The sequence below is a fragment of the Lepus europaeus genome, chromosome 21, assembly GCF_033115175.1.
Source record: "Lepus europaeus isolate LE1 chromosome 21, mLepTim1.pri, whole genome shotgun sequence".
In the NCBI taxonomy this organism is placed as follows: domain Eukaryota; kingdom Metazoa; phylum Chordata; class Mammalia; order Lagomorpha; family Leporidae; genus Lepus; species Lepus europaeus.
This window is the reverse complement of record NC_084847.1, coordinates 37,107,814-37,179,902: the sequence shown is the minus strand read 5'-3', so window position 1 is coordinate 37,179,902 and position 72,089 is coordinate 37,107,814.

Below are 72,089 nucleotides of genomic sequence, written 5' to 3'. Positions count from 1 at the left end.
GAGTTTCCCAGTACAAAATTAAATGTTCCCTAATAAAAAAAAATTCAAAACAATAATGACCATTGATAATATCCAGAAAACACAAACACAGAGGCTGTGGCAATCTGGGATTGAGTTAGCCAAAACAAAACCGGATATTTCCGGTTTCATGCAGTCATGTCCGGACAAAGTGGTGGGGAATTTGTATGCAATAGACCAAGCAAATCATAGTAAAATTGGTTTTGGAGAAAAGCAAAGTCTTTTCGTTGGACAAGTGCATAAAATGCCATCTATACAAACAGAAATATCATGTTTTTTTGCAGCAGTTCCTCTAGTTTCTCGCTTAGAAAATACGAATGTGTAGAGCTGGTGTCTCCATGTGGAACCAATTAGAGATTCCCAGTACAAAATTAAATGTTTCCTGATAAAAAAAATTCAAAACAATAAAGTCCTTTGATAATATCCAGAAAACACAAACACAGAGGCTGTCGCAATATCTGTGATTGAGTTAGTCAAAACAAAAGCGGATATTTCCCCTTTCATCCAGTCATATCCGGACAAAGTGGTGTGGAATTTGTATGCAATAGACCAAGCAAATCATAGTAAAATGGTTTTGGAGAAAAGCAAAGTCATTTCATTAGGCAGGTGCATAAAATCTCATGTATACAAACAGAATTATCATGTTTGTTTGCTGCAGTTCCTCTAGCATTCTCCGTATAAATTACAAATGTTTAGAGCTGGTTTCTGCATGTGGAACCAGTGATTGTTTCCCTGTTCAAAATTAAATGTTCCCTGATAAAAAAAAATGTTTCAAAACAATAAAGTCCTTTGATAATATCCAGAAAACACAAACACAGGGGCTGTGGCAGTATCTGGGATTGAGTTCGCCAAAACAAAACCGGATATTTCCGGTTTCATCCAGTCATATCCGGAAAAAGTGGTGTGAAATTCCTATGCAATGAACGGAGAAAATCACAGTAAAAATGGTTTTGGAGAAAAGCAAAGTCCTTTCTTTAGGCAAGTGCATAAAATGTCATGTATACAAACAGAAATATCATGTTTGTTTGCCGCAGTTCCTCTGGTTTTCTCCATAGAATACCCGAATAGGAAGAACTGGTTTCTGCATTTGGAACCAGTGATTGTTTCCCAGTAGAAAATTAAATGCTCCCTGATTTAAAAAAAAACGTTCCAAACAATAATGACCATTGATAATATCCAGAAAACACAAACACAGGGGCTGTGGCAATATCTGGGATTGAGTTAGCCAAAACAAAACCGGATATTTCCAGTTTCATGCAGTCATATCCGCACAAAGTGGTGTGGAATTTGTATGCAATAGACCAAGCAAATCATAGTAAAAATGGTTTTGGAGAAAAGCAAAGTCTTTTGGTTGGACAAGTGCATAAAATGTCATGTATACAAACAGAAATATCATGTTTGTTTGCCGCAGTTCTTCTAGCATTCTCCTAGAAAATACGAATGTGTAGAGCTGGTGTCTCCATGTGGAACCAATTAGAGTTTCCCAGTACAAAATTAAATTTTCCCTGATAAAGAACATTCAAAACAATAAAGTCGTTTGATAATATCCAGAAAACACAAACACAGGGGCTGTGGCAATATCTGTGATTGAGTTAGCCAAAACAAAAGCGGATATTTCCCCTTTCATCCAGTCATATCCGGACAAAGTGGTGTGGAATTTGTATGCAATAGACCAAGCAAATCATAGTAAAAATGGTTTTGGAGAAAAGCAAAGTCATTTCATTAGGCAGGTGCATAAAATGTCATGTATACAAACAGAATTATGATGTTTGTTTGCTACAGTTCCTCTAGCATTCTCCGTATAATTTACAAATGTTTTTAGCTGGTTTCTCCATGTGGAACCACTGAGGGTTTCCCAGTACAAAATTAAATGTTCCCTGATAAAAAAAATGTTTCAAAACAATAAAGTCCTTTGATAATATCCAGAAAACACAAACACAGGGGCTGTGGCAATATCTGGGATTGAGTTAGCCAAAACAAAACCGGATATTTCCGGTTTCATGCAGTCATATCCGGCCAAAGTGGTGTGGAATTTGTATGCAATAGATATCATGTTGGTTTGCGCAGTTCCTCTAGTTTTCTCCCTAGAATACACGAATAGGAAGAACTGGTTTCTGCATGTGGAACCAGTGATTGTTTCCCTGTACAAAATTAAATGCTCCCTGATTAAAAAAAATTCAAAACAATAATTACCATTGATAATATCCAGAAAACACAAACACAGAGGCTGTGGCAATCTGGGATTGAGTTAGCTAAAACAAAACCGGATATTTCCGGTTTCATGCAGTCATATCCGGACAAAGTGGTGTGGAATTTGTATGCAATAGACCAAGCAAATCATAGTAAAAATGGTTTTGGAGAAAAGCAAACTCCTTTCTTTAGGCAAGTGCATAAAATGTCATGTATACAAACAGAAATATCATGTTTGTTTGCCACAGTTCCTCTAGTTTCTCACTTAGAAAATACGAATGTGTAGAGCTGGTGTCTCCATGTGGAACCACTGAGTGTTTCCCAGTACAAAATTAAATGTTCCCTGATGAAAAAAAAACTTTCAAAACAATCATGACCATTGGTAATATCCAGAAAACACAAACACAGGGGCTGTGGCAATATCTGGGATTGAGTTAGCCAAAACAAAACCGGATATTTCCGGTTTCATGCAGTCATATCCGGACAAAGTGGTGTGGAATTTGTATGCAATAGGCCAAGCAAATCATAGTAAAAATGGTTTTGGAGAAAAGCAAAGTCTTTTCGTTGAACAAATGCATAAAATGTCATGTATACAAACAGAATTATCATGTTTGTTTGCTGCAGTTCCTCTAGTATTCTCCGTATAATTTACAAAAGTTTAGAGCTGGTTTCTCCATGTGGAACCACTGAGGGTTTCCCAGTACAAAATTAAATGTTCCCTGATTAAAAAAATGTTTGAAAACAATAAAGACCTTTGATAATATCCAGAAAACACAAACACAGGGGCTGTGGCAATATCTGGGATTGAGTTAGCCAAAACAAACCGGACATTTCCGGTTTCATGCAGTCATATCCGGGCAAAGTGGTGTGGAATTTGTATGCAATAGACCAAGCAAATCATAGTAAAAATGGTTTTGGAGAAAAGCAAACTCCTTTCTTTAGGCAAGTGCATAAAATGTCATGTATACAAACAGAAATATCATGTTTGTTTGCCGCAGTTCTTCTAGCTTTCTCCTAGAAAATACGAATGTGTAGAGCTGGTGTCTCCATGTGGAACCAATTAGAGTTTCCCAGTACAAAATTAAATGTTCCCTGATAAAAAACATTCAAAACAATAAAGTCCTTTGATAATATCCAGAAAACACAAACACAGAGGCTGTGGCAATATCTGTGATTGAGTTAGCCAAAACAAAAGCGGATATTTCCCCTTTCATCCAGTCATATCCGGACAAAGTGGTGTGGAATTTGTATGCAATAGACCAAGCAAATCATAGTAAAATGGTTTTGGAGAAAAGCAAAGTCCTTTCTTTAGGCAAGTGCATAAAATGTCATGTATACAAACAGAGATATCATGTTGGTTTGCCGCAGTTCCTCTAGTTTTCTCCCTAGAATACACGAATAGGAAGAACTGGTTTCTGCATGTGGAACCAGTGATTGTTTCCCTGTACAAAATTAAATGCTCCCTGATTAAAAAAAATTCAAAACAATAATGACCATTGATAATATCCAGAAAACACAAACACAGAGGCTGTGGCAATCTGGGATTGAGTTAGCCAAAACAAAACCGGATATTTCCGGTTTCATGCAGTCATATCCGGACAAAGTGGTGTGGAATTTGTATGCAATAGACCAAGCAAATCATAGTAAAAATGGTTTTGGAGAAAAGCAAACTCCTTTCTTTAGGCAAGTGCATAAAATGTCATGTATACAAACAGAAATATCATGTTTGTTTGCCACAGTTCCTCTAGTTTCTCACTTAGAAAATACGAATGTGTAGAGCTGGTGTCTCCATGTGGAACCACTGAGTGTTTCCCAGTACAAAATTAAATGTTCCCTGATGAAAAAAAAAATTTAAAACAATCATTACCATTGGTAATATCCAGAAAACACAAACACAGGGGCTGTGGCAATATCTGGGATTGAGTTAGCCAAAACAAAACCGGATATTTCCGGTTTCATGCAGTCATATCTGGACAAAGTGGTGTGGAATTTGTATGCAATAGGCCAAGCAAATCATAGTAAAAATGGTTTTGGAGAAAAGCAAAGTCCTTTCTTTAGGCAAGTGCATAAAATGTCATGTATACAAACAGAGATATCATGTTGGTTTGCCGCAGTTCCTCTAGTTTTCTCCCTAGAATACACGAATAGGAAGAACTGGTTTCTGCATGTGGAACCAGTGATTGTTTCCCTGTACAAAATTAAATGCTCCCTGATTAAAAAAAATTCAAAACAATAATGACCATTGATAATATCCAGAAAACACAAACACAGAGGCTGTGGCAATCTGGGATTGAGTTAGCCAAAACAAAACCGGATATTTCCGGTTTCATGCAGTCATATCCGGACAAAGTGGTGTGGAATTTGTATGCAATAGACCAAGCAAATCATAGTAAAAATGGTTTTGGAGAAAAGCAAACTCCTTTCTTTAGGCAAGTGCATAAAATGTCATGTATACAAACAGAAATATCATGTTTGTTTGCCACAGTTCCTCTAGTTTCTCACTTAGAAAATACGAATGTGTAGAGCTGGTGTCTCCATGTGGAACCAATTAGAGTTTCCCAGTACAAAATTAAATGTTCCCTGATAAAAAACATTCAAAACAATAAAGTCCTTTGATAATATCCAGAAAACACAAACACAGAGGCTGTCGCAATATCTGTGATTGAGTTAGCCAAAACAAAAGCGGATATTTCCCCTTTCATCCAGTCATATCCGGACAAAGTGGTGTGGAATTTGTATGCAATAGACCAAGCAAATCATAGTAAAATGGTTTTGGAGAAAAGCAAAGTCCTTTCTTTAGGCAAGTGCATAAAATGTCATGTATACAAACAGAAATATCATGTTGGTTTGCCGCAGTTCCTCTAGTTTTCTCCCTAGAATACACGAATAGGAAGAACTGGTTTCTGCATGTGGAACCAGTGATTGTTTCCCTGTACAAAATTAAATGCTCCCTGATTAAAAAAAATTCAAAACAATAATGACCATTGATAATATCCAGAAAACACAAACACAGAGGCTGTGGCAATCTGGGATTGAGTTAGCCAAAACAATACCGGATATTTCCGGTTTCATGCAGTCATATCCGGACAAAGTGGTGTGGAATTTGTATGCAATAGACCAAGCAAATCATAGTAAAAATGGTTTTGGAGACAAGCAAACTCCTTTCTTTAGGCAAGTGCATAAAATGTCATGTATACAAACAGAAATATCATGTTTGTTTGCCGCAGTTCCTCTAGTTTCTTGCTTAGAAAATACGAATGTGTAGAGCTGGTGTCTCCATGTGGAACCAATTAGAGTTTCCCAGTACAAAATTAAATGTTCCCTGATAAAAAACATTCAAAACAATAAAGTCCTTTGATAATATCCAGAAAACACAAACACAGAGGCTGTCGCAATATCTGTGATTGAGTTAGCCAAAACAAAAGCGGATATTTCCCCTTTCATCCAGTCATATCCGGACAAAGTGGTGTGGAATTTGTATGCAATAGACCAAGCAAATCATAGTAAAATGGTTTTGGAGAAAAGCAAAGTCCTTTCTTTAGGCAAGTGCATAAAATGTCATGTATACAAACAGAATTATCATGTTGGTTTGCCGCAGTTCCTCTAGTTTTCTCCCTAGAATACACGAATAGGAAGAACTGGTTTCTGCATGTGGAACCAGTGATTGTTTCCCTGTACAAAATTAAATGCTCCCTGATTAAAAAAAATTCAAAACAATAATGACCATTGATAATATCCAGAAAACACAAACACAGAGGCTGTGGCAATCTGGGATTGAGTTAGCCAAAACAAAACCGGATATTTCCGGTTTCATGCAGTCATATCCGGACAAAGTGGTGTGGAATTTGTATGCAATAGACCAAGCAAATCATAGTAAAAATGGTTTTGGAGAAAAGCAAACTCCTTTCTTTAGGCAAGTGCATAAAATGTCATGTATACAAACAGAAATATCATGTTTGTTTGCCACAGTTCCTCTAGTTTCTCACTTAGAAAATACGAATGTGTAGAGCTGGTGTCTCCATGTGGAACCACTGAGTGTTTCCCAGTACAAAATTAAATGTTCCCTGATGAAAAAAAAAATTTAAAACAATCATTACCATTGGTAATATCCAGAAAACACAAACACAGGGGCTGTGGCAATATCTGGGATTGAGTTAGCCAAAACAAAACCGGATATTTCCGGTTTCATGCAGTCATATCTGGACAAAGTGGTGTGGAATTTGTATGCAATAGGCCAAGCAAATCATAGTAAAAATGGTTTTGGAGAAAAGCAAAGTCTTTTCGTTGAACAAGTGCATAAAATGTCATGTATACAAACAGAATTATCATGTTTGTTTGCTGCAGTTCCTCTAGTATTCTCCGTATAATTTACAAAAGTTTAGAGCTGGTTTCTCCATGTGGAACCACTGAGGGTTTCCCAGTACAAAATTAAATGTTCCCTGATTAAAAAAATGTTTGAAAACAATAAAGACCTTTGATAATATCCAGAAAACACAAACACAGGGGCTGTGGCAATATCTGGGATTGAGTTAGCCAAAACAAAACCGGACATTTCCGGTTTCATGCAGTCATATCCGGGCAAAGTGGTGTGGAATTTGTATGCAATAGACCAAGCAAATCATAGTAAAAATGGTTTTGGAGAAAAGCAAACTCCTTTCTTTAGGCAAGTGCATAAAATGTCATGTATACAAACAGAAATATCATGTTTGTTTGCCGCAGTTCTTCTAGCTTTCTCCTAGAAAATACGAATGTGTAGAGCTGGTGTCTCCATGTGGAACCAATTAGAGTTTCCCAGTACAAAATTAAATGTTCCCTGATAAAAAACATTCAAAACAATAAAGTCCTTTGATAATATCCAGAAAACACAAACACAGAGGCTGTGGCAATATCTGTGATTGAGTTAGCCAAAACAAAAGCGGATATTTCCCCTTTCATCCAGTCATATCCGGACAAAGTGGTGTGGAATTTGTATGCAATAGACCAAGCAAATCATAGTAAAATGGTTTTGGAGAAAAGCAAAGTCCTTTCTTTAGGCAAGTGCATAAAATGTCATGTATACAAACAGAATTATCATGTTGGTTTGCCGCAGTTCCTCTAGTTTTCTCCCTAGAATACACGAATAGGAAGAACTGGTTTCTGCATGTGGAACCAGTGATTGTTTCTCTGTACAAAATTAAATGCTCCCTGATTAAAAAAAATTCAAAACAATAATGACCATTGATAATATCCAGAAAACACAAACACAGAGGCTGTGGCAATCTGGGATTGAGTTAGCCAAAACAAAACCGGATATTTCCGGTTTCATGCAGTCATATCCGGACAAAGTGGTGTGGAATTTGTATGCAATAGACCAAGCAAATCATAGTAAAAATGGTTTTGGAGAAAAGCAAACTCCTTTCTTTAGGCAAGTGCATAAAATGTCATGTATACAAACAGAAATATCATGTTTCTTTGCCACAGTTCCTCTAGTTTCTCACTTAGAAAATACGAATGTGTAGAGCTGGTGTCTCCACGTGGAACCACTGAGTGTTTCCCAGTACAAAATTAAATGTTCCCTGATGAAAAAAAAAATTTAAAACAATCATTACCATTGGTAATATCCAGAAAACACAAACACAGGGGCTGTGGCAATATCTGGGATTGAGTTAGCCAAAACAAAACCGGATATTTCCGGTTTCATGCAGTCATATCTGGACAAAGTGGTGTGGAATTTGTATGCAATAGGCCAAGCAAATCATAGTAAAAATGGTTTTGGAGAAAAGCAAAGTCTTTTCGTTGAACAAGTGCATAAAATGTCATGTATACAAACAGAATTATCATGTTTGTTTGCTGCAATTCCTCTAGTATTCTCCGTATAATTTACAAAAGTTTAGAGCTGGTTTCTCCATGTGGAACCACTGAGGGTTTCCCAGTACAAAATTAAATGTTCCCTGATTAAAAAAATGTTTGAAAACAATAAAGACCTTTGATAATATCCAGAAAACACAAACACAGGGGCTGTGGCAATATCTGGGATTGAGTTAGCCAAAACAAACCGGACATTTCCGGTTTCATGCAGTCATATCCGGGCAAAGTGGTGTGGAATTTGTATGCAATAGACCAAGCAAATCATAGTAAAAATGGTTTTGGAGAAAAGCAAACTCCTTTCTTTAGGCAAGTGCATAAAATGTCATGTATACAAACAGAAATATCATGTTTGTTTGCCGCAGTTCTTCTAGCTTTCTCCTAGAAAATACGAATGTGTAGAGCTGGTGTCTCCATGTGGAACCAATTAGAGTTTCCCAGTACAAAATTAAATGTTCCCTGATAAAAAACATTCAAAACAATAAAGTCCTTTGATAATATCCAGAAAACACAAACACAGAGGCTGTCGCAATATCTGTGATTGAGTTAGCCAAAACAAAAGCGGATATTTCCCCTTTCATCCAGTCATATCCGGACAAAGTGGTGTGGAATTTGTATGCAATAGACCAAGCAAATCATAGTAAAATGGTTTTGGAGAAAAGCAAAGTCCTTTCTTTAGGCAAGTGCATAAAATGTCATGTATACAAACAGAAATATCATGTTGGTTTGCCGCAGTTCCTCTAGTTTTCTCCCTAGAATACACGAATAGGAAGAACTGGTTTCTGCATGTGGAACCAGTGATTGTTTCCCTGTACAAAATTAAATGCTCCCTGATTAAAAAAAATTCAAAACAATAATGACCATTGATAATATCCAGAAAACACAAACACAGAGGCTGTGGCAATCTGGGATTGAGTTAGCCAAAACAATACCGGATATTTCCGGTTTCATGCAGTCATATCCGGACAAAGTGGTGTGGAATTTGTATGCAATAGACCAAGCAAATCATAGTAAAAATGGTTTTGGAGACAAGCAAACTCCTTTCTTTAGGCAAGTGCATAAAATGTCATGTATACAAACAGAAATATCATGTTTGTTTGCCGCAGTTCCTCTAGTTTCTTGCTTAGAAAATACAAATGTGTAGAGCTGGTGTCTCCATGTGGAACCAATTAGAGTTTCCCAGTACAAAATTAAATGTTCCCTGATAAAAAACATTCAAAACAATAAAGTCCTTTGATAATATCCAGAAAACACAAACACAGAGGCTGTCGCAATATCTGTGATTGAGTTAGCCAAAACAAAAGCGGATATTTCCCCTTTCATCCAGTCATATCCGGACAAAGTGGTGTGGAATTTGTATGCAATAGACCAAGCAAATCATAGTAAAATGGTTTTGGAGAAAAGCAAAGTCCTTTCTTTAGGCAAGTGCATAAAATGTCATGTATACAAACAGAATTATCATGTTGGTTTGCCGCAGTTCCTCTAGTTTTCTCCCTAGAATACACGAATAGGAAGAACTGGTTTCTGCATGTGGAACCAGTGATTGTTTCCCTGTACAAAATTAAATGCTCCCTGATTAAAAAAAATTCAAAACAATAATGACCATTGATAATATCCAGAAAACACAAACACAGAGGCTGTGGCAATCTGGGATTGAGTTAGCCAAAACAAAACCGGATATTTCTGGTTTCATGCAGTCATATCCGGACAAAGTGGTGTGGAATTTGTATGCAATAGACCAAGCAAATCATAGTAAAAATGGTTTTGGAGAAAAGCAAACTCCTTTCTTTAGGCAAGTGCATAAAATGTCATGTATACAAACAGAAATATCATGTTTGTTTGTCGCAGTTCCTCTAGTTTCTCGCTTAGAAAATACGAATGTGTAGAGCTGGTGTCTCCATGTGGAACCACTGAGTGTTTCCCAGTACAAAATTTAATGTTCCCTGATGAAAAAAAAAATTTTAAAACAATCATTACCATTGGTAATATCCAGAAAACACAAACACAGGGGCTGTGGCAATATCTGGGATTGAGTTAGCCAAAACAAAACCGGATATTTCCGGTTTCATGCAGTCATATCTGGACAAAGTGGTGTGGAATTTGTATGCAATAGGCCAAGCAAATCATAGTAAAAATGGTTTTGGAGAAAAGCAAAGTCTTTTCGTTGAACAAGTGCATAAAATGTCATGTATACAAACAGAATTATCATGTTTGTTTGCTGCAGTTCCTCTAGTATTCTCCGTATAATTTACAAAAGTTTAGAGCTGGTTTCTCCATGTGGAACCACTGAGGGTTTCCCAGTACAAAATTAAATGTTCCCTGATTAAAAAAATGTTTGAAAACAATAAAGACCTTTGATAATATCCAGAAAACACAAACACAGGGGCTGTGGCAATATCTGGGATTGAGTTAGCCAAAACAAAACCGGACATTTCCGGTTTCATGCAGTCATATCCGGGCAAAGTGGTGTGGAATTTGTATGCAATAGACCAAGCAAATCATAGTAAAAATGGTTTTGGAGAAAAGCAAACTCCTTTCTTTAGGCAAGTGCATAAAATGTCATGTATACAAACAGAAATATCATGTTTGTTTGCCGCAGTTCTTCTAGCTTTCTCCTAGAAAATACGAATGTGTAGAGCTGGTGTCTCCATGTGGAACCAATTAGAGTTTCCCAGTACAAAATTAAATGTTCCCTGATAAAAAACATTCAAAACAATAAAGTCCTTTGATAATATCCAGAAAACACAAACACAGAGGCTGTCGCAATATCTGTGATTGAGTTAGCCAAAACAAAAGCGGATATTTCCCCTTTCATCCAGTCATATCCGGACAAAGTGGTGTGGAATTTGTATGCAATAGACCAAGCAAATCATAGTAAAATGGTTTTGGAGAAAAGCAAACTCCTTTCTTTAGGCAAGTGCATAAAATGTCATGTATACAAACAGAGATATCATGTTTGTTTGCCACAGTTCCTCTAGTTTCTCACTTAGAAAATACGAATGTGTAGAGCTGGTGTCTCCATGTGGAACCACTGAGTGTTTCCCAGTACAAAATTAAATGTTCCCTGATGAAAAAAAAAACTTTCAAAACAATCATGACCATTGGTAATATCCAGAAAACACAAACACAGGGGCTGTGGCAATATCTGGGATTGAGTTAGCCAAAACAAAACCGGATATTTCCGGTTTCATGCAGTCATATCCGGACAAAGTGGTGTGGAATTTGTATGCAATAGACCAAGCAAATCATAGTAAAAATGGTTTTGGAGAAAAGCAAACTCCTTTCTTTAGGCAAGTGCATAAAATGTCATGTATACAAAGAGAAATATCATGTTTGTTTGCCGCAGTTCTTCTAGCTTTCTCCTAGAAAATACGAATGTGTAGAGCTGGTGTCTCCATGTGGAACCAATTAGAGTTTCCCAGTACAAAATTAAATGTTCCCTGATAAAAAACATTCAAAACAATAAAGTCCTTTGATAATATCCAGAAAACAAAAACACAGAGGCTGTCGCAATATCTGTGATTGAGTTAGCCAAAACAAAAGCGGATATTTCCGGTTTCATGCAGTCATATCCGGACAAAGTGGTGTGGAATTTGTATGCAATAGACCAAGCAAATCATAGTAAAAATGGTTTTGGGGAAAAGCAAAGTCATTTCATTAGGCAGGTGCATAAAATGTCATGTATACAAACAGAGATATCATGTTTGTTTGCTGCAGTTCCTCAAGCATTCTCCATATAATTTACAAATGTTTAGAGCTGGTTTCTCCATGTGGAACCACTGAGGGTTTCCCAGTATAAAATTAAATGTTCCCTGATAAAAAAAAATGTTTCAAAACAATAAAGTCCTTTGATAATATCCAGAAAACACAAACACAGAGGCTGTGGCAATATCTGTGATTGAGTTAGCCAAAACAAAAGCGGATATTTACGGTTTCATGCAGTCATATCCGGGCAAAGTTGTGTGGAATTTGTATGCAATAGACCAAGCAAATCATAGTAAAAATGGTTTTGGAGAAAAGCAAACTCCTTTCTTTAGGCAAGTGCATAAAATGTCATGTATACAAACAGAAATATCATGTTTGTTTGCCGCAGTTCTTCTAGCTTTCTCCTAGAAAATACGAATGTGTAGAGCTGGTGTCTCCATGTGGAACCAATTAGAGTTTCCCAGTACAAAATTAAATGTTCCCTGATAAAAAACATTCAAAACAATAAAGTCCTTTGATAATATCCAGAAAACACAAACACAGAGGCTGTCGCAATATCTGTGATTGAGTTAGCCAAAACAAAAGCGGATATTTCCCCTTTCATCCAGTCATATCCGGACAAAGTGGTGTGGAATTTGTATGCAATAGACCAAGCAAATCATAGTAAAATGGTTTTGGAGAAAAGCAAACTCCTTTCTTTAGGCAAGTGCATAAAATGTCATGTATACAAACAGAGATATCATGTTTGTTTGCCACAGTTCCTCTAGTTTCTCACTTAGAAAATACGAATGTGTAGAGCTGGTGTCTCCATGTGGAACCACTGAGTGTTTCCCAGTACAAAATTAAATGTTCCCTGATGAAAAAAAAAACTTTCAAAACAATCATGACCATTGGTAATATCCAGAAAACACAAACACAGGGGCTGTGGCAATATCTGGGATTGAGTTAGCCAAAACAAAACCGGATATTTCCGGTTTCATGCAGTCATATCCGGACAAAGTGGTGTGGAATTTGTATGCAATAGACCAAGCAAATCATAGTAAAAATGGTTTTGGAGAAAAGCAAACTCCTTTCTTTAGGCAAGTGCATAAAATGTCATGTATACAAAGAGAAATATCATGTTTGTTTGCCGCAGTTCTTCTAGCTTTCTCCTAGAAAATACGAATGTGTAGAGCTGGTGTCTCCATGTGGAACCAATTAGAGTTTCCCAGTACAAAATTAAATGTTCCCTGATAAAAAACATTCAAAACAATAAAGTCCTTTGATAATATCCAGAAAACAAAAACACAGAGGCTGTCGCAATATCTGTGATTGAGTTAGCCAAAACAAAAGCGGATATTTCCCCTTTCATCCAGTCATATCCGGACAAAGTGGTGTGGAATTTGTATGCAATAGACCAAGCAAATCATAGTAAAAATGGTTTTGGGGAAAAGCAAAGTCATTTCATTAGGCAGGTGCATAAAATGTCATGTATACAAACAGAGATATCATGTTTGTTTGCTGCAGTTCCTCAAGCATTCTCCATATAATTTACAAATGTTTAGAGCTGGTTTCTCCATGTGGAACCACTGAGGGTTTCCCAGTATAAAATTAAATGTTCCCTGATAAAAAAAAATGTTTCAAAACAATAAAGTCCTTTGATAATATCCAGAAAACACAAACACAGAGGCTGTGGCAATATCTGTGATTGAGTTAGCCAAAACAAAAGCGGATATTTACGGTTTCATGCAGTCATATCCGGGCAAAGTTGTGTGGAATTTGTATGCAATAGACCAAGCAAATCATAGTAAAAATGGTTTTGGAGAAAAGCAAACTCCTTTCTTTAGGCAAGTGCATAAAATGTCATGTATACAAACAGAAATATCATGTTTGTTTGCCGCAGTTCCTCTAGTTTCTCGCTTAGAAAATACGAATGTGTAGAGCTGGTGTCTCCATGTGGAACCACTGAGTGTTTCCCAGTACAAAATTAAATGTTCCCTGATAAAAAAAACTTTCAAAACAATAATGATCATTGATAATATCCAGAAAACACAAACACAGAGGCTGTGGCAATCTGGGATTGAGTTAGCCAAAACAAAACCGGATATTTCCGGTTTCATGCAGTCATATCCGGACAAAGTGGTGTGGAATTTGTATGCAATAGACCAAGCAAATCATAGTAAAATGGTTTTGGAGAAAAGCAAAGTCTTTTCGTTGGACAAGTGCATAAAATGTCATGTATACAAACAGAAATATCATGTTTGTTTGCCACAGTCCCTCTAGTTTCTCGCTTAGAAAATACGAATGTGTAGAGCTGGTGTCTCCATGTGGAACCACTGAGTGTTTCCCAGTACAAAATTAAATGTTCCCTGATGAAAAAAAAACTTTCAAAACAATCATGACCATTGGTAATATCCAGAAAACACAAACACAGAGGCTGTGGCAATATCTGGGATTGAGTTAGCCAAAACAAAACCGGATATTTCCGGTTTCATGCAGTCATATATGGACAAAGTGGTGTGGAATTTGTATGCAATAGACCAAGCAAATCATAGTAAAAATGGTTTTGGAGAAAAGCAAAGTCATTTCTTTAGCAAAGTGCATAAAATGTCATGTATACAAACAGAAATATCATGTTTGTTTGCCGCAGTTCCTCTAGTTTTCTCCCTAGAATACACGAATAGGAAGAACTGGTTTCTGCATTTGGAACCAGTGATTGTTTCCCAGTAGAAAATTAAATGCTCCCTGATTTAAAAAAAACGTTCCAAACAATAATGAACATTGATAATATCCAGAAAACTCAAACACAGGGGCTGTGGCAATATCTGGGATTGAGTTAGCCAAAACAAAACCGGATATTTCCGGTTTCATGCAGTCATATCCGGACAAAGTGGTGTGGAATTTGTATGCAATAGACCAAGCAAATCATAGTAAAAATGGTTTTGGAGAAAAGCAAAGTCTTTTCGTTGGACAAGTGCATAAAATGCCATCTATACAAAGAGAAATCTCATGTTTGTTTGCCGCAGTTCTTCTAGCATTCTCCTAGAAAATACGAATGTGTAGAGCTGGTGTCTCCATGTGGAACCAATTAGAGTTTCCCAGTACAAAATTAAATGTTCCCTGATAAAGAACATTCAAAACAATAAAGTCCTTTGATAATATCCAGAATACACAAACACAGAGGCTGTCGCAATATCTGTTATTGAGTTAGTCAAAACAAAAGCGGATATTTCCCCTTTCATCCAGTCATATCCGGACAAAGTGGTGTGGAATTTGTATGCAATAGACCAAGCAAATCATAGTAAAAATGGTTTTGTGAAAAGCAAACTCCTTTCTTTAGGCAAGTGCATAAAATGTCATGTATACAAACAGAAATATCATGTTTGTTTGCCGCAGTTCCTCTAGTTTTTACCCTAGAATACACGAATAGGAAGAACTGGTTTCTGCATTTGGAACCAGTGATTCTTTCCCTGTGCAAAATTAAATGCTCACTGATTAAAAAAAAAAACATTCAAAACAATAATGACCATTGGTAATATCCAGAAAACACAAACACAGAGGCTGTGGCAATCTGGGATTGAGTTAGCCAAAACAAAACCGGATATTTCCAGTTTCATGCAGTCATATCTGGACAAAGTGGTGTGGAATTTGTATGCAATAGACCAAGCAAATCATAGTAAAAATGGTTTTGGAGAAAAGCAAAGTCTTTTCGTTGGACAAGTGCATAAAATGTCATGTATACAAACATAAATATCATGTTTGTTTGCCGCAGTTCTTCTAGCTTTCTCCTAGAAAATACGAATGTGTAGAGCTGGTGTCTCCATGTGGAACCAATTAGAGTTTCCCAGTACAAAATTAAATGTTCCCTGATAAAAAAACATTCAAAACAATAAAGTCCTTTGATAATATCCAGAAAACACAAACACAGAGATTGTCGCAATATCTGTGATTGAGTTAGCCAAAACAAAATCGGATATTTCCCCTTTCTTCCAGTCATATCCGGACAAAGTGGTGTGGAATTTGTATGCAATAGACCAAGCAAATCATAGTAAAATGGTTTTGGAGAAAAGCAAAGTCCTTTCTTTAGGCAAGTGCATAAAATGTCATGTATACAAACAGAGATATCATGTTTGTGTTCCGCAGTTCCTCTAGTTTTCTCCCTAGAATACACGAATAGGAAGAACTGGTTTCTGCATGTGGAACCAGTGATTGTTTCCCTGTACAAAATTAAATGCTCCCTGATTAAAAAAAAATTCAAAACAATAATGACCATTGATAATATCCAGAAAACACAAACACAGGGGATGTGGCAATATCTGGGATTGAGTTAGCCAAAACAAAACCGGATATTTCCGGTTTCATGCAGTCATATCCGGACAAAGTGGTGTGGAATTTGTATGCAATAGACCAAGCAAATCATAGTAAAAATGGTTTTGGAGAAAAGCAAAGTCTTTTCGTTGGACAAGTGCATAAAATGTCATGTATACAAACAGAAATATCATGTTTGCTTGCCGCAGTTCCTCTAGTTTTCTCCCTAGAATACACGAATAGGAAGAACTGGTTTCTGCATTTGGAACCAGTGATTGTTTCCCAGTAGAAAATTAAGTGCTCCCTGATGAAAAAAAAAAACTTTCAAAACAATCATGACCATTGGTAATATCCAGAAAACACAAACACAGAGGCTGTGGCAATATCTGGGATTGAGTTAGCCAAAACAAAACCGGATATTTCCGGTTTCATGCAGTCATATCCGGACAAAGTGGTGTGCAATTTGTATGCAATAGACCAAGCAAATCATAGTAAAATGGTTTTGGAGAAAAGCAAAGTCATTTCATTAGGCAGGTGCATAAAATGTCATGTATACATACAGAAATATCATGTTTTTTTGCTGCAGTTCCTCTTGCATTCTCCGTATAATTTACAAATGTTTAGAGCTGGTTTCTCCATGTGGAACCACTGAGGGTTTCCCAGTACAAAATTAAATGTTCACTGATAAAAAAAAATGTTTCAAAACAATAAAGTCCTTTGATAATATCCAGAAAACACAAACACAGAGGCTGTCGCAATATCTGGGATTGAGTTAGCCAAAACAAAACCGGATATTTCCGGTTTCATGCAGTCATATCTGGGCAAAGTGGTGTGGAATTTGTATGCAATAGACCAAGCAAATCATAGTAAAAATGGTTTTGGAGAAAAGCAAAGTCTTTTCGTTGGACAAGTGCATAAAATGTCATGTATACAAATAGAAATATCATGTTTGTTTGCCGCAGTTCTTCTAGCTTTCTCCTAGAAAATACGAATGTGTAGAGCTGGTGTCTCCATGTGGAACCAATTAGAGTTTCCCAGTACAAAATTAAATGTTTCCTGATAAAAAACATTCAAAACAATAAAGTCCTTTGATAATATCCAGAAAACACAAACACAGAGATTGTCGCAATATCTGTGATTGAGTTAGCCAAAACAAAAGCGAATATTTCCCCTTTCATCCAGTCATATCCGGACAAAGTGGTGTGGAATTTGTATGCAATAGACAAAGCAAATCATAGTAAAATGGTTTTGGAGAAAAGCAAAGTCCTTTCTTTAGGCAAGTGCATATAATGTCATGTATACAAACAGAGATATCATGTTTGTTTGCCGCAGTTCCTCTAGATTTCTCCCTAGAATACACGAAGAAGAAAAACTGGTTTCTGCATGTGGAACCAGTGATTGTTTCCCTGTACAAAATTAAATGCTCCCTGATTAAAAAAAAACGTTCAAAACAATAATGACCATTGATAATATCCAGAAAACACAAACACAGGGGCTGTGGCAATATCTGGGATTGAGTTAGCGAAAACAAAACCGGATATTTCCGGTTTCATGCAGTCATACCCGGACAAAGTGGTGTGTAATTTCTATGCAATAGACCAAGCAAATCGTAGTAAAAATGGTTTTGGAGAAAAGCAAACTCCTTTCTTTAGGCAAGTGCATAAAATGTCATGTATACAAACAGAAATATCAGGTTTGTTTGCCGCAGTTCCTCTAGTTTCTGGCTTAGAAATACGAATGTGTAGAGCTGGTGTCTCCATGTGGAACCACTGAGTGTTTCCCAGTACAAAATTAAATGTTCCCTGATAAAAAAAAAATTCAAAACAATAATGACCATTGATAATATCCAGAAAACACAAACACAGAGGCTGTGGCAATATCTGTGATTGAGTTAGCCAAAACAATAGCGGATATTTCCGGTTTCATGCAGTCATATCCGGACAAAGTGGTGTGGAATTTGTATGCAATAGACCAAGCAAATCATAGTAAAAATGGTTTTGGAGAAAAGCAAACTCCTTTCTTCAGGCAAGTGCATAAAATGTCATGTATACAAACAGAAAATCATGTTTGTTTGCCGCAGTTCCTCTAGATTTCTCCCTAGAATACCCGAATAGGAAGAACTGGTTTCTGCATGTGGATCTAGTGATTGTTTCCGTGTAGAAAATTAAATGCTCCCTGATTAAAAAAAAAAATTCCAAACAATAAAGACCATTGATAATATCCAGAAAACACAAACACAGAGGCTGTGGCAATCTGGGATTGAGTTAGCCAAAACAAAACCGGATATTTCCGGTTTCATGCAGTCATATCCGGACAAAGTGGTGTGGAATTTGTATGCAATAGACCAAGCAAATCATAGTAAAAATGGTTTTGGAGAAAAGCAAAGTCCTTTCTTTAGGCAAGTGCATAAAATGTCATGTATACAAACAGAAATATCATGTTTGTTTGCCGCAGTTCTTCTAGCTTTCTCCTAGAAAATACGAATGTGTAGAGCTTGTGTCTCCATGTGGAACCAATTAGAGTTTCCCAGTACAAAATTAAATGTTCCCTGATAAAAAACATTCAAAACAATAAAGTCCTTTGATAATATCCAGAAAACACAAACACAGGGGCTGTGGCAATATCTGTGATTGAGTTAGCCAAAACAAAAGCGGATATTTCCCCTTTCATCCAGTCATATCCGGACAAAGTGGTGTGGAATTTGTATGCAATAGACCAAGCAAATCATAGTAAAAATGGTTTTGGAGAAAAGCAAAGTCCTTTCTTTAGGCAGGTGCATAAAATGTGATGTATACAAACAGAAATATCATGTTTTTTTGCTGCAGTTCCTCTAGCATTCTCCTTATAAATTACAAATGTTTAGAGCTGGTTTGTCCATGTGGAACCACTGAGGGTTTCCCAGTACAAAATTAAATGTTCCCTGATAAAAAAAAAATCTTTCAAAACAATAAAGTCCTTTGATAATATCCAGAAAACACAAACACAGGGGCTGTGGCAATATCTGGGATTGAGTTAGCCAAAACAAAACCGGATATTTCCAGTTTCATGCAGTCATATCCGGACAAGGTGGAGTGGAATTTGTATGCAATAGACCAAGCAAATCATAGTAAAAATGGTTTTGGAGAAAAGCAAACTCCTTTCTTTAGGCAAGTGCATAAAATGTCATGTATACAAACAGAAATATCATGTTTGTTTGCCGCAGTTCCTCTAGTTTCTCGCTTAGAAAATACGTATGCGTACAGCTGGTGTCTCCATGTGGAACCACTGAGTGTTTCCCAGTACAAAATTAAATGTTCCCTGATAAAAAAAACTTTCAAAACAATAATGGTCATTGATAATATCCAGAAAACACAAACACAGAGGCTGTGGCAATCTGGGATTGAGTTAGCCAAAACAAAAGCGGATATTTCCGGTTTCATGCAGTCATATCCGGACAAAGTGGTGTGGAATTTGTATGCAATAGACCAAGCAAATCATAGTAAAAATGGTTTTGGAGAAAAGCAAAGTCTTTTCGTTGGACAAGTGCATAAAATGTCATGTATACAAATAGAAATATCATGTTTGTTTGCCGCAGTTCTTCTAGCTTTCTCCTAGAAAATACGAATGTGTAGAGCTGGTGTCTCCATGTGGAACCAATTAGAGTTTCCCAGTACAAAATTCAATGTTTCCTGATAAAAAACATTCAAAACAATAAAGTCCTTTGATAATATTCAGAAAACACAAACACAGAGGCTGTCGCAATATCTGTGATTGAGTTAGCCAAAACAAAAGCGAATATTTCCCCTTTCATCCAGTCATATCCGGACAAAGTGGTGTGGAATTTGTATGCAATAGACCAAGCAAATCATAGTAAAATGGTTTTGGAGAAAAGCAAAGTCCTTTCTTTAGGCAAGTGCATATAATGTCATGTATACAAACAGAGATATCATGTTTGTTTGCCGCAGTTCCTCTAGATTTCTCCCTAGAATACACGAATAAGAAAAACTGGTTTCTGCATGTGGAACCAGTGATTGTTTCCCTGTACAAAATTAAATGCTCCCTGATTAAAAAAAAACGTTCAAAACAATAATGACCATTGATCATATCCAGAAAACACAAACACAGGGGCTGTGGCAATATCTGGGATTGAGTTAGCGAAAACAAAACCGGATATTTCCAGTTTCATGCAGTCATACCCGGACAAAGTGGTGTGTAATTTCTATGCAATAGACCAAGCAAATCATAGTAAAAATGGTTTTGGAGAAAAGCAAATTCCTTTCTTTAGGCAAGTGCATAAAATGTCATGTATACAAACAGAAATATCAGGTTTGTTTGCTGCAATTCCTCTAGTATTCTCCGTATAATTTACAAAAGTTTAGAGCTGGTTTCTCCATGTGGAACCACTGAGGGTTTCCCAGTACAAAATTAAATGTTCCCTGATTAAAAAAATGTTTGAAAACAATAAAGACCTTTGATAATATCCAGAAAACACAAACACAGGGGCTGTGGCAATATCTGGGATTGAGTTAGCCAAAACAAACCGGACATTTCCGGTTTCATGCAGTCATATCCGGGCAAAGTGGTGTGGAATTTGTATGCAATAGACCAAGCAAATCATAGTAAATATGGTTTTGGAGAAAAGCAAAGTCTTTTCGTTGAACAAGTGCATAAAATGTCATGTATACAAACAGAAATATCATGTTTGTTTGCCGCAGTTCCTCTAGTTTCTCGCTTAGAAAATACGTATGCGTACAGCTGGTGTCTCCATGTGGAACCACTGAGTGTTTCCCAGTACAAAATTAAATGTTCCCTGATAAAAAAAACTTTCAAAACAATAATGGTCATTGATAATATCCAGAAAACACAAACACAGAGGCTGTGGCAATCTGGGATTGAGTTAGCCAAAACAAAAGCGGATATTTCCGGTTTCATGCAGTCATATCCGGACAAAGTGGTGTGGAATTTGTATGCAATAGACCAAGCAAATCATAGTAAAAATGGTTTTGGAGAAAAGCAAAGTCTTTTCGTTGGACAAGTGCATAAAATGTCATGTATACAAATAGAAATATCATGTTTGTTTGCCGCAGTTCTTCTAGCTTTCTCCTAGAAAATACGAATGTGTAGAGCTGGTGTCTCCATGTGGAACCAATTAGAGTTTCCCAGTACAAAATTCAATGTTTCCTGATAAAAAACATTCAAAACAATAAAGTCCTTTGATAATATTCAGAAAACACAAACACAGAGGCTGTCGCAATATCTGTGATTGAGTTAGCCAAAACAAAAGCGAATATTTCCCCTTTCATCCAGTCATATCCGGACAAAGTGGTGTGGAATTTGTATGCAATAGACCAAGCAAATCATAGTAAAATGGTTTTGGAGAAAAGCAAAGTCCTTTCTTTAGGCAAGTGCATATAATGTCATGTATACAAACAGAGATATCATGTTTGTTTGCCGCAGTTCCTCTAGATTTCTCCCTAGAATACACGAATAAGAAAAACTGGTTTCTGCATGTGGAACCAGTGATTGTTTCCCTGTACAAAATTAAATGCTCCCTGATTAAAAAAAAACGTTCAAAACAATAATGACCATTGATCATATCCAGAAAACACAAACACAGGGGCTGTGGCAATATCTGGGATTGAGTTAGCGAAAACAAAACCGGATATTTCCAGTTTCATGCAGTCATACCCGGACAAAGTGGTGTGTAATTTCTATGCAATAGACCAAGCAAATCATAGTAAAAATGGTTTTGGAGAAAAGCAAATTCCTTTCTTTAGGCAAGTGCATAAAATGTCATGTATACAAACAGAAATATCAGGTTTGTTTGCTGCAATTCCTCTAGTATTCTCCGTATAATTTACAAAAGTTTAGAGCTGGTTTCTCCATGTGGAACCACTGAGGGTTTCCCAGTACAAAATTAAATGTTCCCTGATTAAAAAAATGTTTGAAAACAATAAAGACCTTTGATAATATCCAGAAAACACAAACACAGGGGCTGTGGCAATATCTGGGATTGAGTTAGCCAAAACAAACCGGACATTTCCGGTTTCATGCAGTCATATCCGGGCAAAGTGGTGTGGAATTTGTATGCAATAGACCAAGCAAATCATAGTAAATATGGTTTTGGAGAAAAGCAAAGTCTTTTCGTTGAACAAGTGCATAAAATGTCATGTATACAAACAGAAATATCATGTTTGTTTGCCGCAGTTCTTCTAGCTTTCTCCTAGAAAATACGAATGTGTAGAGCTGGTGTCTCCATGTGGAACCAATTAGAGTTTCCCAGTACAAAATTAAATGTTCCCTGATAAAAAACATTCAAAACAATAAAGTCCTTTGATAATATCCAGAAAACACAAACACAGAGGCTGTCGCAATATCTGTGATTGAGTTAGCCAAAACAAAAGCGGATATTTCCCCTTTCATCCAGTCATATCCGGACAAAGTGGTGTGGAATTTGTATGCAATAGACCAAGCAAATCATAGTAAAATGGTTTTGGAGAAAAGCAAAGTCCTTTCTTTAGGCAAGTGCATAAAATGTCATGTATACAAACAGAAATATCATGTTGGTTTGCCGCAGTTCCTCTAGTTTTCTCCCTAGAATACACGAATAGGAAGAACTGGTTTCTGCATGTGGAACCAGTGATTGTTTCCCTGTACAAAATTAAATGCTCCCTGATTAAAAAAAATTCAAAACAATAATGACCATTGATAATATCCAGAAAACACAAACACAGAGGCTGTGGCAATCTGGGATTGAGTTAGCCAAAACAATACCGGATATTTCCGGTTTCATGCAGTCATATCCGGACAAAGTGGTGTGGAATTTGTATGCAATAGACCAAGCAAATCCTAGTAAAAATGGTTTTGGAGACAAGCAAACTCCTTTCTTTAGGCAAGTGCATAAAATGTCATGTATACAAACAGAAATATCATGTTTGTTTGCCGCAGTTCCTCTAGTTTCTTGCTTAGAAAATACGAATGTGTAGAGCTGGTGTCTCCATGTGGAACCAATTAGAGTTTCCCAGTACAAAATTAAATGTTCCCTGATAAAAAACATTCAAAACAATAAAGTCCTTTGATAATATCCAGAAAACACAAACACAGAGGCTGTCGCAATATCTGTGATTGAGTTAGCCAAAACAAAAGCGGATATTTCCCCTTTCATCCAGTCATATCCGGACAAAGTGGTGTGGAATTTGTATGCAATAGACCAAGCAAATCATAGTAAAATGGTTTTGGAGAAAAGCAAAGTCCTTTCTTTAGGCAAGTGCATAAAATGTCATGTATACAAACAGAATTATCATGTTGGTTTGCCGCAGTTCCTCTAGTTTTCTCCCTAGAATACACGAATAGGAAGAACTGGTTTCTGCATGTGGAACCAGTGATTGTTTCCCTGTACAAAATTAAATGCTCCCTGATTAAAAAAAATTCAAAACAATAATGACCATTGATAATATCCAGAAAACACAAACACAGAGGCTGTGGCAATCTGGGATTGAGTTAGCCAAAACAAAACCGGATATTTCCGGTTTCATGCAGTCATATCCGGACAAAGTGGTGTGGAATTTGTATGCAATAGACCAAGCAAATCATAGTAAAAATGGTTTTGGAGAAAAGCAAACTCCTTTCTTTAGGCAAGTGCATAAAATGTCATGTATACAAACAGAAATATCATGTTTGTTTGCCACAGTTCCTCTAGTTTCTCACTTAGAAAATACGAATGTGTAGAGCTGGTGTCTCCATGTGGAACCACTGAGTGTTTCCCAGTACAAAATTAAATGTTCCCTGATGAAAAAAAAAATTTTAAAACAATCATTACCATTGGTAATATCCAGAAAACACAAACACAGGGGCTGTGGCAATATCTGGGATTGAGTTAGCCAAAACAAAACCGGATATTTCCGGTTTCATGCAGTCATATCTGGACAAAGTGGTGTGGAATTTGTATGCAATAGGCCAAGCAAATCATAGTAAAAATGGTTTTGGAGAAAAGCAAAGTCTTTTCGTTGGACAAGTGCATAAAATGTCATGTATACAAATAGAAATATCATGTTTGTTTGCCGCAGTTCTTCTAGCTTTCTCCTAGAAAATACGAATGTGTAGAGCTGGTGTCTCCATGTGGAACCAATTAGAGTTTCCCAGTACAAAATTCAATGTTTCCTGATAAAAAACATTCAAAACAATAAAGTCCTTTGATAATATTCAGAAAACACAAACACAGAGATTGTCGCAATATCTGTGATTGAGTTAGCCAAAACAAAAGCGAATATTTCCCCTTTCATCCAGTCATATCCGGACAAAGTGGTGTGGAATTTGTATGCAATAGACCAAGCAAATATAGTAAAATGGTTTTGGAGAAAAGCAAAGTCCTTTCTTTAGGCAAGTGCATATAATGTCATGTATACAAACAGAGATATCATGTTTGTTTGCCGCAGTTCCTCTAGATTTCTCCCTAGAATACACGAATAAGAAAAACTGGTTTCTGCATGTGGAACCAGTGATTGTTTCCCTGTACAAAATTAAATGCTCCCTGATTAAAAAAAAACGTTCAAAACAATAATGACCATTGATCATATCCAGAAAACACAAACACAGGGGCTGTGGCAATATCTGGGATTGAGTTAGCGAAAACAAAACCGGATATTTCCGGTTTCATGCAGTCATACCCGGACAAAGTGGTGTGTAATTTCTATGCAATAGACCAAGCAAATCATAGTAAAAATGGTTTTGGAGAAAAGCAAACTCCTTTCTTTAGGCAAGTGCATAAAATGTCATGTATACAAACAGAAATATCAGGTTTGTTTGCTGCAATTCCTCTAGTATTCTCCGTATAATTTACAAAAGTTTAGAGCTGGTTTCTCCATGTGGAACCACTGAGGGTTTCCCAGTACAAAATTAAATGTTCCCTGATTAAAAAAATGTTTGAAAACAATAAAGACCTTTGATAATATCCAGAAAACACAAACACAGGGGCTGTGGCAATATCTGGGATTGAGTTAGCCAAAACAAACCGGACATTTCCGGTTTCATGCAGTCATATCCGGGCAAAGTGGTGTGGAATTTGTATGCAATAGACCAAGCAAATCATAGTAAATATGGTTTTGGAGAAAAGCAAACTCCTTTCTTTAGGCAAGTGCATAAAATGTCATGTATACAAACAGAAATATCATGTTTGTTTGCCGCAGTTCTTCTAGCTTTCTCCTAGAAAATACGAATGTGTAGAGCTGGTGTCTCCATGTGGAACCAATTAGAGTTTCCCAGTACAAAATTAAATGTTCCCTGATAAAAAACATTCAAAACAATAAAGTCCTTTGATAATATCCAGAAAACACAAACACAGAGGCTGTCGCAATATCTGTGATTGAGTTAGCCAAAACAAAAGCGGATATTTCCCCTTTCATCCAGTCATATCCGGACAAAGTGGTGTGGAATTTGTATGCAATAGACCAAGCAAATCATAGTAAAATGGTTTTGGAGAAAAGCAAAGTCCTTTCTTTAGGCAAGTGCATAAAATGTCATGTATACAAACAGAAATATCATGTTGGTTTGCCGCAGTTCCTCTAGTTTTCTCCCTAGAATACACGAATAGGAAGAACTGGTTTCTGCATGTGGAACCAGTGATTGTTTCCCTGTACAAAATTAAATGCTCCCTGATTAAAAAAAATTCAAAACAATAATGACCATTGATAATATCCAGAAAACACAAACACAGAGGCTGTGGCAATCTGGGATTGAGTTAGCCAAAACAATACCGGATATTTCCGGTTTCATGCAGTCATATCCGGACAAAGTGGTGTGGAATTTGTATGCAATAGACCAAGCAAATCATAGTAAAAATGGTTTTGGAGACAAGCAAACTCCTTTCTTTAGGCAAGTGCATAAAATGTCATGTATACAAACAGAAATATCATGTTTGTTTGCCGCAGTTCCTCTAGTTTCTTGCTTAGAAAATACGAATGTGTAGAGCTGGTGTCTCCATGTGGAACCAATTAGAGTTTCCCAGTACAAAATTAAATGTTCCCTGATAAAAAACATTCAAAACAATAAAGTCCTTTGATAATATCCAGAAAACACAAACACAGAGGCTGTCGCAATATCTGTGATTGAGTTAGCCAAAACAAAAGCGGATATTTCCCCTTTCATCCAGTCATATCCGGACAAAGTGGTGTGGAATTTGTATGCAATAGACCAAGCAAATCATAGTAAAATGGTTTTGGAGAAAAGCAAAGTCCTTTCTTTAGGCAAGTGCATAAAATGTCATGTATACAAACAGAATTATCATGTTGGTTTGCCGCAGTTCCTCTAGTTTTCTCCCTAGAATACACGAATAGGAAGAACTGGTTTCTGCATGTGGAACCAGTGATTGTTTCCCTGTACAAAATTAAATGCTCCCTGATTAAAAAAAATTCAAAACAATAATGACCATTGATAATATCCAGAAAACACAAACACAGAGGCTGTGGCAATCTGGGATTGAGTTAGCCAAAACAAAACCGGATATTTCCGGTTTCATGCAGTCATATCCGGACAAAGTGGTGTGGAATTTGTATGCAATAGACCAAGCAAATCATAGTAAAAATGGTTTTGGAGAAAAGCAAACTCCTTTCTTTAGGCAAGTGCATAAAATGTCATGTATACAAACAGAAATATCATGTTTGTTTGCCACAGTTCCTCTAGTTTCTCACTTAGAAAATACGAATGTGTAGAGCTGGTGTCTCCATGTGGAACCACTGAGTGTTTCCCAGTACAAAATTAAATGTTCCCTGATGAAAAAAAAAATTTTAAAACAATCATTACCATTGGTAATATCCAGAAAACACAAACACAGGGGCTGTGGCAATATCTGGGATTGAGTTAGCCAAAACAAAACCGGATATTTCCGGTTTCATGCAGTCATATCTGGACAAAGTGGTGTGGAATTTGTATGCAATAGACCAAGCAAATCATAGTAAAAATGGTTTTGGAGAAAAGCAAAGTCTTTTCGTTGAACAAGTGCATAAAATGTCATGTATACAAACAGAATTATCATGTTTGTTTGCTGCAGTTCCTCTAGTATTCTCCGTATAATTTACAAAAGTTTAGAGCTGGTTTCTCCATGTGGAACCACTGAGGGTTTCCCAGTACAAAATTAAATGTTCCCTGATTAAAAAAATGTTTGAAAACAATAAAGACCTTTGATAATATCCAGAAAACACAAACACAGGGGCTGTGGCAATATCTGGGATTGAGTTAGCCAAAACAAAACCGGACATTTCCGGTTTCATGCAGTCATATCCGGGCAAAGTGGTGTGGAATTTGTATGCAATAGACCAAGCAAATCATAGTAAAAATGGTTTTGGAGAAAAGCAAACTCCTTTCTTTAGGCAAGTGCATAAAATGTCATGTATACAAACAGAAATATCATGTTTGTTTGCCGCAGTTCTTCTAGCTTTCTCCTAGAAAATACGAATGTGTAGAGCTGGTGTCTCCATGTGGAACCAATTAGAGTTTCCCAGTACAAAATTAAATGTTCCCTGATAAAAAACATTCAAAACAATAAAGTCCTTTGATAATATCCAGAAAACACAAACACAGAGGCTGTCGCAATATCTGTGATTGAGTTAGCCAAAACAAAAGCGGATATTTCCCCTTTCATCCAGTCATATCCGGACAAAGTGGTGTGGAATTTGTATGCAATAGACCAAGCAAATCATAGTAAAATGGTTTTGGAGAAAAGCAAACTCCTTTCTTTAGGCAAGTGCATAAAATGTCATGTATACAAACAGAAATATCATGTTTGTTTGCCACAGTTCCTCTAGTTTCTCACTTAGAAAATACGAATGTGTAGAGCTGGTGTCTCCATGTGGAACCACTGAGTGTTTCCCAGTACAAAATTAAATGTTCCCTGATGAAAAAAAAAACTTTCAAAACAATCATGACCATTGGTAATATCCAGAAAACACAAACACAGGGGCTGTGGCAATATCTGGGATTGAGTTAGCCAAAACAAAACCGGATATTTCCGGTTTCATGCAGTCATATCCGGACAAAGTGGTGTGGAATTTGTATGCAATAGACCAAGCAAATCATAGTAAAAATGGTTTTGGAGAAAAGCAAACTCCTTTCTTTAGGCAAGTGCATAAAATGTCATGTATACAAAGAGAAATATCATGTTTGTTTGCCGCAGTTCTTCTAGCTTTCTCCTAGAAAATACGAATGTGTAGAGCTGGTGTCTCCATGTGGAACCAATTAGAGTTTCCCAGTACAAAATTAAATGTTCCCTGATAAAGAACATTCAAAACAATAAAGTCCTTTGATAATATCCAGAAAACAAAAACACAGAGGCTGTCGCAATATCTGTGATTGAGTTAGCCAAAACAAAAGCGGATATTTCCCCTTTCATCCAGTCATATCCGGACAAAGTGGTGTGGAATTTGTATGCAATAGACCAAGCAAATCATAGTAAAAATGGTTTTGGGGAAAAGCAAAGTCATTTCATTAGGCAGGTGCATAAAATGTCATGTATACAAACAGAGATATCATGTTTGTTTGCTGCAGTTCCTCAAGCATTCTCCGTATAATTTACAAATGTTTAGAGCTGGTTTCTCCATGTGGAACCACTGAGGGTTTCCCAGTACAAAATTAAATGTTCCCTGATAAAAAAAACTTTCAAAACAATAATGATCATTGATAATATCCAGAAAACACAAACACAGAGGCTGTGGCAATCTGGGATTGAGTTAGCCAAAACAAAACCGGATATTTCCGGTTTCATGCAGTCATATCCGGACAAAGTGGTGTGGAATTTGTATGCAATAGACCAAGCAAATCATAGTAAAATGGTTTTGGAGAAAAGCAAAGTCTTTTCGTTGGACAAGTGCATAAAATGTCATGTATACAAACAGAAATATCATGTTTGTTTGCCACAGTCCCTCTAGTTTCTCGCTTAGAAAATACGAATGTGTAGAGCTGGTGTCTCCATGTGGAACCACTGAGTGTTTCCCAGTACAAAATTAAATGTTCCCTGATGAAAAAAAAACTTTCAAAACAATCATGACCATTGGTAATATCCAGAAAACACAAACACAGAGGCTGTGGCAATATCTGGGATTGAGTTAGCCAAAACAAAACCGGATATTTCCGGTTTCATGCAGTCATATCCGGACAAAGTGGTGTGGAATTTGTATGCAATAGACCAAGCAAATCATAGTAAAAATGGTTTTGGAGAAAAGCAAAGTCATTTCTTTAGCAAAGTGCATAAAATGTCATGTATACAAACAGAAATATCATGTTTGCTTGCCGCAGTTCCTCTAGTTTTCTCCCTAGAATACACGAATAGGAAGAACTGGTTTCTGCATTTGGAACCAGTGATTGTTTCCCAGTAGAAAATTAAATGCTCCCTGATTTAAAAAAAACGTTCCAAACAATAATGAACATTGATAATATCCAGAAAACTCAAACACAGGGGCTGTGGCAATATCTGGGATTGAGTTAGCCAAAACAAAACCGGATATTTCCGGTTTCATGCAGTCATATCCGGACAAAGTGGTGTGGAATTTGTATACAATAGACCAAGCAAATCATAGTAAAAATGGTTTTGGAGAAAAGCAAAGTCTTTTCGTTGGACAAGTGCATAAAATGCCATCTATACAAAGAGAAATCTCATGTTTGTTTGCCGCAGTTCTTCTAGCATTCTCCTAGAAAATACGAATGTGTAGAGCTGGTGTCTCCATGTGGAACCAATTAGAGTTTCCCAGTACAAAATTAAATGTTCCCTGATAAAGAACATTCAAAACAATAAAGTCCTTTGATAATATCCAGAATACACAAACACAGAGGCTGTCGCAATATCTGTTATTGAGTTAGTCAAAACAAAAGCGGATATTTCCCCTTTCATCCAGTCATATCCGGACAAAGTGGTGTGGAATTTGTATGCAATAGACCAAGCAAATCATAGTAAAATGGTTTTGTGAAAAGCAAACTCCTTTCTTTAGGCAAGTGCATAAAATGTCATGTATACAAACAGAAATATCATGTTTGTTTGCCGCAGTTCCTCTAGTTTTTACCCTAGAATACACGAATAGGAAGAACTGGTTTCTGCATGTGGAACCAGTGATTCTTTCCCTGTGCAAAATTAAATGCTCACTGATTAAAAAAAAAACATTCAAAACAATAATGACCATTGGTAATATCCAGAAAACACAAACACAGAGGCTGTGGCAATCTGGGATTGAGTTAGCCAAAACAAAACCGGATATATCCAGTTTCATGCAGTCATATCTGGACAAAGTGGTGTGGAATTTGTATGCAATAGACCAAGCAAATCATAGTAAAAATGGTTTTGGAGAAAAGCAAAGTCTTTTCGTTGGACAAGTGCATAAAATGTCATGTATACAAACATAAATATCATGTTTGTTTGCCGCAGTTCTTCTAGCTTTCTCCGTATAATTTACAAAAGTTTAGAGCTGGTTTCTCCATGTGGAACCACTGAGGGTTTCCCAGTACAAAATTAAATGTTCCCTGATTAAAAAAATGTTTGAAAACAATAAAGACCTTTGATAATATCCAGAAAACACAAACACAGGGGCTGTGGCAATATCTGGGATTGAGTTAGCCAAAACAAAACCGGACATTTCCGGTTTCATGCAGTCATATCCGGGCAAAGTGGTGTGGAATTTGTATGCAATAGACCAAGCAAATCATAGTAAAAATGGTTTTGGAGAAAAGCAAACTCCTTTCTTTAGGCAAGTGCATAAAATGTCATGTATACAAACAGAAATATCATGTTTGTTTGCCGCAGTTCTTCTAGCTTTCTCCTAGAAAATACGAATGTGTAGAGCTGGTGTCTCCATGTGGAACCAATTAGAGTTTCCCAGTACAAAATTAAATGTTCCCTGATAAAAAACATTCAAAACAATAAAGTCCTTTGATAATATCCAGAAAACACAAACACAGAGGCTGTCGCAATATCTGTGATTGAGTTAGCCAAAACAAAAGCGGATATTTCCCCTTTCATCCAGTCATATCCGGACAAAGTGGTGTGGAATTTGTATGCAATAGACCAAGCAAATCATAGTAAAATGGTTTTGGAGAAAAGCAAACTCCTTTCTTTAGGCAAGTGCATAAAATGTCATGTATACAAACAGAAATATCATGTTTGTTTGCCACAGTTCCTCTAGTTTCTCACTTAGAAAATACGAATGTGTAGAGCTGGTGTCTCCATGTGGAACCACTGAGTGTTTCCCAGTACAAAATTAAATGTTCCCTGATGAAAAAAAAAACTTTCAAAACAATCATGACCATTGGTAATATCCAGAAAACACAAACACAGGGGCTGTGGCAATATCTGGGATTGAGTTAGCCAAAACAAAACCGGATATTTCCGGTTTCATGCAGTCATATCCGGACAAAGTGGTGTGGAATTTGTATGCAATAGACCAAGCAAATCATAGTAAAAATGGTTTTGGAGAAAAGCAAACTCCTTTCTTTAGGCAAGTGCATAAAATGTCATGTATACAAAGAGAAATATCATGTTTGTTTGCCGCAGTTCTTCTAGCTTTCTCCTAGAAAATACGAATGTGTAGAGCTGGTGTCTCCATGTGGAACCAATTAGAGTTTCCCAGTACAAAATTAAATGTTCCCTGATAAAGAACATTCAAAACAATAAAGTCCTTTGATAATATCCAGAAAACAAAAACACAGAGGCTGTCGCAATATCTGTGATTGAGTTAGCCAAAACAAAAGCGGATATTTCCCCTTTCATCCAGTCATATCCGGACAAAGTGGTGTGGAATTTGTATGCAATAGACCAAGCAAATCATAGTAAAAATGGTTTTGGGGAAAAGCAAAGTCATTTCATTAGGCAGGTGCATAAAATGTCATGTATACAAACAGAGATATCATGTTTGTTTGCTGCAGTTCCTCAAGCATTCTCCGTATAATTTACAAATGTTTAGAGCTGGTTTCTCCATGTGGAACCACTGAGGGTTTCCCAGTACAAAATTAAATGTTCCCTGATAAAAAAAACTTTCAAAACAATAATGATCATTGATAATATCCAGAAAACACAAACACAGAGGCTGTGGCAATCTGGGATTGAGTTAGCCAAAACAAAACCGGATATTTCCGGTTTCATGCAGTCATATCCGGACAAAGTGGTGTGGAATTTGTATGCAATAGACCAAGCAAATCATAGTAAAATGGTTTTGGAGAAAAGCAAAGTCTTTTCGTTGGACAAGTGCATAAAATGTCATGTATACAAACAGAAATATCATGTTTGTTTGCCACAGTCCCTCTAGTTTCTCGCTTAGAAAATACGAATGTGTAGAGCTGGTGTCTCCATGTGGAACCACTGAGTGTTTCCCAGTACAAAATTAAATGTTCCCTGATGAAAAAAAAACTTTCAAAACAATCATGACCATTGGTAATATCCAGAAAACACAAACACAGAGGCTGTGGCAATATCTGGGATTGAGTTAGCCAAAACAAAACCGGATATTTCCGGTTTCATGCAGTCATATCCGGACAAAGTGGTGTGGAATTTGTATGCAATAGACCAAGCAAATCATAGTAAAAATGGTTTTGGAGAAAAGCAAAGTCATTTCTTTAGCAAAGTGCATAAAATGTCATGTATACAAACAGAAATATCATGTTTGCTTGCCGCAGTTCCTCTAGTTTTCTCCCTAGAATACACGAATAGGAAGAACTGGTTTCTGCATTTGGAACCAGTGATTGTTTCCCAGTAGAAAATTAAATGCTCCCTGATTTAAAAAAAACGTTCCAAACAATAATGAACATTGATAATATCCAGAAAACTCAAACACAGGGGCTGTGGCAATATCTGGGATTGAGTTAGCCAAAACAAAACCGGATATTTCCGGTTTCATGCAGTCATATCCGGACAAAGTGGTGTGGAATTTGTATACAATAGACCAAGCAAATCATAGTAAAAATGGTTTTGGAGAAAAGCAAAGTCTTTTCGTTGGACAAGTGCATAAAATGCCATCTATACAAAGAGAAATCTCATGTTTGTTTGCCGCAGTTCTTCTAGCATTCTCCTAGAAAATACGAATGTGTAGAGCTGGTGTCTCCATGTGGAACCAATTAGAGTTTCCCAGTACAAAATTAAATGTTCCCTGATAAAGAACATTCAAAACAATAAAGTCCTTTGATAATATCCAGAATACACAAACACAGAGGCTGTCGCAATATCTGTTATTGAGTTAGTCAAAACAAAAGCGGATATTTCCCCTTTCATCCAGTCATATCCGGACAAAGTGGTGTGGAATTTGTATGCAATAGACCAAGCAAATCATAGTAAAATGGTTTTGTGAAAAGCAAACTCCTTTCTTTAGGCAAGTGCATAAAATGTCATGTATACAAACAGAAATATCATGTTTGTTTGCCGCAGTTCCTCTAGTTTTTACCCTAGAATACACGAATAGGAAGAACTGGTTTCTGCATGTGGAACCAGTGATTCTTTCCCTGTGCAAAATTAAATGCTCACTGATTAAAAAAAAAACATTCAAAACAATAATGACCATTGGTAATATCCAGAAAACACAAACACAGAGGCTGTGGCAATCTGGGATTGAGTTAGCCAAAACAAAACCGGATATATCCAGTTTCATGCAGTCATATCTGGACAAAGTGGTGTGGAATTTGTATGCAATAGACCAAGCAAATCATAGTAAAAATGGTTTTGGAGAAAAGCAAAGTCTTTTCGTTGGACAAGTGCATAAAATGTCATGTATACAAACATAAATATCATGTTTGTTTGCCGCAGTTCTTCTAGCTTTCTCCTAGAAAATACGAATGTGTAGAGCTGGTGTCTCCATGTGGAACCAATTAGAGTTTCCCAGTACAAAATTAAATGTTCCCTGATAAAAAACATTCAAAACAATAAAGTCCTTTGATAATATCCAGAAAACACAAACACAGAGGCTGTCGCAATATCTGTGATTGAGTTAGCCAAAACAAAAGCGGATATTTCCCCTTTCATCCAGTCATATCCGGACAAAGTGGTGTGGAATTTGTATGCAATAGACCAAGCAAATCATAGTAAAATGGTTTTGGAGAAAAGCAAAGTCCTTTCTTTAGGCAAGTGCATAAAATGTCATGTATACAAACAGAATTATCATGTTGGTTTGCCGCAGTTCCTCTAGTTTTCTCCCTAGAATACACGAATAGGAAGAACTGGTTTCTGCATGTGGAACCAGTGATTGTTTCCCTGTACAAAATTAAATGCTCCCTGATTAAAAAAAATTCAAAACAATAATGACCATTGATAATATCCAGAAAACACAAACACAGAGGCTGTGGCAATCTGGGATTGAGTTAGCCAAAACAAAACCGGATATTTCCGGTTTCATGCAGTCATATCCGGACAAAGTGGTGTGGAATTTGTATGCAATAGACCAAGCAAATCATAGTAAAAATGGTTTTGGAGAAAAGCAAACTCCTTTCTTTAGGCAAGTGCATAAAATGTCATGTATACAAACAGAAATATCATGTTTGTTTGCCACAGTTCCTCTAGTTTCTCACTTAGAAAATACGAATGTGTAGAGCTGGTGTCTCCATGTGGAACCACTGAGTGTTTCCCAGTACAAAATTAAATGTTCCCTGATGAAAAAAAAAATTTTAAAACAATCATTACCATTGGTAATATCCAGAAAACACAAACACAGGGGCTGTGGCAATATCTGGGATTGAGTTAGCCAAAACAAAACCGGATATTTCCGGTTTCATGCAGTCATATCTGGACAAAGTGGTGTGGAATTTGTATGCAATAGACCAAGCAAATCATAGTAAAAATGGTTTTGGAGAAAAGCAAAGTCTTTTCGTTGAACAAGTGCATAAAATGTCATGTATACAAACAGAATTATCATGTTTGTTTGCTGCAGTTCCTCTAGTATTCTCCGTATAATTTACAAAAGTTTAGAGCTGGTTTCTCCATGTGGAACCACTGAGGGTTTCCCAGTACAAAATTAAATGTTCCCTGATTAAAAAAATGTTTGAAAACAATAAAGACCTTTGATAATATCCAGAAAACACAAACACAGGGGCTGTGGCAATATCTGGGATTGAGTTAGCCAAAACAAAACCGGACATTTCCGGTTTCATGCAGTCATATCCGGGCAAAGTGGTGTGGAATTTGTATGCAATAGACCAAGCAAATCATAGTAAAAATGGTTTTGGAGAAAAGCAAACTCCTTTCTTTAGGCAAGTGCATAAAATGTCATGTATACAAACAGAAATATCATGTTTGTTTGCCGCAGTTCTTCTAGCTTTCTCCTAGAAAATACGAATGTGTAGAGCTGGTGTCTCCATGTGGAACCAATTAGAGTTTCCCAGTACAAAATTAAATGTTCCCTGATAAAAAACATTCAAAACAATAAAGTCCTTTGATAATATCCAGAAAACACAAACACAGAGGCTGTCGCAATATCTGTGATTGAGTTAGCCAAAACAAAAGCGGATATTTCCCCTTTCATCCAGTCATATCCGGACAAAGTGGTGTGGAATTTGTATGCAATAGACCAAGCAAATCATAGTAAAATGGTTTTGGAGAAAAGCAAACTCCTTTCTTTAGGCAAGTGCATAAAATGTCATGTATACAAACAGAAATATCATGTTTGTTTGCCACAGTTCCTCTAGTTTCTCACTTAGAAAATACGAATGTGTAGAGCTGGTGTCTCCATGTGGAACCACTGAGTGTTTCCCAGTACAAAATTAAATGTTCCCTGATGAAAAAAAAAACTTTCAAAACAATCATGACCATTGGTAATATCCAGAAAACACAAACACAGGGGCTGTGGCAATATCTGGGATTGAGTTAGCCAAAACAAAACCGGATATTTCCGGTTTCATGCAGTCATATCCGGACAAAGTGGTGTGGAATTTGTATGCAATAGACCAAGCAAATCATAGTAAAAATGGTTTTGGAGAAAAGCAAACTCCTTTCTTTAGGCAAGTGCATAAAATGTCATGTATACAAAGAGAAATATCATGTTTGTTTGCCGCAGTTCTTCTAGCTTTCTCCTAGAAAATACGAATGTGTAGAGCTGGTGTCTCCATGTGGAACCAATTAGAGTTTCCCAGTACAAAATTAAATGTTCCCTGATAAAGAACATTCAAAACAATAAAGTCCTTTGATAATATCCAGAAAACAAAAACACAGAGGCTGTCGCAATATCTGTGATTGAGTTAGCCAAAACAAAAGCGGATATTTCCCCTTTCATCCAGTCATATCCGGACAAAGTGGTGTGGAATTTGTATGCAATAGACCAAGCAAATCATAGTAAAAATGGTTTTGGGGAAAAGCAAAGTCATTTCATTAGGCAGGTGCATAAAATGTCATGTATACAAACAGAGATATCATGTTTGTTTGCTGCAGTTCCTCAAGCATTCTCCGTATAATTTACAAATGTTTAGAGCTGGTTTCTCCATGTGGAACCACTGAGGGTTTCCCAGTACAAAATTAAATGTTCCCTGATAAAAAAAACTTTCAAAACAATAATGATCATTGATAATATCCAGAAAACACAAACACAGAGGCTGTGGCAATCTGGGATTGAGTTAGCCAAAACAAAACCGGATATTTCCGGTTTCATGCAGTCATATCCGGACAAAGTGGTGTGGAATTTGTATGCAATAGACCAAGCAAATCATAGTAAAATGGTTTTGGAGAAAAGCAAAGTCTTTTCGTTGGACAAGTGCATAAAATGTCATGTATACAAACAGAAATATCATGTTTGTTTGCCACAGTCCCTCTAGTTTCTCGCTTAGAAAATACGAATGTGTAGAGCTGGTGTCTCCATGTGGAACCACTGAGTGTTTCCCAGTACAAAATTAAATGTTCCCTGATGAAAAAAAAACTTTCAAAACAATCATGACCATTGGTAATATCCAGAAAACACAAACACAGAGGCTGTGGCAATATCTGGGATTGAGTTAGCCAAAACAAAACCGGATATTTCCGGTTTCATGCAGTCATATCCGGACAAAGTGGTGTGGAATTTGTATGCAATAGACCAAGCAAATCATAGTAAAAATGGTTTTGGAGAAAAGCAAAGTCATTTCTTTAGCAAAGTGCATAAAATGTCATGTATACAAACAGAAATATCATGTTTGCTTGCCGCAGTTCCTCTAGTTTTCTCCCTAGAATACACGAATAGGAAGAACTGGTTTCTGCATTTGGAACCAGTGATTGTTTCCCAGTAGAAAATTAAATGCTCCCTGATTTAAAAAAAACGTTCCAAACAATAATGAACATTGATAATATCCAGAAAACTCAAACACAGGGGCTGTGGCAATATCTGGGATTGAGTTAGCCAAAACAAAACCGGATATTTCCGGTTTCATGCAGTCATATCCGGACAAAGTGGTGTGGAATTTGTATGCAATAGACCAAGCAAATCATAGTAAAAATGGTTTTGGAGAAAAGCAAAGTCTTTTCGTTGGACAAGTGCATAAAATGCCATCTATACAAAGAGAAATCTCATGTTTGTTTGCCGCAGTTCTTCTAGCATTCTCCTAGAAAATACGAATGTGTAGAGCTGGTGTCTCCATGTGGAACCAATTAGAGTTTCCCAGTACAAAATTAAATGTTCCCTGATAAAGAACATTCAAAACAATAAAGTCCTTTGATAATATCCAGAATACACAAACACAGAGGCTGTCGCAATATCTGTTATTGAGTTAGTCAAAACAAAAGCGGATATTTCCCCTTTCATCCAGTCATATCCGGACAAAGTGGTGTGGAATTTGTATGCAATAGACCAAGCAAATCATAGTAAAATGGTTTTGTGAAAAGCAAACTCCTTTCTTTAGGCAAGTGCATAAAATGTCATGTATACAAACAGAAATATCATGTTTGTTTGCCGCAGTTCCTCTAGTTTTTACCCTAGAATACACGAATAGGAAGAACTGGTTTCTGCATGTGGAACCAGTGATTCTTTCCCTGTGCAAAATTAAATGCTCACTGATTAAAAAAAAAACATTCAAAACAATAATGACCATTGGTAATATCCAGAAAACACAAACACAGAGGCTGTGGCAATCTGGGATTGAGTTAGCCAAAACAAAACCGGATATATCCAGTTTCATGCAGTCATATCTGGACAAAGTGGTGTGGAATTTGTATGCAATAGACCAAGCAAATCATAGTAAAAATGGTTTTGGAGAAAAGCAAAGTCTTTTCGTTGGACAAGTGCATAAAATGTCATGTATACAAACATAAATATCATGTTTGTTTGCCGCAGTTCTTCTAGCTTTCTCCTAGAAAATACGAATGTGTAGAGCTGGTGTCTCCATGTGGAACCAATTAGAGTTTCCCAGTACAAAATTAAATGTTCCCTGATAAAAAACATTCAAAACAATAAAGTCCTTTGATAATATCCAGAAAACACAAACACAGGGGCTGTGGCAATATCTGTGATTGAGTTACCCAAAACAAAATCGGATATTTCCCCTTTCTTCCAGTCATATCCGGACAAAGTGGTGTGGAATTTGTATGCAATAGACCAAGCAAATCATAGTAAAATGCTTTTGGAGAAAAGCAAAGTCCTTTCTTTAGGCAAGTGCATAAAATGTCATGTATACAAACAGAGATATCATGTTTGTGTGCCGCAGTTCCTCTAGTTTTCTCCCTAGAATACACGAATAGGAAGAACTGGTTTCTGCATGTGGAACCAGTGATTGTTTCCCTGTACAAAATTAAATGCTCCCTGATTAAAAAAAAATTCAAAACAATAATGACCATTGATAATATCCAGAAAACACAAACACAGGGGCTGTGGCAATATCTGGGATTGAGTTAGCCAAAACAAAACCGGATATTTCCGGTTTCATGCAGTCATATCCGGACAAAGTGGTGTGCAATTTGTATGCAATAGACCAAGCAAATCATAGTAAAATGGTTTTGGAGAAAAGCAAAGTCATTTCATTAGGCAGGTGCATAAAATGTCATGTATACAAACAGAATTATCATGTTTGTTTGCTGCAGTTCCTCTAGCATTCTCCGTATAATTTACAAATGTTTAGAGCTGGTTTCTCCATGTGGAACCACTGAGTGTTTCCCAGTACAAAATTAAATGTTCCCTGATTAAAAAAAAATGTTTCAAAACAATAAAGTCCTTTGATAATATCCAGAAAACACAAACACAGGGGCTGTGGCAATATCTGGGATTGAGTTAGCCAAAACAAAACCGGATATTTCCAGTTTCATGCAGTCATATCCGGACAAAAAGTTCTGGAATTTGTATGCAATAGACCAAGCAAATCATAGTAAAACTGGTTTTGGAGAAAAGCAAACTCCTTTCTTTAGGCAAGTGCATAAAATGTCATGTATACAAACAGAAATATCATGTTTGTTTGCCGCAGTTCCTCTAGTTTCTCGCTTAGAAAATACGTATGCTTAGAGCTGGTTTCTCCATGTGGAACCACTGAGTGTTTCCCAGTACAAAATTAAATGTTCCCTGATAAAAAAAAAACTTTCAAAACAATAATGGTCATTGATAATATCCAGAAAACACAAACACAGAGGCTGTGGCAATCTGGGATTGAGTTAGCCAAAACAAAACCGGATATTTCCAGTTTCATGCAGTCATATCCGGACAAAGTGGTGTGGAATTTGTATGCAATAGACCAAGCAATTCATAGTAAAAATGGTTTTGGAGAAAAGCAAAGTCTTTTCGTTGGACAAGTGCATAAAATGTCATGTATACAAATAGAAATATCATGTTTGTTTGCTGCAGTTCTTCTAGCTTTCTCCTAGAAAATACGAATGTGTAGAGCTGGTGTCTCCATGTGGAACCAATTAGAGTTTCCCAGTACAAAATTAAATGTTTCCTGATAAAAAACATTCAAAACAATAAAGTCCTTTGATAATATCCAGAAAACAGAAACACAGAGGCTGTCGCAATATCTGTGATTGAGTTAGCCAAAACAAAAGCGGATGTTTCAGGTTTATGCAGTCATATCCGGACAAAGTGGTGTGGAATTTGTATGCAATAGACCAAGCAAATCATAGTAAAAATGGTTTTGGAGAAAAGCAAATTCCTTTCTTTAGGCAAGTGCATAAAATGTCATGTATACAAACAGAAATATCATGTTTGCTTGCCGCAGTTCCTCTAGTTTTCTCCCAAGAATACACGAATAGGAAGAACTGGTTTCTGCCTGTGGAACCAGTGATTGCTTCCCTGTACAAAATTAAATGCTCCCTGATTAAAAAAAAACGTTCAAAACAATAATGACCATTGATAATATCCAGAAAACACAAACACAGGGGCTGTGGCAATACCTGGGATTGAGTTAGCCAAAACAAAAGCGAATATTTCCGGTTTCATGCAGTCATATCCGGACAAAGTGGTGTGGAATTTCTATGCAAAAGACCAAGCAAATCATAATAAAAATGGTTTTGGAGAAAAGCAATCTCCTTTCTTTTGGCAAGTGCATAAAATGTCATGTATACAAACAGAAATATCATGTTTGTTTGCCGCAGCTCCTCTAGTTTCTCGCTTAGAAAATACGAATGAGTAGAGCTGGTGTCTCCATGTGGAACCACTGAGTGTTTCCCAGTACAAAATTAAATGTTCCCTGATAAAAAAAACAATTCAAAACATAATGACCATTGATAATATCCAGAAAACACAAACCAGAGGCTGTGGCAATTTGGGATTGAGTTAGCCAAAACAAAACCGGATATTTCCGGTTTCATGCAGTCATATCCGGACAAAGTGGTGTGGAATTTGTATGCAATAGACCAAGCAAATCATAGTAAAAATGGTTTTGGAGAAAAGCAAACTCCTTCCTTCAGGAAAGTGCATAAAATGTCAAGTATACAAACAGAAATATCATGTTTGTTTGCCGCCGTTCCTCTAGATTTCTCCCTAGAATACCCGAATAGGAAGAACTGGTTTCTGCATGTGGAACCAGTGATTGTTTCCCTGTACAAAATTAAATGCTCCCTGATTAAAAAAAACATTCAAAACAATAATGACCATTGATAATATCCAGAAAACACAAACACAGGGGCTGTGGCAATATCTGGGATTGAGTTAGCCAAAACAATACCGGATATTTCCGGTTTCATGCAGTCATATCCGGACAAAGTGGTGTGGAATTTGTATGCAATAGACCAAGCAAATCATAGTAAAAATGGTTTTGGAGAAAAGCAAACTGCTTTCTTTAGGCAAGTGCATAAAATGTCATGTATACAAACAGAAATATCATGTTTGTTTGCCGCAGTTCTTCTAGCTTTCTCCTAGAAAATACGAATGTGTAGAGCTGGTGTCTCCATGTGGAACCAATTAGAGTTTCAAAGTATAAAATTAAATGTTCCCTGATAAAAAACATTCAAAACAATAAAGTCCTTTGATAATATCCAGAAAACACAAACAGAGAGGCTGTCGCAATATCTGTGATTGAGTTAGCCAAAACAAAAGCGGATATTTCCCCTTTCATCCAGTCATATCCGGACAAAGTGGTGTGGAATTTGTATGCAATAGACCAAGCAAATCATAGTAAAATGGTTTTGGAGAAAAGCAAAGTCCTTTCTTTAGGCAAGTGCATAAAATGTCATGTATACAAACAGAAATATCATGTTTGTTTGCTGCAGTTCCTCTAGCTTTCTCCCTAGAATACACGAATTTGAAAAACTGGTTTCTGCATGTGGAACCAGTGATTGTTTCCCTGTACAAAATTAAATGCTCCCTGATTAAAAAAAAAACGTTCAAAACCATAATGACCATTGATAATATCCAGAAAACACAAACACAGGGGCTGTGGCAATATCTGGGATTGAGTTAGCCAAAACAAAACCGGATATTTCCGGTTTCCTGCAGTCATATCCGGACAAAGTGGTGTGGAATTTGTATGCAATAGACCAAGCAAATCATAGTAAAAAATGGTTTTGGAGAAAAGCAAACTCCTTTCTTCAGGCAAGTGCATAAAATGTCATGTATACAAACAGAAATATCATGTTTGTTTGCCGCAGTTCCTCTAGCTCCTCGCCTAGAAAATACGTATGCGTAGAGCTGGTGTCTCCATGTGGAACCACTGAGTGTTTTCCAGTACAAAATTAAATGTTCCCTGATAAAAAAAAAAAACTTTCAAAACAATAATGATCATTGATAATATCCAGAAAACACAAACCAGAGGCTGTGGCAATCTGGGATTGAGTTAGCCAAAACAAAACCGGATATTTCCGGTTTCATGCAGTCATATCCGGACAAAGTGGTGTGGAATTTGTATGCAATAGACCAAGCAAATCATAATAAAAATTGTTTTGGAGAAAAGCAAACTCCTTTCTTTAGGCAAGTGCATAAAATGTCATGTATACAAACAGAAATATCATGTTTGTTTGCCGCAGCTCCTCTAGTTTCTCGCTTAGAAAATACGAATGAGTAGAGCTGGTGTCTCCATGTGGAACCACTGAGTGTTTCCCAGTACAAAATTAAATGTTCCCTGATAAAAAAAACAATTCAAAACATAATGACCATTGATAATATCCAGAAAACACAAACACAGATGCTGTGGCAATTTGGGATTGAGTTAGCCAAAACAAAACCGGATATTTCCGGTTTCATGCAGTCATATCCGGACAAAGTGGTGTGGAATTTGTATGCAATAGACCAAGCAAATCATAGTAAAAATGGTTTTGGAGAAAAGCAAACTCCTTTCTTCAGGAAAGTGCATAAAATGTCAAGTATACAAACAGAAATATCATGTTTGTTTGCCGCCGTTCCTCTAGATTTCTCCCTAGAATACCCGAATAGGAAGAACTGGTTTCTGCATGTGGAACCAGTGATTGTTTCCCTGTACAAAATTAAATGCTCCCTGATTAAAAAAAACATTCAAAACAATAATGACCATTGATAATATCCAGAAAACACAAACACAGGGGCTGTGGCAATATCTGGGATTGAGTTAGCCAAAACAAAACCGGATATTTCCGGTTTCATGCAGTCATATCCGGACAAAGTGGTGTGGAATTTGTATGCAATAGACCAAGCAAATCATAGTAAAAATGGTTTTGGAGAAAAGCAAACTGCTTTCTTTAGGCAAGTGCATAAAATGTCATGTATACAAACAGAAATATCATGTTTGTTTGCCGCAGTTCTTCTAGCTTTCTCCTAGAAAATACGAATGCGTAGAGCTGGTGTCTCCATGTGGAACCACTGATTGTTTTCCAGTACAAAATTAAATGTTCCCTGATAAAAAAAAAAAAACTTTCAAAACAATAATGATCATTGATAATATCCAGAAAACACAAACCAGAGGCTGTGGCAATCTGGGATTGAGTTAGCCAAAACAATACCGGATATTTCCGGTTTCATGCAGTCATATCCGGACAAAGTGGTGTGGAATTTGTATGCAATAGACCAAGCAAATCATAGTAAAAATGGTTTTGGAGAAAAGCAAAGTCTTTTCGTTGGACAAGTGCATAAAATATCATGTATACAAACAGAAATATCATGTTTGTTTGCTGCAGTTCTTCTAGCTTTCTCCTAGAAAATACGAATGTGTAGAGCTGCTGGCTCCATGTGGAACCAATTAGAGTTTCCCAGTACAAAATTAAATGTTCCCTGATAAAAAACATTCAAAACAATAAAGTCCTTTGATAATATCCAGAACACACAAACACAGGGGCTATGGCAATATCTGGGATTGAGTTAGCCAAAACAAAACCGGATATTTCCACTTTCATCCAGTCATATCCGGACAAAGTGGTGTGGAATTTGTATGCAGTAGACCAAGCAAATCATAGTAAAAATGGTTTGGAGAAAAGCAAAGTCCTTTCTTTAGGCAAGTGCATAAAATGTCATGTATACAAACAGAAATATCATGTTTGTTTGCCGCAGTTCCTCTAGTTTTCTCCCTAGAATACACGAATAGGAAGAACTGGTTTCTGCATGTGGAACCAGTGATTGTTTCCCTGTACAAAATTAAATGCTCCCTGATTAAAAAAAAACGTTCAAAACAATAATGACCATTGATAATATCCAGAAAACACAAACACAGGGGCTATGGCAATATCTGGGATTGAGTTAGCCAAAACAAAACCGGATATTTCCGGTTTCATGCAGTCATATCCGGACAAAGTGGTGTGGAATTTGTATGCAATAGACCAAGCAAATCATAGTAAAAAATGGTTTTGGAGAAAAGCAAACTCCTTTCTTCAGGCAAGTGCATAAAATGTCATGTATACAAACAGAAATATCATGTTTGTTTGCTGCAGTTCCTCTAGCTTTCTCCCTAGAATACACGAATTTGAAAAACTGGTTTCTGCATGTGGAACCAGTGATTGTTTCCCTGTACAAAATTAAATGCTCCCTGATTAAAAAAAAACGTTCAAAACAATAATGACCATTGATAATATCCAGAAAACACAAACACAGGGGCTATGGCAATATCTGGGATTGAGTTAGCCAAAACAAAACCGGATATTTCCGGTTTCATGCAGTCATATCCGGACAAAGTGGTGTGGAATTTGTATGCAATAGACCAAGCAAATCATAGTAAAAAATGGTTTTGGAGAAAAGCAAACTCCTTTCTTCAGGCAAGTGCATAAAATGTCATGTATACAAACAGAAATATCATGTTTGTTTGCCGCAGTTCCTCTAGCTCCTCGCTTAGAAAATACGTATGCGTAGAGCTGGTGTCTCCATGTGGAACCACTGAGTGTTTTCCAGTACAAAATTAAATGTTCCCTGATAAAAAAAAAAACTTTCAAAACAATAATGATCATTGATAATATCCAGAAAACACAAACCAGAGGCTGTGGCAATCTGGGATTGAGTTAGCCAAAACAAAACCGGATATTTCCGGTTTCATGCAGTCATATCCGGACAAAGTGGTGTGGAATTTGTATGCAATAGACCAAGCAAATCATAATAAAAATTGTTTTGGAGAAAAGCAAACTCCTTTCTTTAGGCAAGTGCATAAAATGTCATGTATACAAACAGAAATATCATGTTTGTTTGCCGCAGCTCCTCTAGTTTCTCGCTTAGAAAATACGAATGAGTAGAGCTGGTGTCTCCATGTGGAACCACTGAGTGTTTCCCAGTACAAAATTAAATGTTCCCTGATAAAAAAAACAATTCAAAACATAATGACCATTGATAATATCCAGAAAACACAAACACAGATGCTGTGGCAATTTGGGATTGAGTTAGCCAAAACAAAATCGGATATTTCCGGTTTCATGCAGTCATATCCGGACAAAGTGGTGTGGAATTTGTATGCAATAGACCAAGCAAATCATAGTAAAAATGGTTTTGGAGAAAAGCAAACTCCTTTCTTCAGGAAAGTGCATAAAATGTCAAGTATACAAACAGAAATATCATGTTTGTTTGCCGCCGTTCCTCTAGATTTCTCCCTAGAATACCCGAATAGGAAGAACTGGTTTCTGCATGTGGAACCAGTGATTGTTTCCCTGTACAAAATTAAATGCTCCCTGATTAAAAAAAACATTCAAAACAATAATGACCATTGATAATATCCAGAAAACACAAACACAGGGGCTGTGGCAATATCTGGGATTGAGTTAGCCAAAACAAAACCGGATATTTCCGGTTTCATGCAGTCATATCCGGACAAAGTGGTGTGGAATTTGTATGCAATAGACCAAGCAAATCATAGTAAAAATGGTTTTGGAGAAAAGCAAACTGCTTTCTTTAGGCAAGTGCATAAAATGTCATGTATACAAACAGAAATATCATGTTTGTTTGCCGCAGTTCTTCTAGCTTTCTCCTAGAAAATACGAATGTGTAGAGCTGGTGTCTCCATGTGGAACCAATTAGAGTTTCAAAGTATAAAATTAAATGTTCCCTGATAAAAAACATTCAAAACAATAAAGTCCTTTGATAATATCCAGAAAACACAAACAGAGAGGCTGTCGCAATATCTGTGATTGAGTTAGCCAAAACAAAAGCGGATATTTCCCCTTTCATCCAGTCATATCCGGACAAAGTGGTGTGGAATTTGTATGCAATAGACCAAGCAAATCATAGTAAAATGGTTTTGGAGAAAAGCAAAGTCCTTTCTTTAGGCAAGTGCATAAAATGTCATGTATACAAACAGAAATATCATGTTTGTTTGCTGCAGTTCCTCTAGCTTTCTCCCTAGAATACACGAATTTGAAAAACTGGTTTCTGCATGTGGAACCAGTGATTGTTTCCCTGTACAAAATTAAATGCTCCCTGATTAAAAAAAAAAAACGTTCAAAACAATAATGACCATTGATAATATCCAGAAAACACAAACACAGGGGCTATGGCAATATCTGGGATTGAGTTAGCCAAAACAAAACCGGATATTTCCGGTTTCATGCAGTCATATCCGGACAAAGTGGTGTGGAATTTGTATGCAATAGACCAAGCAAATCATAGTAAAAAATGGTTTTGGAGAAAAGCAAACTCCTTTCTTCAGGCAAGTGCATAAAATGTCATGTATACAAACAGAAATATCATGTTTGTTTGCCGCAGTTCCTCTAGCTCCTCGCTTAGAAAATACGTATGCGTAGAGCTGGTGTCTCCATGTGGAACCACTGAGTGTTTTCCAGTACAAAATTAAATGTTCCCTGATAAAAAAAAAACTTTCAAAACAATAATGATCATTGATAATATCCAGAAAACACAAACCAGAGGCTGTGGCAATCTGGGATTGAGTTAGCCAAAACAAAACCGGATATTTCCGGTTTCATGCAGTCATATCCGGACAAAGTGGTGTGGAATTTGTATGCAATAGACCAAGCAAATCATAATAAAAATTGTTTTGGAGAAAAGCAAACTCCTTTCTTTAGGCAAGTGCATAAAATGTCATGTATACAAACAGAAATATCATGTTTGTTTGCCGCAGCTCCTCTAGTTTCTCGCTTAGAAAATACGAATGAGTAGAGCTGGTGTCTCCATGTGGAACCACTGAGTGTTTCCCAGTACAAAATTAAATGTTCCCTGATAAAAAAAAAAATTCAAAACATAATGACCATTGATAATATCCAGAAAACACAAACACAGATGCTGTGGCAATTTGGGATTGAGTTAGCCAAAACAAAACCGGATATTTCCGGTTTCATGCAGTCATATCCGGACAAAGTGGTGTGGAATTTGTATGCAATAGACCAAGCAAATCATAGTAAAAATGGTTTTGGAGAAAAGCAAACTCCTTTCTTCAGGAAAGTGCATAAAATGTCAAGTATACAAACAGAAATATCATGTTTGTTTGCCGCCGTTCCTCTAGATTTCTCCCTAGAATACCCGAATAGGAAGAACTGGTTTCTGCATGTGGAACCAGTGATTGTTTCCCTGTACAAAATTAAATGCTCCCTGATTAAAAAAAAACATTCAAAACAATAATGACCATTGATAATATCCAGAAAACACAAACACAGGGGCTGTGGCAATATCTGGGATTGAGTTAGCCAAAACAAAACCGGATATTTCCGGTTTCATGCAGTCATATCCGGACAAAGTGGTGTGGAATTTGTATGCAATAGACCAAGCAAATCATAGTAAAAATGGTTTTGGAGAAAAGCAAACTGCTTTCTTTAGGCAAGTGCATAAAATGTCATGTATACAAACAGAAATATCATGTTTGTTTGCCGCAGTTCTTCTAGCTTTCTCCTAGAAAATACGAATGTGTAGAGCTGGTGTCTCCATGTGGAACCAATTAGAGTTTCAAAGTATAAAATTAAATGTTCCCTGATAAAAAACATTCAAAACAATAAAGTCCTTTGATAATATCCAGAAAACACAAACAGAGAGGCTGTCGCAATATCTGTGATTGAGTTAGCCAAAACAAAAGCGGATATTTCCCCTTTCATCCAGTCATATCCGGACAAAGTAGTGTGGAATTTTTATGCAATAGACCAAGCAAATCATAGTAAAATGGTTTTGGAGAAAAGCAAAGTCCTTTCTTTAGGCAAGTGCATAAAATGTCATGTATACAAACAGAAATATCATGTTTGTTTGCTGCAGTTCCTCTAGCTTTCTCCCTAGAATACACGAATTTGAAAAACTGGTTTCTGCATGTGGAACCAGTGATTGTTTCCCTGTACAAAATTAAATGCTCCCTGATTAAAAAAAAACGTTCAAAACAATAATGACCATTGATAATATCCAGAAAACACAAACACAGGGGCTATGGCAATATCTGGGATTGAGTTAGCCAAAACAAAACCGGATATTTCCGGTTTCAAGCAGTCATATCCGGACAAAGTGGTGTGGAATTTGTATGCAATAGACCAAGCAAATCATAGTAAAAAATGGTTTTTGAGAAAAGCAAACTCCTTTCTTCAGGCAAGTGCATAAAATGTCATGTATACAAACAGAAATATCATGTTTGTTTGCCGCAGTTCCTCTAGCTCCTCGCTTAGAAAATACGTATGCGTAGAGCTGGTGTCTCCATGTGGAACCACTGAGTGTTTTCCAGTACAAAATTAAATGTTCCCTGATAAAAAAAAAACTTTCAAAACAATAATGATCATTGATAATATCCAGAAAACACAAACCAGAGGCTGTGGCAATCTGGGATTGAGTTAGCCAAAACAAAACCGGATATTTCCGGTTTCATGCAGTCATATCCGGACAAAGTGGTGTGGAATTTGTATGCAATAGACCAAGCAAATCATAATAAAAATTGTTTTGGAGAAAAGCAAACTCCTTTCTTTAGGCAAGTGCATAAAATGTCATGTATACAAACAGAAATATCATGTTTGTTTGCCGCAGCTCCTCTAGTTTCTCGCTTAGAAAATATGAATGAGTAGAGCTGGTGTCTCCATGTGGAACCACTGAGTGTTTCCCAGTACAAAATTAAATGTTCCCTGATAAAAAAAAACAATTCAAAACATAATGACCATTGATAATATCCAGAAAACACAAACACAGATGCTGTGGCAATTTGGGATTGAGTTAGCCAAAACAAAACCGGATATTTCCGGTTTCATGCAGTCATATCCGGACAAAGTGGTGTGGAATTTGTATGCAATAGACCAAGCAAATCATAGTAAAAATGGTTTTGGAGAAAAGCAAACTCCTTTCTTCAGGAAAGTGCATAAAATGTCAAGTATACAAACAGAAATATCATGTTTGTTTGCCGCCGTTCCTCTAGATTTCTCCCTAGAATACCCGAATAGGAAGAACTGGTTTCTGCATGTGGAACCAGTGATTGTTTCCCTGTACAAAATTAAATGCTCCCTGATTAAAAAAAACATTCAAAACAATAATGACCATTGATAATATCCAGAAAACACAAACACAGGGGCTGTGGCAATATCTGAGATTGAGTTAGCCAAAACAAAACCGGATATTTCCGGTTTCATGCAGTCATATCCGGACAAAGTGGTGTGGAATTTGTATGCAATAGACCAAGCAAATCATAGTAAAAATGGTTTTGGAGAAAAGCAAAGTGCTTTCTTTAGGCAAGTGCATAAAATGTCATGTATACAAACAGAAATATCATGTTTGTTTGCCGCAGTTCTTCTAGCTTTCTCCTAGAAAATACGAATGTGTAGAGCTGGTGTCTCCATGTGGAACCAATTAGAGTTTCAAAGTATAAAATTAAATGTTCCCTGATAAAAAACATTCAAAACAATAAAGTCCTTTGATAATATCCAGAAAACACAAACACAGAGGCTGTCGCAATATCTGTGATTGAGTTAGCCAAAACAAAAGCGGATATTTCCCCTTTCATCCAGTCATATCCGGACAAAGTGGTGTGGAATTTGTATGCAATAGACCAAGCAAATCATAGTAAAATGGTTTTGGAGAAAAGCAAAGTCCTTTCTTTAGGCAAGTGCATAAAATGTCATGTATACAAACAGAAATATCATGTTTGTTTGCTGCAGTTCCTCTAGCTTTCTCCCTAGAATACACGAATTTGAAAAACTGGTTTCTGCATGTGGAACCAGTGATTGTTTCCCTGTACAAAATTAAATGCTCCCTGATTAAAAAAAAACGTTCAAAACAATAATGACCATTGATAATATCCAGAAAACACAAACACAGGGGCTATGGCAATATCTGGGATTGAGTTAGCCAAAACAAAACCGGATATTTCCGGTTTCATGCAGTCATATCCGGACAAAGTGGTGTGGAATTTGTATGCAATAGACCAAGCAAATCATAGTAAAAAATGGTTTTGGAGAAAAGCAAACTCCTTTCTTCAGGCAAGTGCATAAAATGTCATGTATACAAACAGAAATATCATGTTTGTTTGCCGCAGTTCCTCTAGCTCCTCGCTTAGAAAATACGTATGCGTAGAGCTGGTGTCTCCATGTGGAACCACTGAGTGTTTTCCAGTACAAAATTAAATGTTCCCTGATAAAAAAAAAAACTTTCAAAACAATAATGATCATTGATAATATCCAGAAAACACAAACCAGAGGCTGTGGCAATCTGGGATTGAGTTAGCCAAAACAAAACCGGATATTTCCGGTTTCATGCAGTCATATCCGGACAAAGTGGTGTGGAATTTGTATGCAATAGACCAAGCAAATCATAATAAAAATTGTTTTGGAGAAAAGCAAACTCCTTTCTTTAGGCAAGTGCATAAAATGTCATGTATACAAACAGAAATATCATGTTTGTTTGCCGCAGCTCCTCTAGTTTCTCGCTTAGAAAATACGAATGAGTAGAGCTGGTGTCTCCATGTGGAACCACTGAGTGTTTCCCAGTACAAAATTAAATATTCCCTGATAAAAAAAACAATTCAAAACATAATGACCATTGATAATATCCAGAAAACACAAACACAGATGCTGTGGCAATTTGGGATTGAGATAGCCAAAACAAAACCGGATATTTCCGGTTTCATGCAGTCATATCCGGACAAAGTGGTGTGGAATTTGTATGCAATAGACCAAGCAAATCATAGTAAAAATGGTTTTGGAGAAAAGCAAACTCCTTTCTTCAGGAAAGTGCATAAAATGTCATGTATACAAACAGAAATATCATGTTTGTTTGCCGCAGTTCCTCTAGCTCCTCGCTTAGAAAATACGTATGCGTAGAGCTGGTGTCTCCATGTGGAACCACTGAGTGTTTTCCAGTACAAAATTAAATGTTCCCTGATATAAAAAAAAACTTTCAAAACAATAATGATCATTGATAATATCCAGAAAACACAAACCAGAGGCTGTGGCAATCTGGGATTGAGTTAGCCAAAACAAAACCGGATATTTCCGGTTTCATGCAGTCATATCCGGACAAAGTGGTGTGGAATTTGTATGCAATAGACCAAGCAAATCATAATAAAAATTGTTTTGGAGAAAAGCAAACTCCTTTCTTTAGGCAAGTGCATAAAATGTCATGTATACAAACAGAAATATCATGTTTGTTTGCCGCAGCTCCTCTAGTTTCTCGCTTAGAAAATACGAATGAGTAGAGCTGGTGTCTCCATGTGGAACCACTGAGTGTTTCCCAGTACAAAATTAAATGTTCCCTGATAAAAAAAAACAATTCAAAACATAATGACCATTGATAATATCCAGAAAACACAAACACAGATGCTGTGGCAATTTGGGATTGAGTTAGCCAAAACAAAACCGGATATTTCCGGTTTCATGCAGTCATATCCGGACAAAGTGGTGTGGAATTTGTATGCAATAGACCAAGCAAATCATAGTAAAAATGGTTTTGGAGAAAAGCAAACTCCTTTCTTCAGGCAAGTGCATAAAATGTCATGTATACAAACAGAAATATCATGTTTGTTTGCCGCAGTTCCTCTAGCTCCTCGCTTAGAAAATACGTATGCATAGAGCTGGTGTCTCCATGTGGAACCACTGAGTGTTTTCCAGTACAAAATTAAATGTTCCCTGATAAAAAAAAAACTTTCAAAACAATAATGATCATTGATAATATCCAGAAAACACAAACCAGAGGCTGTGGCAATCTGGGATTGAGTTAGCCAAAACAAAACCGGATATTTCCGGTTTCATGCAGTCATATCCGGACAAAGTGGTGTGGAATTTGTATGCAATAGACCAAGCAAATCATAATAAAAATTGTTTTGGAGAAAAGCAAACTCCTTTCTTTAGGCAAGTGCATAAAATGTCATGTATACAAACAGAAATATCATGTTTGTTTGCCGCAGTTCCTCTAGTTACTCGTTTAGAAAATATGTATGCGTAGAGCTGGTGTCTCCATGTGGAACCACTGATTGTTTTCCAGTACAAAATTAAATGTTCCCTGATAAAAAAAAAAAAAACTTTCAAAACAATAATGATCATTGATAATATCCAGAAAACACAAACCAGAGGCTGTGGCAATCTGGGATTGAGTTAGCCAAAACAATACCGGATATTTCCGGTTTCATGCAGTCATATCCGGACAAAGTGGTGTGGAATTTGTATGCAATAGACCAAGCAAATCATAGTAAAAATGGTTTTGGAGAAAAGCAAAGTCTTTTCGTTGGACAAGTGCATAAAATATCATGTATACAAACAGAAATATCATGTTTGTTTGCTGCAGTTCTTCTAGCTTTCTCCTAGAAAATACGAATGTGTAGAGCTGCTGTCTCCATGTGGAACCAATTAGAGTTTCCCAGTACAAAATTAAATGTTCCCTGATAAAAAACATTCAAAACAATAAAGTCCTTTGATAATATCCAGAACACACAAACACAGGGGCTATGGCAATATCTGGGATTGAGTTAGCCAAAACAAAACCGGATATTTCCACTTTCATCCAGTGATATCCGGACAAAGTGGTGTGGAATTTGTATGCAATAGACCAAGCAAATCATAGTAAAAATGGTTTGGAGAAAAGCAAAGTCCTTTCTTTAGGCAAGTGCATAAAATGTCATGTATACAAACAGAAATATCATGTTTGTTTGCCGCAGTTCCTCTAGTTTTCTCCCTAGAATACACGAATAGGAAGAACTGGTTTCTGCATGTGGAACCAGTGATTGTTTCCCTGTACAAAATTAAATGCTCCCTGATTAAAACAAAACGTTCAAAACAATAATGACCATTGATAATATCCAGAAAACACAAACACAGGGGCTGTGGCAATATCTGGGATTGAGTTAGCCAAAACAAAACCGGATATTTCCGGTTTCATGCAGTCATATCCGGACAAAGTGGTGTGGAATTTGTATGCAATAGACCAAGCAAATCATAGTAAAAATGGTTTTGGAGAAAAGCAAAGTCCTTTCTTTAGGCAAGTGCATAAAATGTCATGTATACAAACAGAAATATCATGTGTGTTTGCCGCAGTTCCTCTAGTTTCTCGCTTAGAAAATACAACTGTGTAGAGCTGGTGTCTCCATGTGGAACCACTGAGTGTTTCCCAGTACAAAATTAAATGTTCCCTGATAAAAAAAAACAATTCAAAACAATAATGACCATTGATAATATCCAGAAAACACAAACACAGAGGCTGTGGCAATTTGGGATTGAGTTAGCCAAAACAAAACTGGACATTTCCGGTTTCATGCAGTCATATCCGGACAAAGTGGTGTGGAATTTGTATGCAATAGACCAAGCAAATCATAGTAAAAATGGTTTTGGAGAAAAGCAAAGTCATTTCATTAGGCAAGTGCATAAAATGTCAAGTATACAAACAGAAATATCATGTTTGTTTGCCGCCGTTCCTCTAGATTTCTCCCTAGAATACCCGAATAGGAAGAACTGGTTTCTGCATGTGGAACCAGTGATTGTTTCCCTGTACAAAATTAAATGCTCCCTGATTAAAAAAAAAACATTCAAACAATAATGACCATTGATAATATCCAGAAAACACAAACACAGGGGCTATGGCAATATCTGGGATTGAGTTAGCCAAAAGAAAACCGGATATTTCCGGTTTCATGCAGTCATATCCGGACAAATTGGTGTGGAATTTGTATGCAATAGACCAAGCAAATCATAGTACAAATGGTTTTGGAGAAAAGCAAACTCCTTTCTTTAGGCAAGTGCATAAAATGTCATGTATACAAACAGAAATATCATGTTTGTTTGCCGCAGTTCTTCTAGCTTTCTCCTAGAAAATACGAATGTGTAGAGCTGGTGTCTCCATGTGGAACCAATTAGAGTTTCCCAGTACAAAATTAAATGTTCCCTGATAAAAAACATTCAAAACAATAAAGTCCTTTGATAATATCCAGAAAACACAAACACAGGGGCTGTGGCAATATCTGGGATTGAGTTAGCCAAAACAAAACCGGATATTTCCGGGATCATGCAGTCATATCCGGACAAAGTGGTGTGGAATTTGTATGCAATAGACCAAGCAAATCATAGTAAAAATGGTTTTGGAGAAAAGCAAACTCCTTTCTTTAGGCAAGTGCATAAAATGTCATGTATACAAACAGAAATATCATGTTTGTTTGCCGCAGTTCTTCTAGCTTTCTCCTAGAAAATACGAATGTGTAGAGCTGGTGTCTCCATGTGGAACCAATTAGAGTTTCCCAGTACAAAATTAAATGTTCCCTGATAAAAAACATTCAAAACAATAAAGTCCTTTGATAATATCCAGAAAACACAAACACAGAGGCTGTCGCAATATCTGTGATTGAGTTAGCCAAAACAAAAGCGGATATTTCCCCTTTCATCCAGTCATATTCGGACAAAGTGGTATGGAATTTGTATGCAATAGACCAAGCAAATCATAGTAATAATGCTCTTGGAGAAAAGCAAAGTCCTTTCTTTAGGCAAGTGCATAAAATGTCATGTATACAAACAGAAATATCATGTTTGCTTGCCGCAGTTCCTCTAGTTTTCTCCCAAGAATACACGAATAGGAAGAACTGGTTTCTGCATGTGGAACCAGTGATTGTTTCCCTGTACAAAATTAAATGCTCCTTGATTAAAAAAAAACGTTCCAAACAATAATGATCATTGATAATATCCAGAAAACACAAACACAGAGGCTGTGGCAATCTGGGATTGAGTTAGCCAAAAGAAAACCGGATATTTCCGGTTTCATGCAGTCATATCCGGACAAAGTGGTGTGGAATTTGTATGCAATAGACCAAGCAAATCATAGTAAAAATGGTTTTGGAGAAAAGCAAAGTGCTTTCTTTAGGCAAGTGCATAAAATGTCATGTATACAAACAGAAATATCATGTTTGTTTGCCGCAGTTCCTCTAGTTTCTCGCTTAGAAAATACGTATGCGTAGAGCTGGTGTCCCATGTGGAACCAATTAGAGTTTCCCAGTACAAAATTAAATGTTCCCTGATAAAAAAAAAACTTTCAAAACAATGATTATCATTGATAATATCCAGAAAACACAAACACAGAGGCTGTGGCAATATCTGGGATTGAGTTAGCCAAAACAAAACCGGATATTTCCGGTTTCATGCAGTCATATCCGGACAAAGTGATGTGGAATTTGTATGAAATAGACCAAGCAAATCATAGTAAAAATGGTTTTGGAGAAAAGCAAAGTCCTTTCTTTAGGCAAGTGCATAAAATGTCATGTATACAAACAGAAATATCATGTTTGTTTCCCGCAATTCCTCTAGTTTTCTCCCTAGAATACACGAATAGGAAGAACTGGTTTCTGCATGTGGAACCAGTGATTGTTTCCCTGTACAAAATTAAATGCTCACTGATTAAAAAAAACATTCAAAACAATAATGACCATTGGTAATATCCAGAAAACACAAACACAGAGGCTGTGCAAATCTGGGATTGAGTTAACCAAAAGAAAACCGGATATTTCCGGTTTCATGCAGTCATATCCGGACAAAGTGGTGTGGAATTTGTATGCAATAGACCAAGCAAATCATAGTAAAAATGGTTTTGGAGAAAAGCAAAGTCTTTTCGTTGGACAAGTGCCTAAAATGTCATGTATACAAATAGAAATATCATGTTTGTTTGCCACAGTTCTTCTAGCTTTCTCCTAGAAAATACGAATGTGTAGAGCTGGTGTCTCCATGTGGAACCAATTAGAGTTTCCCAGTACAAAATTAAATGTTCCCTGATAAAAAACATTCAAAACAATAAAGTCCTTTGATAATATCCAGAAAACACAAACACAGAGGCTATCGCAATATCTGTGATTGAGTTAGCCAAAACAAAAGCGGATATTTCCCCTTTCATCCAATCATATCCGGACAAAGTGGTGTGGAATTTGTATGCAATAGACCAAGCAAATCATAGTAAAATGGTTTTGGAGAAAAGCAAACTCCTTTCTTTAGGCAAGTGCATAAAATGTCATGTATACAAACAGAAATATCATGTTTGTTTGCCGCAGTTCCTCTAGTTTCTCATTTAGAAAATACGAATGTGTAGAGCTGGTGTCTCCATGTTGAACGACTGAGTGTTTCCCAGTACAAAATTAAATGTTCCCTGATAAAAAAAAATTCAAAACAATAATGACCATTGATAATATCCAGAAAACACAAACACAGATGCTGTGGCAATCTGGGATTGAGTTAGCCAAAACAAAACCGGATATTTCCGGTTTCATGCAGTCATATCCGGACAAAGTGGTGTGGAATTTGTATGCAATAGACCAAGGAAATCATAGTAAAATGGTTTTGGAGAAAAGCAAACTCCTTTCTTTAGGCAAGTGCATAAAATGTCATGTATACACACAGAAATATCATGTTTGTTTGCCGCAGTTCCTCTAGTTTCTCCCAAGAATACCCGAATAGGAAGAACTGGTTTCTGCATGTGGATCCATTGATTGTTTCCCTGTACAAAATTAAATGCTCCCTGATTAAAAAAAAACGTTCAAAACAATAATGACCATTGATAATATCGAGAAAACACAAACACAGAGGCTGTGGCAATCTGGGATTGAGTTAGCCAAAACAAAACCGGATATTTCCGGTTTCATGCAGTCATATCCGGACAAAGTGCTGTGGAATTTGTATGCAATAGAGCAAGCAAATCATAGTAAAATGGTTTTGGAGAAAAGCAAACTCCTTTCTTTAGGCAAGTGCATAAAATGTCATGTATACAAACATAAATATCATGTTTGTTTGCCGCAGTTCTTCTAGCTTTCTCCTAGAAAATACGAATGTGTAGAGCTGGTGTCTCCATGTGGAACCAATTTTAGTTTCCCAGTACAAAATTAAATGTTCCCTGATAAAAAACATTCAAAACAATAAAGTCCTTTGATAATATCCAGAAAACACAAACACAGAGGCTGTCGCAATATCTGTGATTGAGTTAGCCAAAACAAAAGCGGATATTTCCCCTTTCATCCAGTCATATCCGGACAAAGTGGTGTTTAATTTGTATGCAATAGACCAAGCAAATCATAGTAAAAATGGTTTTGGAGAAAAGCAAAGTCATTTCATTAGGCAGGTGCATAAAATGTCATGTATACAAACAGAATTATCATGTTTGTTTGCTGCAGTTCCTCTAGCATTCTCCGTATAATTTACAAATGTTTAGAGCTGGTTTCTCCATGTGGAACCACTGAGGGTTTCCCAGTACAAAATTAAATGTTCCCTGATAAAAAAAATGTTTCAAAACAATAAAGTCCTTTGATAATATCCAGAAAACACAAACACAGGGGCTATGGCAATATCTGGGATTGAGTTAGCCAAAACAAAACCGGATATTTCCGGTTTCATGCAGTCATATCCGGACAAAGTGGTGTGGAATTTGTATGCAATAGACCAAGCAAATCATAGTAAAAATGGTTTTGGAGAAAAGCAAACTCCTTTCTTTAGGCAAGTGCATAAAATGTCATGTATACAAACAGAAATATCATGTTTGTTTGCCGCAGTTCTTCTAGCTTTCTCCTAGAAAATACGAATGTGTAGAGCTGGTGTCTCCATGTGGAACCAATTTTAGTTTCCCAGTACAAAATTAAATGTTCCCTGATAAAAAACATTCAAAACAATAAAGTCCTTTGATAATATCCAGAAAACACAAACACAGAAGCTGTCGCAATATCTGTGATTGAGTTAGCCAAAACAAAAGCGGATATTTCCGGTTACATGCAGTCATATCCGGACAAAGTGGTGTGGAATTTGTATGCAATAGACCAAGCAAATCATAGTAAAAATGGTTTTGGAGAAAAGCAAACTCCTTTCGTTAGGCAAGTGCATAAAATGTCATGTATACAAACAGAAATATCATGTTTGTTTGCCGCAGTTCCTCTAGTTTCTCGCTTAGAAAGTACGTATGCGTACAGCTGGTGTCTCCATGTGGAACCACTGAGTGTTTCCCAGTACAAAATTAAATGTTCCCTGATTAAAAAAAAAACTTTCAAAACCATAATGATCATTGATAATATCCAGAAAACACAAACACAGAGGCTGTGGCAATCTGGGATTGAGTTAGCCAAAAGAAAACCGGATATTTCCGGTTTCATGCAGTCATATCTGGACAAAGTGGTGTGGAATTTGTATGCAATAGACCAAGCAAATCATAGTAAAAATGGTTTTGAAGAAAAGCATACTCATTTCTTTAGGCAAGTGCATAAAATGTCATGTATACAAACAGAAATATCGTGTTTGTTTCCCGCAATTCCTCTAGTTTTCTCCCTGGAATACACGAATAGGAAGAAATGGTTTCTGCATGTGGAACCAGTGATTGTTTCCCTGTACAAAATTAAATGCTCACTGATTAAAAAAAAAAACATTCAAAACAATAATGACCATTGGTAATATCCAGAAAACACAAACACAGAGGCTGTGGCAATCTGGGATTGAGTTAGCCAAAACAAAAGCCGATATTTCCGGTTTCATGCAGTCATATCCGGACAAAGTGGTGTGGAATTTGTATGCAATAGACCAAGCAAATCATAGTAAAAATGGTTTTGAAGAAAAGCATACTCATTTCTTTAGGCAAGTGCATAAAATGTCATGTATACATACAGAAATATCATGTTTGTTGGCCGCAGTTCTTCTAGCTATCTCCTAGAAAATACGAATGTGTAGAGCTGGTGTCTCCATGTGGAAACAATTAGAGTTTCCCAGTACAAAATTAAATGTTTCCTGATAAAAAACATTCAAAACAATAAAGTCCTTTGATAATATCCAGAAAACACAAACACAGAGTCTGTCGCAATATCTCTGATTGAGTTAGCCAAAACAAAAGCGGATATTTCCCCTTTCTTCCAGTCATATCCGGACAAAGTGGTGTGGAATTTGTATGCAATAGACCAAGCAAATCATAGTAAAATGGTTTTGGAGAAAAGCAAAGTCCTTTCTTTAGGCAAGTGCATAAAATGTCATGTATACAAACAGAAATATCATGTTTGTTTGCCGCAGTTCTTCTAGCTTTCTCCTAGAAAATACGAATGTGTAGAGCTGGTGTCTCCATGTGGAACCAATTAGAGTTTCCCAGTACAAAATTAAATGTTCCCTGATAAAAAACATTCAAACAATAAAGTCCTTTGATAATATCCAGAAAACACAAACACTGGGGCTGTGGCAATATCTGTGATTGAGTTAGCCAAAAAAAAGCGGATATTTCCCCTTTCATCCAGTCATATCCGGACAAAGTGGTGTGGAATTTATATGCAATAGACCAAGCAAATCATAGTAAAATGGTTTTGGAGAAAAGCAAAGTCCTTTCTTTAGGCAAGTGCATAAAATGTCATGTATACAAACAGAGATATCATGTTTGTTTGCCGCAGTTCCTCTAGTTTTCTCCCTAGAATACACGAATAGGAAGAACTGGTTTCTGCATGTGGAACCAGTGATTGTTTCCCTGTACAAAATTAAATGCTCCCTGATTAAAACAAAACGTTCAAAACAATAATGACCATTGATAATATCCAGAAAACACAAACACAGGGGCTGTGGCAATATCTGGGATTGAGTTAGCCAAAACAAAACCGGATATTTCCGGTTTCATGCAGTCATATCCGGACAAAGTGGTGTGGAATTTGTATGCAATAGACCAAGCAAATCATAGTAAAAATGTTTTGGAGAAAAGCAAAATCCTTTCTTTAGGCAAGTGCATAAAATGTCATGTATACAAACAGAAATATCATGTTTGCTTGCCGCAGTTCCTCTAGTTTTTTCATTAGAATACACGAATAGGAAGAACTGGTTTCTGCATGTGGAATCAGTGATTGTTTCCCTGTAAAAAATTAAATGCTCACTGATAAAAAAAACGTTCAAAACAATAATGACCATTGGTAATATCCAGAAAACACAAACACAGAGGCTGTGGCAATATCAGGGATTGAGTTACCAAAACAAAACCGGATATTTCCGGTTTCATCTAGTCATATCCGGACAAAGTGGTGTGGAATTTGTATGCAATAGACCAAGCAAATCATAGTAACATGGTTTTGGAGAAAAGCAAACTCCTTTCTTTAGGCAAGTGCATAAAATGTCATGTATACAAACAGAAATATCATGTTTGCTTGCCGCAGTTCCTCTAGTTTTCTCCCAAGAATACAGGAATAGGAAGAACTGGTTTCTGCATGTGGAACCAGTGATTGTTTCCCTGTACAAAATTAAATGCTCCCTGATTAAAAAAAACGTTCAAAACCATAATGACCATTGATAATATCCAGAAAACACAAACACAGGGGCTGTGGCAATATCTGGGATTGAGTTAGCCAAAACAAAACCGGATATTTCCGGTTTCCTGCAGTCATATCCGGACAAAGTGGTGTGGAATTTGTATGCAATAGACCAAGCAAATCATAGTAAAAATGGTTTTGGAGAAAAGCATACTCATTTCTTTAGGCAAGTGCATAAAATGTCATGAATACAAACAGAAATATCATGTTTGCTTGCCGCAGTTCCTCTAGTTTTCTCCCTAGAATACACGAATAGGAAGAACTGGTTTCTGCATGTGGAATCAGTGATTGTTTCCCTGTAAAAAAATAAATGCTCACTGATAAAAAAAAGTTCAAAACAATAATGACCATTGGTAATATCCAGAAAACACAAAACAGAGGCTGTGGCAATCTGGGATTGAGTTACCAAAACAAAACCGGATATTTCCGGTTTCATGCAGTCATATCCGGACAAAGTGCTGTGGAATTTGTATGCAATAGACCAAGCAAATCATAGTAAAAATGGTTTTGGAGAAAAGCAAACTCCTTTCTTTAGGCAAGTGCATAAAATGTCATGTATACAAACAGAAATATCATGTTTGTTTGCCACAGTTCTTCTAGGTTTCTCTTAGAAAATACGAATGTGTAGAGCTGGTGTCCCCATGTGGAACCAATAAGAGTTTCCCAGTACAAAATTAAATGTTCCCTGATAAAAAACATTCAAAACAATAAAGTCCTTTGATAATATCAAGAAAACACAAACACAGGGGCTGTGGCAATATCTGTGATTGAGTTAGCCAAAAAAAAGCGGATATTTCCCCTTTCATCCAGTCATATCCGGACAAAGTGGTGTGGAATTTATATACAATAGACCAAGCAAATCATAGTAAAATGGTTTTGGAGAAAAGCAAAGTCCTTTCTTTAGGCAAGTGCATAAAATGTCATGTATAGAAACAGAGATATCATGTTTGTTTGCCGCAGTTCCTCTAGTTTTCGCCCCAGAATACACGAATAGGAAGAACTGGTTTCTCCATGTGGAACTACTGATTGTTTCCCTGTACAAAATTAAATGCTCCCTGATTAAAAAAAAACGTTCAAAACCATAATGACCATTGATAATATCCAGAAAACACAAACACAGGGGCTGCGGCAATATCTGGGATTGAGTTAGCCAAAACAAAACCAGATATTTCCGGTTTCATGCAGTCATATCCGGACAAAGTAGTGTGGAATTTGTATGCAATAGACCAAGCAAATCATAGTAACATGGTTTTGGAGAAAAGCAAACTCCTTTCTTTAGGCAAGTGCATAAAATGTCATGTATACAAACAGAAATATCATGTTTGCTTGCCGCAGTTCCTCTAGTTTTCTCCCTAGAATACACGAATAGGAAGAACTGGTTTCTGCATGTGGAATCAGTGATTGTTTCCCTGTACAAAATTAAATGCTCCCTGATTAAAAAAAAAACGTTCAAAACCATAATGACCATTGATAATATCCAGAAAACACAAACACATGGGCTGCGGCAATATCTGGGATTGAGTTACCAAAACAAAACCGGATATTTCCGGTTTCATGCAGTCATATCCGGACAAAGTGGTGTGGAATTTGTATGCAATAGACCAAGCAAATCATAGTAAAAATGGTTTTGGAGAAAAGCAAACTCCTTTCTTTAGGCAAGTGCATAAAATGTCATGTATACAAACAGAAATATCATGTTTGTTTGCCACAGTTCTTCTAGCTTTCTCCTAGAAAATACGAATGTGTAGAGCTGGTGTCTCCATGTGGAACCAATTAGAGTTTCCCAGTACAAAATTAAATGTTCCCTGATAAAAAAACATTCAAAACAATAAAGTCCTTTGATAATATCCAGAAAACACAAACACAGAGGCTGTCGCAATATCTGTGATTGAGTTAGCCAAAAAAAAGCGGATATTTCCCCTTTCATCCAGTCATATCCGGACAAAGTGGTGTGGAATTTATATACAATAGACCAAGCAAATCATAGTAAAATGGTTTTGGAGAAAAGCAAAGTCCTTTCTTTAGGCAAGTGCATAAAATATCATGTATACAAACAGAAATATCATGTTTGTTTGCCGCAGTTCCTCTAGTTTCTCGCTTAGAAAATACGAATGTGTAGAGCTGGAGTCTCCATGTGGAACCACTGAGTGTTTCCCAGTACAAAATTAAATGTTCCCTGATAAAAAAAATTCAAAACAATAATGACCATTGATAATATCCAGAAAACACAAACACAGAGGCTGTGGCAATCTGGGATTGAGTTAGCCAAAACAAAACCGGATATTTCCGGTTTCATGCAGTCATATCCGGACAAAGTGGTGTGGAATTTGTATGCAATAGACCAAGCAAATCATAGTAAAAATGGTTTTGGAGAAAAGCAAAATCCTTTCTTTAGGCAAGTGCATAAAATGTCATGTATACAAACAGAAATATCATGTTTGCTTGCCGCAGTTCCTCTAGTTTTCTCCCAAGAATAAATGAATAGGAAGAACTGGTTTCTGCATGTGGAACCAGTGATTATTTCCCTGTACAAAATTAAATGCTCCCTGATTAAAAAAAAACGTTCCAAACAATAATGACCATTGATAATATCCAGAAAACACAAACACAGGGGCTGTGGCAATATCTGGGATTGAGTTAGGCAAAACAAAACCGGATATTTCCGGTTTCATGCAGTCATATCCGGACAAAGTGGTGTGGAATTTGTATGCAATAGACCAAGCAAATCATAGTAAAAATGGTTTTGGAGAAAAGCAAAGTCCTTTCTTTAGGCAGGTGCATAAAATGTCATGTATACAAACAGAAATATCATGTTTGTTTGTCGCAGTTCCTCTAGTTTCTCGCTTAGAAAATACGAATGTGTAGAGCTGGTGTCTCCATGTGGAACCACTGAGTGTTTCCCAGTACAAAATTTAATGTTCCCTGATAAAAAAAAAATGTTTCAAAACAATAAAGTCCTTTGATAATATCCAGAAAACACAAACACAGGGGCTGTGGCAATATCTGTGATTGAGTTAGCCAAAACAAACCCGGATATTTCCGGTTTCATGCAGTCATATCCGGACAAAGTGTTCTGGAGTTCCTATGCAATGAACCGAGAAAATCACAGTAAAAATGGTTTTGGAGAAAAGCAAAGTCCTTTCTTTAGGCAAGTGCATAAAATGTCATGTATACAAACAGAAATATCATGTTTGCTTGCCGCAGTTCCTCTAGTTTTCTCCCTAGAATACCCGAATAGGAAGAACTGGTTTCTGCATGTGGATCCAGTGATTGTTTCCCTGTACAAAATTAAATGCTCCCTGATAAAAAATAAATGTTCAAAACAATAATGACCATTGATAATATCCAGAAAACACAAACACAGAGGCTGTGGCAATCTGGGATTGAGTTAGCCAAAACAAAACCGGATATTTCCGGTTTCATGCAGTCATATCCGGACAAAGTGGTGTGGAATTTGTATGCAATAGACCAAGGAAATCATAGTAAAATGGTTTTGGAGAAAAGCAAAGTCTTTTCGTTGGACAAGTGCATAAAATGTCATGTATACAAACAGAAATATCATGTTTGTTTGCCGCAGTTCCTCTAGTTTCTCGCTTAGAAAATAAGAATGTGTAGAGCTCGTGTCTCCATTTGGAACCACTGAGTGTTTCCCAGTACAAAATTAAATGCTCCCTGATAAAAATAAATGTTCAAAACAATAATGACCATTGATAATATCCAGAAAACACAAACACAGGGGCTGTGGCAATCTGGGATTGAGTTAGCCAAAACAAAACGGGATATTTCCGGTTTCATGCAGTCATATCCGGACAAAGTGGTGTGGAATTTGTATGCAATAGACCAAGCAAATCATAGTAAATATGGTTTTGGAGAAAAGCAAACTCCTTTCTTTAGGCAAGTACATAAAATGTCATGTATAAAAACAGAAATATCATGTTTGTTTGCTGCAGTTCCTCTAGCATTCTCCGTATAATTTACAAATGGTTAGAGCTGGTTTCTCCATGTGGAACCACTGAGGGTTTCCCAGTACAAAATTAAATGTTCCCTGATAAAAAAATGTTTCAAAACAATAAAGTCCTTTGATAATATCCAGAAAACACAAACACAGGGGCTGTGGCAATATCTGGGATTGAGTTAGCCAAAAGAAAACCGGATATTTCCGGTTTCATGCAGTCATATCCGGACAAAGTGTTCTGGAATTGCTATGCAATGAACCGAGAAAATCACAGTAAAAATGGTTTTGGAGAAAAGCAAAGTCCTTTCTTTATGCAAGTGCATAAAATGTCATGTATACAAACAGAGATATCATGTTTGTTTGTCGCAGTTCCTCTAGTTTTCTCCCTAGAATACACGAATAGGAAGAACTGGTTTCTGCATGTGGAACCAGTGATTGTTTCCCTGTACAAAATTAAATGCTCACTGATTAAAAAAAAACGTTCAAAACAATAATGACCATTGGTAATATCCAGAAAACACAAACACAGAGGCTGTGGCAATATCTGGGATTGAGTTACCAAAACAAAACCGGATATTTCCGGTTTCATGCAGTCATATCCGGAGAAAGTGGTGTGGAATTTGTATGCAATAGACCAAGCAAATCATAGTAAAAATGGTTTTGGAGAAAAGCAAACTCCTTTCTTTAGGCAAGTGCATAAAATGTCATGTATACAAACAGAAATATCAGGTTTGTTTGCCGCAGTTCCTCTAGTTTCTCGCTTAGAAAATACGAATGTGTAGAGCTGGTGTCTCCATGTGGAACCACTGAGTGTTTCCCAGTACAAAATTAAATGTTCCCTGATAAAAAACATTCAAAACAATAAAGTCCTTTGATAATATCCAGAAAACACAAACACAGAGGCTGTCGCAATATCTGTGATTGAGTTAGCCAAAAAAAAGCGGATATTTCCACTTTCATCCAGTCATATCCGGACAAAGTGGTGTGGAATTTATATACAATAGACCAAGCAAATCATAGTAAAATGGTTTTGGAGAAAAGCAAAGTCATTTCTTTAGGCAAGTGCATAAAATGTCATGTATACAAACAGAAATATCATGTTTGTTTGCCGCAGTTCCTCTAGTTTTCGCCCCAGAATACACGAATAGGAAGAACTGGTTTCTCCATGTGGAACTACTGATTGTTTCCCTGTACAAAACTAAATGCTCCCTGATTAAAAAAAAAACGTTCAAAACCATAATGACCATTGATAATATCCAGAAAACACAAACACAGGGGCTGCGGCAATATCTGGGATTGAGTTAGCCAAAACAAAACCGGATATTTCCGGTTTCATGCAGTCATATCCGGACAAAGTGGAGTGGAATTTGTATGAAATAGACAAAGCAAATCATAGTAAAAATGGTTTTGGAGAAAAGCAAAGTCCTTTTTTCGGCAAGTGCATAAAATGTCATGTATACAAACAGAAATATCATGTTTGCCTGCCGCAGTTCCTCTAGTTTTCTCCCTAGAATACCCGAATAGGAAGAACTGGTTTCTGCATGTGGATCCAGTGATTGTTTCCCTGTACAAAATTAAATGCTCCCTGATAAAAAAAAATGTTCAAAACAATAATGACCATTGATAATATCCAGAAAACACAAACAGAGAGGCTGTGGCAATCTGGGATTGAGTTAGCCAAAACAAAACCGGATATTTCCGGTTTCATGCAGTCATATCCGGACAAAGTGGTGTGGAATTTGTATGCAATAGACCAAGCAAATCATAGTAAAAATGGTTTTGGAGAAAAGCAAAGTCCTTTCTTTAGGCAAGTGCATAAAATGTCATGTATACAAACAGAAATATCATGTTTGCTTGCCGCAGTTCCTCTAGTTTTCTCCCAAGAATAAACGAATAGGAAGAACTGGTTTCTGCATGTGGAACCAGTGATTATTTCCCTGTACAAAATTAAATGCTCCCTGATTAAAAAAAAAAACGTTCCAAACAATAATGACCATTGATAATATCCAGAAAACACAAACACAGGGGCTGTGGCAATATCTGGGATTGAGTTAGCCAAAACAAAACCGGATATTTCCGGTTTCATGCAGTCATATCCGGACAAAGTGGTGTGGAATTTGTATGCAATAGACCAAGCAAATCATAGTAAAAATGGTTTTGGAGAAAAGCAAACTCCTTTCTTTAGGCAAGTGCATAAAATGTCATGTATACAAACAGAAATATCATGTTTGTTTGCCGCAGTTCCTCTAGTTTCTCGCTTAGAAAATACGAATGTGTAGAGCTGGTGTCTCCATGTGGAACCACTGAGTGTTTCCCAGTACAAAATTAAATGTTCCCTGATAAAAAAAAATTCAAAACAATAAAGACAATTGATAATATCCAGAAAACACAAACACAGAGGCTGTGGCAATCTGGGATTGAGTTAGCCAAAACAAAACCGGATATTTCCGGTTTCATGCAGTCATATCCGGACAAAGTTGTATGGAATTTGTAAGCAATAGACCAAGCAAATCATAGTAAAAATGGTTTTGGAGAAAAGCAAAGTATTTTCTTTAGGCAAGTTCATAAAATGTCATGTATACAAACAGAATTATCATGTGTGTTTGCTGCAGTTCCTCTAGCATTCTCCGTATAATTTACAAATGTTTAGAGCTGGTTTCTCCATGTGAAACCACTGCGGGTTTCCCAGTACAAAATTAAATGTTCCCTGATAAAAAAATGTTTCAAAACAATAAAGTCCTTTGATAATATCCAGAAAACACAAACACAGGGGCTTTGGCAATATCTGGGATTGAGTTGGCCAAAACAACACCGGATATTTCCGGTTTCATGCAGTCATATCCGGAAAAAGTGGTGTGGAATTGCAATGCAATGCATGGACATAATCATAGTAAAAATGGTTTTGGGGAAAAGCAAAGTCCTTTCTTTAGGCAAGTGCATAAAATGTCATGTATACAAACAGAAATATCATATTTTTTTGCCACCGTTCCTCTAGTTTTCTCCCTAGAACACACGAATAGGAAGAACTGGTTTCTGCGTGTGGAACCAGTGATTGTTTCCCTGTACAAAATTAAATGCTCCCTGATTAAAAAAAAACAAAACGTTCCAAACAATAATGACCATTGATAATATCAAGAAAACACAAACACAGGGGCTGTGGCAATATCTGGGATAGAGTTAGCCAAAAGGAAACCGGATATTTCCGGTTTCATGCAGTCATATCCGGACAAAGTGGTGTGGAATTTGTATGCAATAGATCAAGCAAATCATAGTAAAAATGGTTTTGGAGAAAAGCAAAGTCTTTTCGTTGGACAAGTGCATAAAATGTCATGTATACAAACAGAAATATCATGTTTTTGCCGCAGTTCTTCTAGCATTCTCCTAGAAAATATGAATGTGTAGAGCTGGTGTCTCCATGTGGAACCAATTAGAGTTTCCCAGTACAAAATTAAATGTTCCCTGATAAACAACATTCAAAACAATAAAGTCCTTTCATAATATCCAGAAAACACAAACACAGGGGCTGTGGCAATATCTGGGATTGAGTTGGCCAAAAGAAAACCGGATATTTCCGGTTTCATGCAGTCATATCCGGAAAAAGTGGTATGGAATTGCAATGCAATGCATGGAGATAATCATAGTAAAAATGGTTTTGGGGAAAAGCAAAGTCATTTCATTAGGCAGGTGCATAAAATATCATGTATACAAACAGAAATATCATGTTTGTTTGCTGCAGTTCCTCTAGCTTTCTTCATAGAAAATACAAATGTTTAGAGCTGGTTTCTCCATGTGGAACCACTGAGTGTTTCCCAGTACAAAATTAAATGTTCCCTGATAAAAAAAAAACTTTCAAAACAATAATGACCATTGGTAATATCCAGAAAACACAAACACAGAGGCTGTGGCTATCTGCGATTGAGTTAGCCAAAAGAAAACCGGATATTTCCGGTTTCATGCAGTCATATCCGGACAAAGTGGTGTGGAATTCGTATACAATGGACTGAGAGAATTACAGTAAAAATGGTTTTGGAGAAAAGCAAAGTCATTTCATTAGGCAGGTGCATAAAATGTCACGTAAACAAACAGAAATATCATGTTTGTTTGCTGCAGTTCCTCTAGCATTCTCCGCAGAAAATACAAATGTTTAGAGCTGGTTTCTCCATGTGGAACCACTGAGTGTTTCCCAGTACAAAATTAAATGTTCCCTGATAAAAAAAAGTTTCAAAAGAATAAAGTCTTTTGATAATATCCAGAAAACACAAACACAGGGGCTGTGGCAATATCTGGGATAGAGTTAGCCAAAAGAAAACCGGATATTTCCGGTTTCATGCAGTCATATCCGGACAAAGTGGTGTGGAATTTGTATGCAATAGACCAAGCAAATCATAGTAAAAATGGTTGTGGAGAAAAGCAAAGTCTTTTCGTTAGGCAAGTGCATAAAATGCCATCTATACAAACAGAAATATCATGTTTCTTTGCCGCAGTTCTTCTAGCTTTCTCCTAGAAAATATGAATGTGTAGAGCTGGTGTCTCCATGTGGAACCAATTAGAGTTTCCCAGTACAAAATTAAATGTTCCCTGATAAAAAACATTCAAAACAATAAAGTCCTTTGATAATATCCAGAAAACACAAACACTGGGGCTGTCGCAATATCTGTGATTGAGTTAGCCAAAACAAAAGCGGATGTTTCCCCTTTCATCCAGTCATATCAGGACAAAGTGGTGTGGAATTCGTATGCAATGGACTGAGAGAATTACAGTAAAAATGGTTTTGGAGAAAAGCAAAGTCATTTCTTTAGGCAGGTGCATAAAATGTCATGTATACAAACAGAAATATCATGTTTGTTTGCTGCAGTTCCTCTAGCATTCTCCGTACAAAATACAAATGTTTATAGCTGGTTTCTCCATGTGTAACCACTGAGTGTTTCCCAGTACAAAATTAAATGTTCCCTGTTAAAAAAAAGTTTCAAAACAATAAACCATTCGTAATATCCAGAAAACACAAACACAGAGGCTGTGGCAATCTGGGATTGAGTTAGCCAAAACAAAACCGGATATTTCCAGTTTCATGCAGTCATATCCGGACAAAGTGGTGTGGAATTTGTATGCAATAGACCAAGCAAATCATAGTAAAAATGGTTTTGGAGAAAAGCAAAGTCCTTTCTTTAGGCAAGTGCATAAAATGTCATGTAAACAAACAGAAATATCATGTTTGTGTGCCGCAGTTCCTCTAGTTTTCTCCCTAGAATACACGAAGAGGAAGAACTGGTTTCTGCATGTGGAACCAGTGATTGTTTCCCAGTGCAAAATTAAATGCTCCTTGATTAAAAAAAAAGTTCCAAACAATAATGACCATTGATAATATCCAGAAAACACAAACACAGGGGCTGTGGCAATATCTGGAATTGAGTTAGCCAAAACAAAACCGGATATTTCCGGTTTCATGCAGTCATATCCGGACAAAGTGGTGTGGAATTTGTATGCAATAGACCAAGCAAATCATAGTAAAAATGGTTTTGGAGAAAAGCAGTCCTTTCTTTAGGCAAGTGCATAAAATGTCATGTATACAAACAGAAATATCATGTTTGTTTGCCGCAGTTCCTCTAGTTTTCTCCCTAGAATACACGAATAGGAAGAACTGGTTTCTGCATGTGGAACCAGTGATTGTTTCCCTGTACAAAATTAAATGCTCCCTGATTAAAAATAAAACGTTCCAAACAATAATGACCATTGATAATATCCAGAAAACCCAAACACAGGGGCTGTGGCAATATCTGGGATTGAGTTAGCCAAAACAAAACCGGATATTTCCGGTTTCATGCAGTCATATCCGGACAAAGTGGTGTGGAATTTGTATGCAATAGACCAAGCAAATCATAGTAAAAATGGTTTTGGAGAAAAGCAAACTCCTTTCTTTAGGCAAGTGCATAAAATGTCATGTATACAAACAGAAATATCATGTTTGTTTTCCGCAGTTCCTCTAGTTTCTCGCTTAGAAAATACGAAAGTGTAGAGCTGATGTCTCCATGTGCAACCACTGAGTGTTTCCCAGAACAAAATTAAATGTTCCCTGATGAAAAAAAAAACTTTCAAAACAATAATGACCATTGGTAATATCCAGAAAACACAAACACAGAGGCTGTGGCAATCTGGGATTGAGTTAGCCAAAACAAAACCGGATATTTCTGGTTTCATGCAGTCATATCCGGACAAAGTGGTGTGGAATTTGTATGCAATAGACCAAGCAAATCATAGTAAAAATGGTTTTGGAGAAAAGCAAACTCCTTTCTTTAGGCAAGTGCATAAAATGTCATGTATACAAACAGAAATATCATGTTTGTTTGCCGCAGTTCCTCTAGTTTCTCGTTAGAACATACGAATGTGTAGAGCTGGTGTCTCCATGTGGAACCACTGAGTGTTTCCCAGAACAAAATTAAATGTTCCCTGATAAAAAAAATTTTCACAACAATAATGACCATTGATATTATCCACAAAGCACAAACACAGAGGCTCTGGCAATCTGGGATTGAGTTAGCCAAAACAAAACCGGATATTTCCGGTTTCATGCAGTCATATCTGGACAAAGTGGTGTGGAATTTGTATGCAATAGACCAAACAAATGATAGCAAAAATGGTTTTGGACAAAAGCAAAGTCTTTTCGTTGGACAAGTGCATAAATTATCATGTATACAAACAGAAATATCATGTTTGTTTGCAACAGTTCCTCTAGTTTTCTCCCTAGAATACAGGAATAGGAAGATCTGGTTTCTGCATGTGGAACCAGTGATTGTTTCCCAGTACAAATTTAAATGCTCCCTGATTAAAAAAAAAACGTTCCAAACAATAATGACCATTGATAATATCAAGAAAACACAAACACAGGGGCTGTGGCAATATCTGGGATAAAGTTAGCCAAAAGAAAACCGGATATTTCCGGTTTCATGCAGTCATATCCGGACAAAGTGGTGTGGAATTTGTATGCAATAGATCAAGCAAATCATAGTAAAAATGGTTTTGGAGAAAATCAAAGTCTTTTCGTTGGACAAGTGCATAAAATGTCATGTATACAAACAGAAATATCATGTTTTTTTGCCGCAGTTCTTCTAGCATTCTCCTAGAAAATACGAATGTGTAGAGCTAGTGTCTCCATGTGGAACCAATTAGAGTTTCCCAGTACAAAATTAAATGTTCCCTGATAAAAAACATTCAAAACAATAAAGTCCTTTCATAATATCCAGAAAACACAAACACAGGGGCTTTGGCAATATCTGGGATTGAGTTGGCCAAAAGAAAACCGGATATTTCCGGTTTCATGCAGTCATATCCGGACAAAGTGGTGTGGAATTTGTATGCAATAGACCAAGCAAATCATAGTAAAAATGGTTTTGGAGAAAAGCAAACTCCTTTCTTTAGGCAAGTGCATAAAATGTCATGTATACAAACAGAAATATCATGTTTGTTTGCCGCAGTTCCTCTAGTTTCTCGTTAGAACATACGAATGTGTAGAGCTGGTGTCTCCATGTGGAACCACTGAGTGTTTCCCAGAACAAAATTAAATGTTCCCTGATAAAAAAAATTTTCACAACAATAATGACCATTGATATTATCCACAAAGCACAAACACAGAGGCTCTGGCAATCTGGGATTGAGTTAGCCAAAACAAAACCGGATATTTCCGGTTTCATGC